Consider the following 72,089-nt stretch of genomic DNA (forward strand, 5'->3'; position numbering starts at 1 on the left):
TGAGCTGTATCATAGGTAATAATTACGTTAAACCAAATTATGTGATGGGCCCTATTCTGAGAACTTAACCAACATGATCTCACCTACGCATGACGCAGGCCCATAAAACAGGTCCCATGAATAAGAACAATTTAAAAATGGACAAACTAAACCGGGACTACAGAAAGTTAAGATCCTATAGTTTGTAAGGAAAACCCATGTGTTTTCCCACGCTGATTACCAAGCTATTCTTCTAAGAGCTATATTCTACTTGTCTTATCCTAAAATCTCCTCGTATCATCTTGCTGTACAATTAAAACTATTGGTGTCAACTCAAGTTAGTTGGAAAAAACATCACTAAAAAATCATTGACAATAAATCTTTACAATAATACAGATAACTTTTATTTTATGTAGTTTTTTTTTTTTTTTTAAAGCAGGGCATAGAGAGAGGGTAGTGTTTAAAACTAACCCATTTATTTGACTGATTTTATTTCTTTTTCTTTTTTTTTTTTTTGCTTTTTGCTCATCTGTTTTACAGAGATAGACCATATTTGCAATTCTTTGACCACTTTTCTCCCTGTCACTTGTTTAAATGTTAAGCTCTCAGACCTCTGAAAGAGGAAAGAAGCTGTTGAAAGAATCAGAATGGGATCTGTTGCAATTTTACTATTCTTTCTGTTTTTGTCTTTTTGGAATTTCAGCATCCCTTCCTTCCTCTCTTGGTTGCTTTGAAAGATTATTTTTTCAGCCAGTTATATCACTACAGTGTATAATATAAAAAAAAACGTTAGAAGCATTTTCATGGCAACAGAATCTTTTTTGTTCCTTTTTGACATTAGCAGCTGGAACTGTTACCAAGAAGCATTGAGAGAAAAGGGAAAGATGACAGCAGTGATAAGTACCTACGAAGGGAATGGGGGAGACACAGCCAATTTCTTTCATGTTTGTTGACTCAAGCCTCTCAGGCTTACATGGCTAGAAGGTAACATGGTCCCAGGGATGGCGTAGAGATGGGGAAAAGGAGGCAAGAGATTTCCTCCCCATCATGACAATGTGTAAATGATATCCACGAAGATTCTTATCTAGCCTCCTGAAACCCTGTTCTCATATTCCCAGGCGGAGAAGTGTTTTTTATATGAATTGTCTACCATGTGTTCAGGATAGAGTTGCCAGACATATCAAATAAAAATATAGGACACCCTGTTAAATTTGAATTTCAGATAACAGATTTTTTTTTTAGTATAAATATTCCCCATGCAATATTCCATGTCCCACGCAATACTTTTACTGAAAATGTGCTATTTACATGAAATTCAAATTGAACTGAATGTCCTGTATTTTATCTATCAACCTTAGTCCAGGAGTTCTTTCAGTTTATTTCTGTAGAGTTACCATCCGTTTCTGTGAGGATACACGGTATGGAAGGAGAGGGGAAATAGAGAAGGGATTTGAAATCTGTTTAAATTTTTATATGTCAATGTTGGGGCCTGAATGAAGTAGTGAGAGATGGCATTTTCTATTGTTCCCTCTGAAGGCTAGTCTTGAGATGGAGAAGGTTTTTGACTGATAAAATAAAGCAAATCCCTAGTTCTATTAGATATACAAAATTCGGCACATCTGGAGAATAGGCTCTACTGAGACTGCATTTTACAAGGAGTGGTGTCCTCAGATTAGCTACCAGGCAAGTGACTTCTAGGTTTTAATTATGGCCCATCCAATAACACACAATTCAACATAGAACAACACCAAACTAGGAAACAGCGAAATAGATGTCCAAACTGTGTATTTTGTCACATTTGGAAATATCAAGTTATTTCAAATTTTTCAAAATAATGAATTGCGGTCTCTCTGCTTTGCTAGTGTCCTAATCATATACTTTGCAATCATACAATTAACCACTGGTGGTATTTACACTATGAAATAACTGATAAACTACTTACTAAGTAGTTCACACATATCAATCAAAACCACTGAGAGCAAATTATAAATCATGCTTATTCATAATTAAATGAGTGTTCAGAATTAACTAGCTTTGGTAACTTTGACTGTGTCTATTTACCTGGACTGAAACGACATTTCCCAGCGTTTCTTTTCCGGTAGGCATTGGGTACAAGACATTTTATGCAAGATCTAGAAGACAGATCTGAAGCTCTGAAGATTGATGCACGTCACCAGACACTGTAGAATTTGTTTACCTTGTTGCTGACCTACTAGGCGCACTTTGGTAGACTGGGACAACACAGGCACCCTTGTTTCTTTAGCTCCCATCACACCTCTTGCAGTTTCTTTAAGCAATATGCCATCACATTTCTTCTTCAAGCAATTTGCCATCAAAAGGTGTTTCCTTCTCCTGCAGCCACCATGGCCTCACAGTTTTAGGTGGTGACAGACAGACACAGAGTCTACTTTGTTCTTGTGGGGTCCACTAGTCACCCCTTCAGACCCTCCTGGGTTGCGATTTGTCCCTGCAGGTGCCAGCCTTTCCACTTTATTTCGCAACTGCTGGTGTGGCTGTTGGGAAATTAGCATAGATAGCTCTACCTGCCCCCCATGGCTGGTCTTCTGACTCCTATGTACTGTATCAGTATTCTCCAACACTCGTCCTGTGCTTCTCTGGTAGAACTCTGAGCGATACACATTCTTATCTGATTATTGGGGGAAATTCAGACAAGATTTGCTGTGACAGTTTTCATCCTAAACCATCTTCTCCATACCCCTTCCTGGTTCTGCATTTTTTCTTCTCTAGATTCCTAAACTCCCTGATGATACATGTTCCACGTTACAGAAGGACAATCAGTAACAAACTGTTTTTTTCATTTTGTCAGAACTGGATAAAAAGAAAAAGAGCATTCTACTCTAATTTCACTGTTTGTAGTTGGCTTGTCAAAGGGTTCATTAAAACTCTGCTGTTAGTTTCTGCCTCTGAATGTCTTCTGAGGTCTTCAATTAATCTTTCTTGAAGTTTTGTAAAAAAAAATAAATAAATAAATAAAAAATGAAAGTGTGATTTGAGAATAATATCAGCCCCAGGGAGAATGAACTCCATATTTTTTACTCATCAACCAGTATATCTTCACCTACAAATAATAGGGGGGGGGGCAATCCAGGCAATTCCCCCCACCCAGAAAGATGCCAAAAAGAGTTTTTCTTCTCTCACACCCCTTTTCCCCCTTATCCATTTTGGCTATAGAAATAAAGAGAATGACTATCCTTCACCTTATAACAGATGCTGCCTGGTCAGAGCATTATTTGTGACCTTGGCTTGCCCTTGGCTAACAGGTAGCAATGACAGAGCAGAGCCCTACAAGCTGCTGAGTTCTTTACTGACTTGACTTTCATGTGTCTAAATCTGATTTTGTTTCCTCTCACAGCAGGAGACTCCTCTTCCTCTAAAACTCCCCTTCAGCTAATAATAACAGATTCTTCATTACTGTTTGACTACATCTTGTCTTTGTACATAGGGAAGTGTAAGATATTTGAACTGTTCACTTTTTTCAGAAAATTTCCCCCACATCCATTCTTTATGTACTTCCACCCCAGCCAAGCTCTTTGGTGGCCATCGTTCTTGGAAAAAAGTATGTCATAGGTAATTGGAAACCATAAAAAGGGAATTCTTTTATTAGCTTTGAGTCTGAAAAGATGAGACAAGAAACTAGATGTGGCAGTGGATATAGGCAAGGAAAGATGAAACAAGGAATCAGAGGTTCCAATCCCCCCACGACACCTTAGAAATGCATGAATCTCTTGAATTGCAACTTATGAAATACAACTTAAAGGAGGGGGGAGAGGGGAAAAATAGCTACATGGGAGTATTTCTAGCCTGGTGGCTGGAAGCCCCATCCACATTAGAGTAGCCATTCTGCCAACTGGAAGCTGTCATCAGGGGATTGATTACTGGCAGGGGAAAGTAGAAAGAGTGGGAAACATACAAAGGGATAGTACATGGAGCTAAAAATGAACTCTAACCATTATGAAAATTTACCTGTCATCTGTCAAGCTTGAAAAGTGTAAAATCCTGTACCTGTAAAAAGTTAGAAAGTAAAAAGAATAAGGGAGGAATATAATTGCTACCATTTGATGAGTGTCTGTTGTGTGCCAGATGGGGGTTGGATTCTTTACACGAATGGCCGTTAGTGCCTACACAACACCATGCCTATGTGTTCCTATTTTGTAAGAGAGGGGACTGAGTTGCCTAACGTCACATAAGTAACAACCGGCAGACTTGAGATTCCACTAAGGTTGGTATGAGTTCAAAACACATTCTATGTCTAGTGTTACTGCTTGCAAACCCATTCTCCTGATGGGAACATTTCATTGCATCAATAAGACCTTTGATTATGATTCTTGAGTTTGTTCAATGAACATTGATTGAGCACCATCTTCACATAAGATGGGCCATGATCCATGCTTATAAAATAGTAAGACAGATGTAGTAATCCTAAAATTATTCACAATTTTCAGAAAGTCATGATGCTTCTTACTAAAAATATAACCTAGAAATTCTATTATAGCTACGCTTTATGGGTTGTAGAATCCTATTCTCAAAAAGAAATTAAATTGTTTACAGAAAAATACATAGTAAAAAGCATACTGTATATAATAATATCCTGTATGACGTTTTGAAACACCTGTAAAAATCACAGGAGGAATGAGAGATTTAGGCACAAGACTAACCAAAATACTGTACTCAGGCTCAGATATTTTAATAGCTCGTAGATGAAGGGAAATAACCAAACTATCACACTACATATTTTGTGAAATCCCCTCACCATAACCTGATTTTCTTTAGAAAAATTAGGAAATAAATTTCTAGTGGGTAACCTGGGTCCAATTTGCTTTAAAATATAGATGTGGGCTCATATTAACAGTGAATTTTTCTACTGTTTTTTTTTTCCCTAATAACAAGTCTAGACTCTGCAGGTCAGCTTGTCCACTTATCTTTTTTGATATTTTTATGCAGTTATATTTCTGAAGCACTAAAATAACATATTTAACCCAATCCTTCTCAGAATTAATTATTTCTATCCCATTTTCTTAGTCAAAAGTAGATAATTTAATTTTTGGCTGGAATTTTTTTTTTAAATGTTTACAATTTATATTTCTCTGCTTATTGGTGAAAGTAAATATTTACTAGAAGTACTTGTAATAGAGTTTTCGCAATTTGTATTTAAACCTAATATTTAAATTAGTTCAATCCATTTAAAGTAGCTAAGGATTAAAAATGTCTTAAAAATGAAGGAAATATAGAAATATTAGAGAAGAATTAAAAAGAGAAATAACCTCATGAGGGGATAATCTAAGGATGGAATTGTTCAACCTGTGTTTTCATTCATTATTAACTAATCTTCTTTTGGATTTTTTTTAATGAGCACACTGAAAGTATTAAGAGAGCACAATGCTGGAAATATGCTAGAATTCCTCTGCAATTAGCAGACTTCTTTGTCATGTTTTCAGAGCTGAAATAATCCCTTATGGAACCGTTTAAGCCAATATCAGGATGTCAGCAAAAGTGAAAGGTTTTTCCAATAATCAGAATCTATATAAATGTTAAACAGGGGTATTGGGTTTACTAAGACTATGCCAGGGCTGCTTCCTGAGAGTCTTCAGCCTCGAGGAAAACTATAAATTATAAATGTTATTCCATTACCTTTTTGATTTTAGCCCAAACTACCAGTTGTAGTCAGAGGAGACAGACTGCCTGCCAGGCAGACACCAGACCCAGCTAGAGAGAGAGGCAGGGCGATGCTGGCCTAAGATTTCTTGTCTGGGAGTTGGAAATTACTTCACAGTTGTGCTGGGCCACTTTTGATACAACACTTGATCTGTTTTTATCTTGGCTTTTTCGTAGTTAAAATTATGAGAATACTGACCTTATCATACACAGCAGTTGGGAGGAATTGCTAATGAATTCACAGTCAAGTTCTCTAAAAACACTGCGTGCTTACATCATCCGCAGAGATGATTTACTCTCTTTGTACAATAACATCTTTACTCACAACGTTTCGAAGCCGTAATATAACCGTTAGTGTCCCCACAACTTCATGGCCTTGAACCACGACTAGGGCTTCACAGCTGTTCAGGAATTCTTTTATTTCCCTACTTGAAATATCAAATTCTCTCAAAAATATTGATGTCCCTCTTCTACTGGTGCTCTGTTTCCTTAGCCTGCCATTTCTGTAATCCAATGGTCTCCATTCTTCCACTAGACACAATTCTCTTCAGTTTCCTCATGTATAAGAGTAAGAGCTGCCACAGCTCACAGGAAAATTCCCAACTAATTTCGTATAGATTCACCTTGGTCAAGGGCAAAATTGTTTCAGAGTTGTGCATTCCCACATCAAATGACCCCTTTCAGTCAGGGGATTGCAAGAGTCCAGGAATGTTGTGTGGAAAGTGGTCCATGGGTGGCAGTCTAGAATGTTCCACGTTTGGGTCCACTTCAGAGGCACGGAGTTCCTCACATTCCTTTCCCTGCACTTTGAGAACAACAAATATTTTCCTTCAATCTCATTTCAATAGCACTGAGTCTCAATATAACATCCTCTCAAGTCCAGGATACCTTTCCTTTCCTCCAGCCTCAACTTTATCTAATATTCGTGAGCAAAAGAAATCTACACACAAAAAGCAGAAACAAAAAATGAAACAAATAAAAACTAGCACTGTAAGCATGCGTCCAGAGCTTGCTGGCTAATGGCTTTTTGATAGTTTATATCTGCCTCAGGCTGGAGGAGGGGAAAGTAGCCAATAAAAGACCCGTAAGAGAAGAGGAGCGAACAACAGAGTAGTGACCTATGTGATAATTCTGCCACATGCCAAACATAAAATATCAGAGTCTCTCAAAAATAGGTTGTAGTACATCTGTTTGCTGGTGCTCTAAACACAGCCTTTCTATCCCTACACGACCTCTTCAGAAATCCACCCCATTAATCACACGTCCTCTTCTGAACATGTAATGTTTTTTAATCATTACTGGCTCTTTGGCATCCAAAGTACCCAAGATTTACGTTTTTATACCAGAAAACAACAATAACCCAGCAACAACCCTCGCTCATATGTTTAGCTATTATATGTCTTCTCAATTTAAATACCCAAATGTTTTGGCAGAGTTTTCCACACTAACTGTTGTTTTCACTTCTTAGAAAAAAACCCTGAAGTGTGGCATATGCCCTCCTTATTTCGCTGCACATGCTCCAATCAAGATAATCAATCTCATTTAGTTGCTACGTCGAATCATACCTTGAAGATCTGCTTGTCTTTCTTTTTTCTTTTTTTCATTCGGCGACCTTATTAAAACTTTTCCTTTTTTGCCTCTCACAAGATCACGTTCCCCTTGTTCCTCCAACATATCTAATTACCCTGGGTTTCCTCTTGCCCATTCCTTAAGAATTTCTTAAAGAATTCCTTAAGAATTCTTTGGAGTTTCATCCTGACCCTGTTTTTCAATCTACTTCTCTCCCGCTGGTGCTTGTCTTAGTTCATTCCAGCTGCTGTAACAAAAATGTCATAAGCTGCATGGCTTATGAACAGCAAACCTTTATTCCTCACAGGTCTGGAGGCTGGAAGCCCAAGAGCATGGTGCCAGCATAGCCGGTGTCTGGCGAGAACCTGCTTTCTAGATGGCCAGCTTTTCCCTGTGTCCTCTGATGGCGGAAGTGGCAGGGGATTTCTGGGGTCTCTTGTAACAGGGCATCCTAACCCTATTCATGAAAGCTCCACCCTCGGGACTTCATCACCTCCCCCAAACCCCACCTTCTCAGGTCATCACCTTGGGGATGTGAATTTTGCAGGGAACAGCAACATTCAGTCTGTAGCAGTACCTCTTGCAATCCCAGGATTTCAGATTTCATAAAATCATATTTATAGCTAAATATTAACCTTTGTCGTTGAGCAACAGATCCACATATTTACTTGCCTGTGGAGATTTCTTTGTGGAAGGCCTAGAGTTCATTGGGACATAGCTTACGTTAAGCACAGGAGGCCTTATATATTAACTTTTGCTATTTTCCACAAATTCTCACTCTAGTTTCCAAACTCTCTAAAGTCCTAGCTAAAAGAAAACTCACTGTTGTCTTTAGTAAGAGACGAGACACTCACAGGAATCATAGTGGCAGCCATCTTGAACACATCAAATTAAGTCTATGCTTGCACTGGACAATCAAACTTGTATTGAGGTATCACATTTGAAGTACAGGTGTGGATGGCACCGAATAAATAGAACCTTGGAAACTTTTTCATGGAATACTTTCCAAAAAAGGGACAAAATGTGACCTGACCTGATTATACCCTGAATTCCGATATGGACATCCGAAGTGGAACAGAAGAGCATGTTCAACTGGAAAGAACCCTGCCTTGTTGTCTACCAGATATACTGAAACTACTATTTATAATTTCTTGGTTCCAGTGAATCTGCTTTTATTTAGCAAAAAAAAATAAATAAATAAATTACTGAGTTGATTGTTTTCCATGCTGTCCAGGAAAGGACCGTCCAGTAAAAAAATTGACACAGGAGTCAAGAGTACAATTCCTCAGTGGCGGTAGGTGAGGGGAGCAGTGTTATGTTTCCCTGGTGATTTCTGTGCCTAAACCAGCCTCCTGGCTTCCATGGCAGATTCACTGAGAATACAAATCTAAAAGAATGACTCTCAATAAAAAAAAAAAAAAATGTACTTTAAAAAATGACCCTTTAGTTTTTCTGATAATGCTTGTCCTTCAATATTTTCTTGGCAAGCATTTAATTCAACATATGTTTATAGTGCTATGCCTGGGACCCATGTTTTCTCCTGAAATCTTGCCAACATCATGCAGCTGGATAGCAGGGACCCATACATGTCACTTTGCGTAGACCAGTGGTCTCTGTCGTAGCTGCATAGTGCTCCTTTTTCTGTGTTTTTACAGTGTGTAATGACTTCAGTAGTAGACTGAAGTTCCTTTGTGGAACTTAAGAGAGTTTCAAGAGGTTTGTGGGCATGAATGGTTTTAAAGAAATTGATCTCCTGACCCCAAAACTCTTTATATGTTCGTTCCTAACTTCATGTAAATTTTCCTTTGTCACCTTCCATGTCGTAAGTTCTCTTTCCCTACTTTATAGGAAAAACACACAGATAATTTACTCATCCAGAATCTTGTTATGGTACTTTTCTCAGTGAAGTACAAGGCTTTAGGACACCGACAATGGAAGAATGATTTCATCGGCGGTCTCAGTGGCTCATCTTGTCATAAGCATATTGCTATTACACATGAAGCCTGACTTTAGAAATGAGTTGCTTCGGCAATTGCTTGGATACTGGCAATCACATGCACTTGTAGAGTGTGTGGGCAGGGAGAGTGACAGTCATTTTCTTTTAAGGATCACACATCTTTCATCCACTGACTTTCAAAAAGGCAGAGATCTTAAGGGAGAGTTTGATGAGGCAAATCCAAAGGAGTGTTTGCTTTGAAAAATTAAATTTAAAAAAGTGACCTTTTCTCCCATCCATCATATGTATGCAACTTATTTTGGATATATTCATGCCCCTAAGATGCGCATTAGTTGGAAAGGAAAGTCCCATTAAATAGATCAAGTACATGCCTTTGACATTGATGTATTTCACAATAATTGGACTGCTTCCAGGGACACCCAGAATTTTCAAGTTACACTGTAGAAATCCACAGATAAAAATGCTTTGTGGTTTTTTTTTTTTCAACTAACTCAGTCTGCATTTTACAATTGATCAGTATACTTACTTATGTGATGCCAACTTCGGTAAAGTCAGAAACTAGGTTTTCAAGAAATCCCTTCCCGGTATGTTTCAAGATAAGAGTGGCCAAAAGAGGGACGTGCGCATGATTTTGAAGCTGAAGCAAAGCAAACACTATTGCTCTTGGAAGCTTGTCAGTCAGATAAGGTGACAGAAAGACGCCTGGAACCCCAACTTGTCCTTGCTGCCCTCTGCTTTGCATGCCCACTGCTGGCTCTGCCACCAGGTGACTGATCCACCCCGAGTTGCTTGGAGCTGGCAGCCCACAGGCAGCTACTGCACCAGGCAATGGCTGCCTGCCATGGCAGCTTCCATGCACCTCTCAATGGCCTGTCACTTCACGTCTCACTTGGGTGGTCAGACGTCTCTGATTCTTGCATTTTCCATCAAGGCTGGACTTTTCCCCCCATCTCAGTGCTTCAGCAGGACTGGTTAGTGACAGTTCCTATGATTTTGATCCTCTAACTCTCTGCTTCCAGACCTCCATTTTCCAAACTCTTTCCACATTCATGGAAAGTTTCATTTCTATAGCAATTTCTTCATTTGGATATTACTTCTAGAGCCTGTGTTTTCCTTACTGAGCCCTCACTGACTGACAGAGTTAGCTAAAAGCCTGTTTTATCAACTATATCATGAAATCTTATTCCAGTATTAGTCAACCATTATTTTAGACTATTGTCTTAAATGTTATCAAACATAAATTTATATATTAGATGTTGAATGGATTGCTTTTAAGAGTATACACATGTCTGTTTTATTAAGTTCATAAGGAAAATTTGCTCATAATGCACAATAGCATTATTTAAATTAATTATGAATTTTATATGATTCTTATTTAATTTGTAAAAAGAATCATATACAGAATTTAACATATTCACTCACATTAACACCAAAAGAATATTATTCCTTTTGTCAAAGCTCCTTACTTTATAAATAATCTGATTTTAGCAACATATTACATTGCTTTATTACACATAAGCAATAAGAAATAGCATGCAGGATAAATATTGTTATGGGTTGTTATAAAATACAAATAAATTAAGAATAGTATATATTGTTTTAATCTTTACTTGGTTGATTTTTGTAACAGATCCTTAGCAAGGCATTTCATAATTTATTTCTCACTGACTTTTATAATATTTCTAAAATCATGTCACATATATTTAAATGAAAACTGGGCCTAGGCTTTTTGTGACAGAAATCTGATTTGATTAATTCATTTAACAAGAGGACTGCTTTTGCTAATTAAGCTAGATGTCAAACATAAATAGGTAAGTTGAAAGAGCTGAATATGCAGCTCCAAAGTTATTGACAGAATTATGTTTAAAGCACATGATAAGATTAAAGCAATTTCTCAACAATTATTGTGTTGGTAAAGATGTATTACAGTGTATCAAAATTTTATTTCACTCATATTTTTTGGAATGAATTGGGATATGCAAAATGTTCCTGTGTGCAATTTTATTAATTGATTAATAGAATCGATACTATTATATTTCATTCTAGCATTCAGTAAAATTTGTTTATATAAAATGAATTGGACAAATTTAAAGTTCATCACATGAAAATGATTTTAAATGAAATTTTAACTCATTTAAAAAAAATCGATAAAATGTTTAACATCTTATAAATTGCATAATTATGACACATCAATCCAAAACATATTTCACATAATAGCCTTATAATTACAGAAACAATTTAAAAATAATTTTCAATTGATTTGATATTTTATTTCAGAGAAAGTAGGATAGATGATTAGTAGAAGTCTTTGAAGCATAAAAACTGTAAAACTGAAAATGCATGACCAAAGTAAAATTTAAAGGTAACTTTAAAGAGAATAAGAGATTAGTGTGTAACTTCCCATTAGAAGAGCGTGTCTATACGTATTTTAAATAGATGAGGGTAGTAATTCACTGTGGATTTAGATTCCATTAGCTACTAATATGATGTAACCATTTTACTTCAAAATATCATTACGAATATATACACTGGAACACTTTGGCTTTGTGTATTTTTCAATTGATTAAAAGTTTTCGATGTCTGTCTGAAAATGTATGAGATATGCATAGATTTTCAAAATTATTTTACGATGTCCCTTGAGTGTAAAGGTTTGAAAACAACTGATCTATCCTTTATTTGCTTTTTTTCTGACATATCTCTCATTACCCCTCCTTACGTCCTCATACTGAACTTCTCGTATTTCAGAATTGCTGGGTATTTCTTTGCCTACAATGTCCTAAGCTTCCCAACTTCTCCCCTCCTCAATGCAAAGATGTTCCTTACCTGTCACATGCAGTTTTCCATTTTCATATCAGAGTGGAACACATCCGGGGAACTGTCCATGGTAGGTGAGGGGTGTCTCCTAATGGCTCCCAACACCCTTAGGCTTGCTTAGTGACAATTATGCTTGCCTACCTCGTCTGTTTGACACTTTCAGTAGGTCGTCCATCAGTTAAGCTCCCGACACATTTTCCAGAAACAAATAGAAGGTACTCAATAAAAGCTACTTGAGAAAACAACTGATTAACAATAAATGAATCAGTGAAGGAATGAATGAATGAGTTCTACAGAAATACTTAATGGAGAAATAATAGACTAGGAATTAAAAACCATAGAATGTAGCCCTATCTTTTAACTAGATCAGTTAGCGCATGTATTTAAATTATGTCTAAAATACTACTTGCATTCAAGTCTAGAAAAATATCTTATTCTTAGAAATGTTACCATCTACGTGATTTTCATTTTCTCTTCTTTTTTTGTGTGAAGTGATTAAGACGAACGAATGTGTAAATAAAGAAAGGCTGTTGTTGGTTATAGGTAAGGTAATTTTTCAATGACCTGCTACGCATAGTGGACATGCAGCTATATATAATGCTAGGCTTTATGAAATATATGGCTCAATTTTATAACCTCCAGTAATGTTTTAGTTCACAAAGTGTAAGAATTGGCTTCTTGTGGCATCAGTATCATATATGTAACTGTATTTATGATTTGCAGTAATAAAGACTAATGGTATTTAATAGCCCACTCTCATTGGTCCTGCTGTGATAAGATTGTAGAACTAAAAAACAGTATCAACTGATATTTTATAACTAACAAAATAGAAAAATCAGAAAATGATAGAAATGAGCTACGTAAGGCATTTATGTAGAGATTTTGAATTCAATCAAAATCAATACTTAGCCAATGATACTTGAAAAACTAGCAGGGCAAATTTATAGATTCACAATAAAATATTTATGAGTATTATGAAATAATCAAAATCTTTTCTATAAGTAGCAATAGCAATTCCATCCTAGCAAAATTCTTTCTTAGGACTCCTTGGTCATGAAATTATAAATACTTAGGACTCAGTGCTCATAGATTACAAATTTGTGACGTTAGGTAAAGAGATTTATAGTCATATTGGTATCACTAGTTCTCTACCACTGCTTAAGATTGAATCTACAGGATTATGTTTGCTATGTATATGTTAGGTCTGAAAGAGATATGCCCTCCCCTAGTCCCTTAGTGTTGAAAGGTATATACTTCCAAAAGGGCCTGGCCCTTCACAGAGATTCCACCTGCCCCCCCCCTTCTTCCCCTCCCACAAGTGGACATAGCACGTTTCTTCCAAATTGGGTGATTTCCAGGTCCTTGTGAGTTACGGGCTTGTGCCAGTCAATATGAAGTACCTTCATTTGCTTTGCAACACCTACCTTAAGGAAAAATCCCTCCAACAGGGAATTTTTGAGGAAAGGAGTGTATAAATTGACAGCCTGATTCTGCAATGCATATGGAAATGCAAAAAATCAGAATAGCTAAAACATTTCTTAAAAGAACAAATATGGAAAATGTTACCACCTGCTTTCAACTCATTATAAAAATACGCTAATCAAGATAGTGTGCTATGGGTGTGAAGACAGACATACGTGTCCATGGGTAGGGGTAGACAAGCCAGGAGCAGACCCACACCAATGGCATAGTTGTCTGCTAAAATGGAAGATGACGTGAGGCAAGGACCTTATTTTCCCTCCTCATTCTCATATCCCTATTGCTTAAAACAATGCACAAATGGAAATTCCATAAATATTGGTTGACTAAAGGGAATGACTATTAGGGATACCGCTGAGTCTAGCACCATTCAGAAACGACGGGTATGGATAACTGACTAAAAGGTATAGTCATTATATCAACATAATTTCTACAAACAAACACAAGGTCATTTAACACAGTAGGTAAGTTAATTCTCGAAACATGTCCATGGCCACGCAGGTGGGAAGAGAATACAGTTTCTATATTCTTTTGTGCATTAGAATTTAAAGCTGACAGAATTCTTTAGATGATGAGATGAGATGCACTTAGAAAATTGATCGTCGTTAGACCAATTACAAAAGGGTTTGAGTGAGGCACATGTGTAGTTGATGAGATAAACTAAAAAGCTGGGTACGAAAGGTTAAACTGTTCAGGCAGAAATAGTCCCAGAGATGCAGGTGCCAGGAGGACTTTGAACAGGATTCCACAGCGATATGAGAAATTCAAAAAGATGACGATAAAAGCACTTCCCTAAAGGAAGTAGAATAATTAAATGTGTAAAATGAAGAGAAGCAAGTCCGGAGAAATGTTCTGAATTTTGTGTTTAATTTTGTTGTTGCTGACATGGGAGTAAGAATGCTTTCATATACTCACATATGCGTTTTATAATGACTGAAGTGACATATACAAATGCACACCTACACACATTATTTAGTTTACTCGTTTGTCATTTGCTAAAAGATGTTTGTGTCTATATTGATAAATGAAACGACCTTTAATTTTGATTCTGATTGTGTCTTTTACTAGATTTGGTCTTGAGTAAAATATAGAACGAGTTAGGTGATATTCCATTTTTCCCCTATTGATTGGAAGAGTGTATATAATAGTGGAACAATCTGTCTTGTGAAAGTTTTATAGACATAATCTGAAAGTCATCTGTGCATGAGGTTTTCTTTGTGGGGACACTTTTCACCAGGGCTGTATGTGCGTAGAATCCTCAAAATAGCTTTTATGGCTGTGTGTATGTTGTTATGACCTGTCTTTCAATAGTTATATGTACTTCTTTCTTTTCTCTTGTAAATGGCAACAGAGAAGAGATACAACTCAGTAAATGACAATGAAATTCAGGTAGCATCAAAGATGCTTACCTCAAAAGGGAGGCTGATGGGGTCAGGCTGGGGGAAGTGCTGAATTATTACTTCCCCTGGGACCAGGCCCCTCTTCTAATTTAAATATAAATTTTCACAAACTTGCCAGGTGTTATTAGTATGTGTTTCCTGGCAATGCTAGCACACTTCTGTCATTTACACATTGGAAAACTTGGCATCAGTCTGGTGTGGTCACACCATGTAAGCTTTTAATGTTACTAATGTGTTTCTTATGTTTGTAGTTATTTCCAGTCTGACCCAAGGATTATTTAGAAGTGTGTGGTTTATTTTCCAAACTTTTAGTGACTTCTAGTTATCTTTCTGTTACTGACTTCTGCTATAGTTCCACTTACGCCTTAGGATACAGTCTTTAAGATTTCGATTATTTGATAATATGAGTCTTGCATTGTCATATGTATTGCTTTGTAACAAATTGCTCCAAAACTTAGTAGCTAAAATAATAGGTACTCTCTCACAGTTTCTGTGGGTCAGGCATCTGGGCATGGTTTACCTGGATTCTCTGGCTTTGGGTGTCTTCTGTGGTTGCACTAATTTTAAATTCCAACCGTGAGTTCTTCTGCAAATATTCTAAAATTTCTGAATCTGAATTTCATCACCTTTAACTTGATCAATCAAATATTATCAACAACATACATGTTATTAATACGATTGGATACTTGCTACATGATTGTTACTGTGCCAACTTTGGGGCAATGCAGTAACATAAAATACCACTGTTAGCCCTCACTGAGCACAAAGTACAACATGGCTAATAACATCAGCTTACTGTGAAATGGAAATCAATAACATACAAGACATCAATAAATGTTAGATTCGTCTTCTGATTTACTTGTAGATGTGTCTATAATGCTGAGGGGCTTTTAAAGTGCCCTTCGTTCAGAAAACCTGAATGGTGTCATTGTACCATTAACTTAGTTTTCTGTCTTCTGAATTTGTGGTCTCTCTGCCATCTGTGGCTATCCATAAAACTTGATTATAGTTCTATGGAGAAACATTTACTCCCTACATAGACAGTCTGTTCATTGATATTTCACCACTGTTTTTCATATTAAATGTCAGTAATGGTTAAGATGCATACATGTGTTATAGGAAAACAAGCTGGAGAACTGTGTCCATAATTTATTAAATATATGAACTTGAAAAATTTGTTTAGTCTTACAAACAACTATTTATTCAGTGGTAAAACAGTAATGGCGATGATGATGATGGTGGTGAAAACTAACCATACTTGCTTTAGAACAGGGGTGTCCAAACTTTTTTCAATGTTTTTTACCAAGGGCCATATGCGGTAAAATACACAGACAGCCGGGCCACTCACTCGAGGTGAAGTACGTATTGCCTCACCTGGTTTATTTAAGTAAACTAAATATATTTTTGGAATTTGCAGCAGGCCAATTAACAATGGATTGCAGGCCGCAGTTGGCCCATGGGCCGCAGTTTGGACACCCCTGATCTATAGCATCGTTTTAGGCACATGTATGTAAACAGAAATACCATTACTTAGATGTATGTCACTTAGCATTTTGTTCAGTTCTTCTATTATAAGAGATTTATGAAATTGTGAAGCATCTCTCTATATAAATACAGCCAACCTCATGCCATCAAAAGTCTGCACCCAACATTTGACTCTTCAGTCTGCCTTTTACATCCGCAGATTCCATCAACTACAGGTGGAAAACAGTATTTTCCATCTGCGCTGGGAATCTGCAGTTGCAAATATGAAAATTTTGTTTCCAATCTGATGTTCGTTGAATCTGCAGATGCTGAACCCACAGATGGGAAGCGCCCTACTCTGCACAAGTGGCCCTTTCCAAACAGGAACTATATATTAACTGTATTCAATGCTTAACATACACTGCTCAATTGATATACCTCATGTTATAGCTAGAAAGAAAAAAATATATATATCAGCCCCAAATAATTTAAATACCAGAACTGTAGCTCTCAGTGGCAGGAATGAAATTCTGATCTACATGTACTTTGATCCAAAACTCAGAGTCTTTGGAAATGCTGACATTTAAAAGTTTAGAACCTCAGAATACTAACAGTTTTGAAAGAGAAAAAAAAGTGTGCTGAGCGAATAAAGTAGAGATTTTTATTTCTCTTTCTCCGTTTTCCTCCCTCATTGTTACAGTGCTTAGAAAGCATATCCCTTCACAGTGTTCCAGTCACACAAAACTGTGCTCCAAGGACTCAGCTCTGTTAAGAATATTTATGCAAAAGCCAGGGAAAAGGAAGTTCCTGCAGTCAGTCCAGACCTGGTAAACTGAAAGATTTGGAAGAGAACAATAGCTGGAAATGATATATACACTGCACAAAATGGCTTTTATCTGTATCTGTATCTCTTTTTTTTTTTTGCATCAAAGTTCCAAGACTCAGTGTGTAAAGCATGCTTAGTTGCAGACTGGCTGTGCACAGTTCATGCTGGGACCCATGGGAAGTCACTCCTGTCTCGTATCTCCAACTCATGCTTTCTAACTTTGGCCAGTTGTTTCTAAGACAGCTTCACCAATTACGCCAAAGTTCTTTTGCATGGTGACTTTGTCCCTCCTTCTGACAATGGCTGACATCTAGTCCTCTCCTGTTCAACCTGGACTGACCTTGTGACTGAGTTTGATTAGTGCAGTGAAGCAGCAGTGACAGTCTGCTGATTTGGGGGCTCAGTCTTAAGAGATTTTGTAGCTTCCAATTCGAGTCCACCATGTAGGGAAGCTGACTCAGTCTGCTGGAGGAGGAGAGGTCACATGGCACCTGACAGCCAATCCCAACTGCCACACATGCATTGAGGTCTTGGGAAGTTCTAGCCCAGAAGACCCATTAGCTGAATGCAGCTCATAAGTGAGCCCAGATGAAACAGACGGACAAAAATCCTAGCCAAATACAATGGATTAGTGGGAGAAGATTATAAGAAATATTGTCTTAATGATGATTTTTAAAACATTACCTTCTTTTCTCTGCTTGCTTTCCCATTCTGCCTTCAGACAACCAAGCCCTTTCTCTTTCTTTTCGCTATCGTTAGAGCAAGAAAAACTATTTTATATTTCAGTACAAAGATATTTGCTAGCCTTGTGGTAAAAAGTAGATTAAAAGGGATGGTAAATGGAGTGTAGGGGTGGGTGTAACTTCTCTGAGCCCGACAACCAGGATATAGAATAGGACTTTTCTTGTTTGTGCATTGACTTCTCAACTTACTTTCCCCTTAGTTTTAACTTAAAACTCTTTGATCCTAGAAATCCAAGACCTGATAACAAAATTGTCTGCCATTTCCCTCTGTCTGATTTCTCTTTTCTTTTCTCTATTTCCTCTTTAGAAATACGGAAGTCATCTTTTGCTGGAGACCTACCGTGCCATGCCTAACAGTGTAAGTCCTTAAGTCCCCACATGAACCAATACTTAGCGGGCACCAGGAGTCAGGCCCACTTAAGGGTGAAAAGGGGGAGGAGGAAGGACCAGAATGGCATTTGTGAAGTTATCACATACATTGCTAAAATCATAGTTATGAAAATTCCACAATTGAAAACACTGAGGCTAATAAGAAACTTTCTTAAATATTACCAGCTAGTAATTCTTAAGTTTGAGAATCTGTACATGTGTTTTATTCTACAGCATGGTTGGAACTTTGATCAGTACAGCCGTTAACTCAGCCTGAGTCCAAATTGGCAAAGGAATTCCAGCCATTGGACCATTGTATGAGGTCTTCCAGCCTATATTCCATGAGTCTTTATGTTAGAGTGTGTAACTGGAGTGGATGCCTTTGCATGTCCCTGATTTTCTCTTCTAAATGAAAACACTCATTTCCACAGCTACCAAGAGCACTGGCTATAGATGGCTTATAGTCTTAGATGGCTTATATCGCTGTGTGGCATTGCTTTTGGCCACAAGAAATGGTCTCACCCAAGATCCCACTGCTTTCCCAAGGGCAGCCTGTCAGTAACGAGTGGCTAGTGCTGAAGGACAAAGCCCCGGCACCCTTTCTTCCGTCCAGTACGTTTCTCAAGGGTCAACCTGACCTTAGAATTTCAGCCATAATGGATTTCAACTTTTCCATCTGCCCAAACGGATCGGTGCCTTTCCTCCATTTTGGAATTTTTTTTTAGCCACTGCTTCTTTGAATGTCATTTCCTCCTAGTCTGTCAATTTCCCTCCCCCCACTTTGGAAATACATGATATGAGATGGTCCTCTGGCTTTGGAAATCCATGGTACTCTGGCTTTGGAAATCTGGTACCCCCCACTTTGGAAATCCACGATATTAGATGGTACTTTCAAGTATATGACATTAAAAAATCAACAACATATATTGTCTTATATTTCTTCGTGATGCCCTGTGCATATATTTTTTTAAATCTTTTTCCAGTTAAATAGTTTCTCCTAGCCTGTGTCTAATGTATTTGTCTCATTCATTGATATTTTAATTAAAATAATTATGTTTGCATTTCTAATTTTTTTATTTTTTCAAAATGTGTGGTCAAATCTGTTCCCCCATTCCTATAATAACATCCTTTATTTTATTTTTTTAAATTTTGTTTTCTTTTTTAAAAATTTCTCATGAACAGTTGATAATATTATTTTATATTAGTTTCAGGTTTACAGTGATTAGACGTTTATATAATTTATAAAGTGATTCCCCCTTACTGGTCTAGTACCCACCTGGCACTATACATAGTTTTTACAATATTATTGCCTACATTCTCTGTGCTGTACTTTACATTCCCATGACTATTTCGTACCTACCAATTTATACTTCTTAATCCTTTAACCTTTTTTCACCCTACCCCTCTTAACTCCCAACCCCCCTCCCATCTGGGAACCATCAGCTTTTTCCCTGCATCTATGAGTCTGTTTCTGTTTTGTTTGTTCATCTGTTCTGTTCTTTAGATTCTACATAGAAGTGAGATCATATGGCATTTGTCTTTTTCTGTCTGGCTTATTTCACTTAGAATATACTCTCTAGGTCCATCCAGGTTTTCACAAATGGCAAGATTTCATTCTTTTTTTTTTTTTTTTATGGCCAAGCAATAGTCCATTGTGTATGTGTACCACATGTTCTTTATTCAAACTTCTATTGATGGGCACTTGGCTTGCTTCCATATCTTGGCCATTGTAAATAGCATTGCAGTGAACATAGCTGTACATATATCTTTTTTAATTAGTGTTTTGGATTTCTTTGGACAAATACCCAGAAGTGGTATTTCTGGGTCATATAATAATTCTATTTTTAATTTTTTGAGGAACCTCCATGCCGTTTTCCATAGTGGCTGCACCAATTTGCAATCCCACCAACAGTGCACAAGATCCCCTTTTCTAACAGGATAATTTTGTTAAAAACTAAAATATTAAGTTACCCTCCCAAAGAGTCTCCTATTTACAGAATTTCTTACTGCATGCTCAAATTGCAATAATAAAAATAAAATACACTTTAATGGATAAGATAAAAATGATAAAATAACAGTAAATGCCTATTCAAGTAGATTTTATATCTTTTTCTAACCTCTAAATTTTACTTTTTGAAGTATTAATTTTGTTGATGTAATTACATCTGGAAGAACGATTTGTGTAAGTCTATAAAATATGACAAAATTAATATTCTATCAAAATAAATCCCTGTCCCTGGCTCCCGAGTAGAACACAAAAAGAATGTTAGTCTCGAGGCTAACACTCTCATTTATGATTGATGCTCTTTTTAAGAAAAATAAAATAACATTAATCTTGCTAGGCTTGTATACTTTCCTGTTCCTTTAAGATTAATTCATACACAACGCATGCCATTTTGAAAGAGTGATTCTTTGTAAAGGTAATTAATAGAGGAAATTGTTAACTAAGAACTATATTTTAATTGCTTTTGTGTTGCTGCTTGTGTTTTAGTCTGGAGATGAAAAACGCCAATGTTAGATAATGAACGTGTGCTACTTCTGTCTGATTCTCAGGTGAGTTCAGCTCAAGAGACTGATCTTAATAACTTTCTCTGAAGATTAATTGTTTCAGGCTAGATGGATGAGTGTTTTCAAAAGCTCTTTCTCATTTCCCCCTTGCCATTTATGATTGCTCTAAGTTCACGTTAAGTTTTGTTACGTGCTCAAAGATGCCATTTATTCATCAAAGCCTCAACGAGAGCAGGGCTGGGATCAGTTTACTTGCTTAAAACTCACGTGGTTATTTATTTTTCCTATGTGAGTGAGTTCTACACTTGCATTTAAACGAGTATCCAGCATCTCGGCCGTCTTGGCAAGTGTTTGATTGCTGACACCTACACTACAAGCCACAATTATGTCATTCTTATTTTTGAAGTCAGTGATCTGTTTGAATGTCATTGATGTGGACACCGGAAGCCTCGTGCTGCCTTCAACTAGAAAACATTGCATTTTTAAAATTGTTTCTCAAGCCAGCATTCACGCTGATTTTGCTGAATGAAAAGTATTATTTATTAGTGTTTCCTTTAATAGTAAATAATTACTATGGTTATAGGTTACAGTGCTTTGTAAACATGATCAGATCCTGTGTTTGATACACAAATTGTATTATTCTTTAAGCAGAGCTGTATGAGAAACTGGCACCTTTACTGGCACGTGACCACATCTTAATTCAGTGTCATGAAAAAACTTGGTTTCTAACCATTTGTGGTTCTAAAGTCTTTTATTTATATAATGATCAATAAATGAATATCAACAGGGTTGGATTGGTGCGAAAGAGAATTATATCAATAATTATGTTTTTAAATTTAGTATACAACTTAATTTATATGTACATGTACATACGAGTATATATCGATAAGCAATCAAAATGGCTATAATGATTCCATTGTTATTAAAACTTTATCCATGCATTTGAATTTGTAAGTAGATTCTGAAAATAATTACTATTTAACGTGATGTCTAATAGAAAATAGTCGAATGGAAGGCAGCCTGGTAATTAAATAGATTATTTTAAATTGGTAACACTAAGCCTTTCTTCTGGAAGTCATAAAGTTTTTCAAAGTCTTAATTTAAGTGAAGCTATACAGTAACCAAAGTGAACTTACATTGATATGATAATAGTTAAGATTACACGACACCAAAGCATTTCTGAAACGACAACATCATTCTATGGAAGGTTCAAGGGTGTCTGATAAGTGCCATCCCCCAAAGTATTTGTTTTGAATCCATACAGGAAGGTAGAAAACCGGTTTTACTATCAACATTGTTCATAATTGACTCTCCAGAATATTAGTACAGTCATCAATTGATTCATAATTTACTAAAAAACACATCCTTAGTGGCAACCATGGTCCAGACAACGAACTACATATCCTACAACCATATCCTGCTTTAATAAAGAGTCTATATATTAATTACTTCATATAGTCCATAAAAAATGACTGAGCACTTACGATGTTAAAGTGAAACATGAAACACACCGATTCATGTCACATGCACGTCTTCGGGATGTTGGGGGGAGTCCCTGGAGAAAACCCACAAAGACATGGGGAGAACATACACACTCCACACAGACACATCCCGGCCTGGGATCTATTTTTTTTCCTCATAAATATTATAATGAAACAACATTGAATGAAATGACGTTACTCAAGGACGTTACCTTTGGCTCTAATTTGAATTACTTCCAATTTATAAAGAAAGGTAAAAAGAAAAAAAATCCCCTTTAAAAATATGTTAAATTTTAAAATGCCTATCTCTCTCTCTCTCTCTCTCTCTCTCTCTCTCTCTCTCTCTCTCTGTCTCTCTCTCTCTCTCTCTCTCTACATATACGTATATGTCTTAAAACATTCACAAGTATCAAGGATAAGAAGGGGAAATCCCTAGTTTCCTAGTCCCTATTCCAAAAGGCAACCAAGTTAATTTTACCCCTTCAGAGATATAAGCGTATTCAGGGAAGCTCACTAGTTGACAATGTATTAATGACAAGCAGGCATAGGTTTCAGGAGTGTAGAAAGTGTGGGGTCTGGAATAGTGTCACGTAGTCCATTTATTTGATATACGCATAAAGGATATTTAAAGTTTATTTTCTGCCGACATGAAAATAGAAATAGAAAAGGTTCTGTTCATGTCGGTAGGCATATTCACCAATATTTATGCATCATCCAACTTTCAGACAAATTACTTCTCTCACACAAAGATGTTTTAGAAGAAAACCAGGAAGCAAAGAAAAAAATTGGCAATTTTACTAGTGACAATTGCTATAAACCTATCACACACACAAACTTATTTGTGTTTGTGGGAACATAAATAAGAATTTGATGGGCAAACACAAACACATATTTACATATACACAAGCTGAGTTTTATGATTGAAGGATTATTTTTGGATGACAAAGAGCATCCACCATTATGTTTTGTGGGGTTGTCACTGGTGTTTAGAGGTCACCCAGGGAAGGCTGGGATGGTGGGACATGTGAATGTGAAGCAGCAGACATGCAAATAGTGCCTGCAGGAAAAGTCAGAGGTTGAAATTAAGGAGTTTTGGATCATGTATTTATTTTCCCTCAAAGCCTATGTGCTTAGTGACATGTAAAACCTTTAAAAAAGGTATTTTGTTTAGTTTAGGAAAAATGATCAACTTACTATGGAGTGTGGTATACTATTCCTAGTCATTATTATTTTTATTTCATCATTACATCTTGAAGTTGTTTTATCACACAAACATCTGTCAAGGTAGAATCAAAGGTGTATATGACGCTGATGAAATTATTCTAAAAGTGAAATTATTCTAAAAGTGAAATGTATAAATTGAGTATCTCTCTGGATTATTTTATTTCCCCTTTTTTAAAAAAATACTACTAATAATGAGGGTGATTAAAGACAAGGTCAGAAAATATTCATGTAAAAATATTCTTTATAAATGACATAAGCAATTACAAAAACTCTATACTTCATATAAATATTAATGATTCTTGTTTGCGAGGTGCTCACTGACTGCATAAGATCAGGATTTTCCAAGTTTTTTGGCATTTCACCATCATCCACAGCAATATATACCCACCAATCCTCTAAAGATACTAAAAATCATGTAATTAGTTTTAGATATGTACAAATACATTATTTTGAATGAAAATATTTTTATTTTAGGCTACTGTTAAATCTCATATAGTTCATTCAATTGTATGAATAAATTATTAACATATAAATTAAACAGAAAGCATATTAATCATTCAAAATGATATTTTCCCTTTAATAATCATATGTAGTTAAGTATTTACATAGTAAAATATAAATTTTTACTTGATATCATGCTTGGCTTTGGGGCCAAAGCTATATTGAATGGTACAATGAAATTTTACTGTTTTATGGAATCAAGCAAAGACTGATTTTATTCTGTAATATTTGTGATTACATTTTTATTTAAAAAATCAAATCATTTATGTTAATATTTTGTGTTCTGAGAGGATGAGCAATTACAGTTTGTTGTGGTTTTTCAAAGACCAAATTACTTTTTATCATCACTATATTCTTTTAAACATTTGCTTATTTAATAGTAGAAAACAGTAAAGTTTTTTAAAATCAGATTTCAAGAGATGAAAGTATCTCAAGGTTATGTGGAGGAGAAATTGCAGAATTATTATCATTTATTTTCTTTAATGTATTATATTTCAATAATATCTTATGTTTTCAATCTTTTATCAATCATCAACTATGATAGTGAACAAGTTTTTAGAATAAATAAAAAAATTAAAGATTGTTTTCAAAACCTTGAAATTTATCTTACAATCCAACAACTAAACTAATCATAAGCATGCATCTTAATACATTTTTAAAAATCAAGCAAACCCTCGTAAGCAACATCTGGAGCAAGAAACAGAATTATTAGGTAGACACAAACCCTTCTCAACTTTCCTTTCATATGTAGTTTTTCTAATGTCAAACCAGCTTTGCTCTCCTTGCAGAAACGCGACTGCGTAATGGTGTATTTTTTTTCTAAGCTGCTGGATTCAGTGTCCCTGACTGCTGCTTAAAATCATTGCATCTTGTGTCCACGAGTAAGAGTGGCTTTGATAGTTCCTTTTCTCAGTTGTTTCTTTGTTCAACCTCAGGGCTAAGATTTTCTGGTTTCATCTACAGAGTTAGGGAACAGATGCCCTCCTATTCTCTGAAAATGTTTGTATAAGATTTGAGTTATATTTCTTCAAATAATATTCAGACTTGCTAGTGAAACATCTGGGCTAGGTATTTTCATAGGTTTCCCCATTGCATTTTGGATAATTTAAAACATGCAAAATCAGTGTATATACAAACATAATATTCTACCTAACTTCAGGTGGCAACAGTTGATAGTCAGTAGTTCAGAAGCATTAGCATGAATCAGATCACCTGCAGGGCTTGTTAAATCACAGACTAATGGGCTTCAGGTATAGACTCTTTGATTTCACATATATTGGGTTTGAGCGTTTGCATTTGGAACTAGACCCTCAGTGCTGTTGGTGTGAGAGCCACGCTGTGAGAGCCACGGAAAAAGAAAGGTTAGTCTAAAGAACTAAACGTTACCCAGCTTCAACTACTATCGAGTCTTGCTTTATAGTTATCCGTAATCCCTCCTCCTCGTCAAATTAATTTGAAATGAATGTTGGAATTGATTTTATTTGTACATATATCAATATTAATCTCTAAACTGGCTTTATTCATTGTTTGATGCTGGTATATAGAAATACAGTTGATTTTTGCGTGTTGGTCTTGCATTGTGTGACTTTGCTGGGCTCACTTATTATTTCTAGGAGGTTTTAGTTTATTGTTTTGTCAATTACTCAGGATAGATAATCACGGATACTTGCAAACAGAGAGTTTACTTTCTTCCTTTGCTGTCTGTGTGTCTTTTATGTCTTTTTATTGCCTGTTATAATGTCTGGAGCTTTTAGTACGATGGTGAATAAGAATGGTGGGAGTACATTTGACTTGTTTATAATTTCAGAGGGCAAGTTTTCTGTCTTTCACCATTGGGGATGATGTTAGCTTTAGGTATTTTTTGCTTGTTTTCTTTGTGGATGTTCTTTATTGAGTGAAGGTAGTTCCTCTCTATTCCTGACATTGTGAGTTTTTATCTTGAGTGAATGTTGGATTTTCTCAAACGTTTTTCTTCTTCTGCATGTTGGAATTGTGGATAACTTTGATTTTCAAATGTTCAATTCAACCTTGCATAATGTGTTGTTGTTTGGGGTCCTGTCTCCGGTTCTGGTGTTATGATACTACTGGCCTCCTAAAATGAGTTGAGATCAACTCTGACAAGGAACCTTCAGATTTATCCGTGACGTGGTACTCATGAGCTGAATGCAATGTAAACAATGTCATCGGGCCCAACCTTTCCCTGGGTGTTGGGATTCATATGAGCTTCAGTATTTGGCAAAGTGACTATTCGGCAGACTGCTTCTGTTCAAATGAGCCTGGGGTGGGAATGGGTGAGAGGTTTTATACCTATATGCGAGTTGATACTGAAAGGAAGGAGCAGTGAAGATGGAGACAAGGAAGGAACCAGGGACGGAAGACTGATAGTTGGGAGTGGGAAGTGGGAGTGGGAAGTGGGAAGGAACTGAATCCCCACAGCGGGAGATGCTTGCGGTCTTTATTTGGTTGTGGAGTTGGCTCACTGGCTCAGGAAAGTTCATAGTGAACATTTCAGGAAGTTTGTAACATACACAAACATAATGGTAGCTTAAAATTGGCCAGGCAGAATATTTCTGCTGTGGAAATTGGTAAAGCAGCACATCAGGGTGTGTGCTCCCTTCACTGTCAGTGCTAACTTAAATTGTCCCCAACACACCACTGATTAGAAGACTCAGCCCATGGAAACACCAAATGAAACATTTAACATGAATTAAGTAGTAGTTACTCCTTACTTTACAATGGCAGTTGTCTCTATTTTATTACAATTTCACCTTTTAAAGCAACAGACTGATTTGTATGTATGTAACATGGAGTACCAACGTAAGTACTGGGAAGGCTATGGAGACTGATGTTAATATTACACAAATTGATACATGTGGTTTGGAATTACCTTTTTTTATGAAAGCATCGTGAGGAAACAGGGCTGTGTGTGTGTGTGTGTGTGTGTGCAGATGAAAGCAAAGAGGATGTTCTCTGAAAAACTGTGTTAGATGATGCAAAAATTGGCTCTGTCATGGTTGATGCCAGTATTGCAAGTCAAAGGCCTAAATCATATTGTTTACTACAGAGTCAGAAAGGAAAACCAGTGGTGTATTTCTAAATAAAAATGTTTTGCGTGATGTGTTATTTAAGATAGTTATATAATTATATTAATAAATTCATACCAGTAGATATTTTATTTCATCTATGTAGTAAATGTTCATATATTCAAATTGACTGGAAGCCTTTTTTTTTAAATTAGATTTGGAAAATATTTTGCATTATTTGGAATATAGTCCATGTTATTTTCTAGTTTCCTTTGTAATTAGGAAAGCATGCTGCATTTTGCAAACAGGATCAAGAGTAAATTGTATTTTTCACAACTGATAATTTTTTGGAAAATGGAAATGTAGATCTTTGCCAGTTAAAGCATGAGGTTAGATTCTCAAACTTCCTGTAAATATTAATGTGATGATACATTGATAGTAAACGTAAATGTCATTGAAAAATTATTCATTTTGTTTGTAAGACTTTGGAACTGTGGTTATTTCATAGACTCTATGGGAAGAGTAAAATGTGAAAGATAAAGAGCTACTGGTCTGTTTGACATTTTTCTGTTTGTACCTTCTAATCCCAGAAGAACAGACATATATAAGTGTATTATTTCTGCAAAGCATGTCTATATGTGTGTGTGTGTGTGTGTGTGTATAATCTTGTAGAAATTGTCTGTATGTAGCATTCACTGGATATTGGCTTAACAAGAAACATATTTCCTGCAAATTGTTTCAATCACAAGGCATTTAAAATAAAACTCCATTTTAGGTTAGCTTGATTCAATCTAAACTGATAATATCTAATCCACGGGGCAATGTAATGAGCTCATCTGGACAGTGGTTATAGGTTTTCTAAATGAATGCCGTCAATTTCTTTCCATCAGTGCAGTGACCTGAGCTGAGTTTGACATCATTCTGTATGTTTTTTTCTAAATATTATAAACTGCCATTTAAAACAGACTGAGGTATAATCAATCAGATCTAAAAAGCTGTTTCTTCAGCCTCCAGCTTTCTTATCCTCCAGACAATGTGCAAATGTTGGGCTGGCAAAAGGTGGGCATTTTATCACTAACAGTACTTTTTAGTATTTCAACCACTCACAGGTGATTTAAAAATGACGCTGCAGCTGGGATGTCTTTTTTTTTCTTCAGCTAACTTTAAAAACAATATGCTACCACAGGAGCAAATTTAGTAATGGAAAGCAGAAGAAGAATAGTTTGTTAATGAATTTTCTGATATAGTTAGCAGTTTGTATGGATCAACACACTTCCTCATCCATCGATAATGGATTTTGCTTGTTCAGGATCCCCAAGATGGCTCAGAGGCTACGATAGCCAAAATTTTTTTTCTGTAACTATTAATTAACTGAACTGATCAAAATCTGCAAAACTTATGCTGTCTCTCCTAAACCCTATAAATGCATTTTAAATATCTTATTTTCTTTATACAAATTCTAAATATCTTATTTTCTTTCTAACTCTACCTTGATCAAACTCATTCTTTAGTGGCAACGGCATTTCCAAAGACCAATCCATCCTCAAACCAGGTGAGGAAAAGTGGAGCTAAGAAGACTCTCTCCCTAACCAAATTATTTAAGAACCCATAATGTTTAAGATGCCAAAACCTACAGGCTAAACCAGTGCTCCACGTATCAGTTCCACAAACCAATCAAAAATCTACATAAATGGTGATCAAGCACCCACAAAAAAGCCCCGCAACGACCCCCAGGAACTCCATACCTGGTGCAAATCTCTCAGTTGTGTAAGCTCTTTAATTCACTTTCCAGTTGTCATCTGTAACATCTTGCTGGCTTAAGGTGTTTGTTCCTAGAGAAGGAAAATTGTAGCTTTCCTTTCAGGTCCCAAAGTGAAATAGGGTTTTTATATATATATATATATATTTTTTTTTTTTTTTGGCTTGTTTTAATGTTATTTTCTACTTGACTCATTGTTCCAACTGAAGGTTTGAATTTTGGTGGCATCTTAACCCTCCTATCCTTTCTTTCATCTTGATGGCTATAACAGCAAGAGGAAACTAATACAGTGTCACACACACAAATATTTATACACACATAGTTTGAGGGAAAACAACACTGTTTATGTATAACCTAAGAAATAGTGCATCACCAATATTCTTTTTGAAATTCTCACGAATGCTTCTCCATCTAGAAATTAATACTTCCCTGAATTTTATTTTTTCTTATAATTTTAGCACCTATATTTATATACTATGTTATTTAATTTTACCTATTTTGACATTCAGATAAATGGAAACACACTATATTATTCTAAATTACCCCTTTACTCCAAATATTTTGTGCAGGGGACTTATTCTAGTGAATGTGCAGAAGTGTGCTATTAATATTTCATTTCCATTGTTGTATGGTATTTCATCTAGTCTGATGTATCACAATTTTATTTTATCATTTTAGTGTGATGGTTTGTAGGGTTGTTTCATGTTTGCAGGCTTTTTGTTGTTAGGGGTTTCTCTAGAATATATCTGAAATGGAATTGTTGTGCCATAGGGTATATTATACTGTTTACTAAAATAGCTATTTAAATTTGGACACCACCGATGGTGTCTAGGGGTCCTGTTAGCCTTTTAAGTTATGCCATATGGGGTCTGTAAAATACTATTTTATTGTGGCTATAATTTGCATCTGACTAATTAATAATACATGTTTAAGACCCTTTCACACACTTACTAGCTAGTTAGCTTACTCCACTGATCATGCCCAGTTTTACTTTCTTTTTCCTGTGGGTTTGATTGTTTTTTAAAATAGTTTGCTTAATAAGCCAAGTAAGCTCTATGACTGTATATGGGTGTATATATTTACATATCTACATATATTTTCAGTTGTGGCTGTTTTGTGTGTTATTTTTTTCACTTAAAAGTATCAATTGTTGAATACAATTTATTATTTTTAAATGTAATCAGTGTTTTAAATCTTCATGTTTATTCCCGGAATATATTTTTATATTTGATATAATGAATGGATCCAGTTTAGATTTTTTTTTTTACTTGTGGAAAACCATGTAAATCATGAAAGCTAATTGTTTGAGCATCATTTACTGAGTAGTCAGTTTTTACCCAGTTATCTGCAAAGAAACTCACGATTTCAAATATGTTCTAAACATTATCTTGGCTCTCCATTCTGCTCCATTGCTCTCCCTGTTTATTCTTGCCCCAACTTCTTCACTGTTTAAATAGTAGACCTTTATAACAGCCTTGATATCTGCGTGGGTAAATGCCCCACTTGTTACTCACAATTGTCTTGGCTCTTATTTACAGCCAGTCTACTTACAAGTAACAGTAAATTAGATTGTGAATGTACACATGCCCACATTCACATATTGATATATTGATTATACGGAATATTGTAGGGAGATGGAAATTGTCACTGAGTTCTACCCATGAGCCTGTGTATCTTTTGATTTTTATTTACTAATAATTATATACCCACAGGAATTTGCAAAAATAATACATAAATTTCTATGCACTTTTCACCCTGATGGTGACATCTTATATAATGGGAGTATAATATCAAACTTTTCAGCCAGTGTTTCTTTAAAGATATATATATATTTAACTTTTGTATTCTTTTCCTCTTTCTGAGACTCTAATAACACATACAGTGGTTAGATTTTTTTCTTATTGTCTCACAGATCACTGAATTAATTTTTTAAAATCAGTTTTCTCTTATGTTCAGACTGAATAGTTTCTATCAATGTGTTGTTAAGTTCACTAATTTTTTCCTCTGTCATCTCTAACTACTTTTAAGCCTATGTATGAGTTTTTCTTTTTTTAATTCAGTTGTTTTTTATTTTTTAATTCTAAAATTCCTCTTTGATTATTTTTCATATCGTCTCTCTGCTTGAAAATTCTTATCCGATAATTCCGTCGCAGTTATCTCAGTATTGGTATCTTTGATTGCGTTTTCTCATTTATTTTGTTGTGCAGATTCTTAGTACGATGAGTTATTTTTATTGCATTTTAGACATTTGGGGTATTAAGTTGTGACAACCCGAATACTATTAATTCTTTTTTAGCTGACAGTCGCTATGTTTAGATGTAGTATATTGGAGAGGAAGAATTTTTCCTCTACCCTTGTAGGTTCTTCTGGATGGTCAAAGATGAAATTGAAATGAGACAGATAAACAGGAGAAAATAACCACATTTAATTAATTATGTACATAACATAGCTTCCATAAAAACAGGGGCCTAAGGGCAGGGTGGGCAGCTGAGGTTTACATGCCATCTTGAGCTAAGGAGAAAGGGGTAGTGATTTGGGACTTCAAAGGGGTGAAGGCAATTCACATGAAGATGGAAAAGCAAATATTTGCCGAACAGACCTTTGCTGGACCAGTAGAGACAATGGGACCAGAGTGGACTCTGATCTCCAGGCTGTGCCTGAGTTTCCACTACCACAGCTAGTTTGTATTAGTCTGTAAATATCTATGGTGATAGTTCTCTTCCGGGAACAGGTCCTCTCTCTGAATTCTTTTAGGTAGTAAGGCAGAAGGTCAAAGGTTCTTCCTGAGTTTTTTTTGTGTCTTATGAAATAATCCTCATGCCGGAGAGATCCATTTTGGCGTGACACGTTTTGCTTCCTTACAAGCACAGAGACCTGGCTATTCTGCCAGATTCAGACTGGCGGTTGCTGGTCAGCTCAGTGCTGGGCCCCACTCACTCCACCCAGCAGAAATGAAGTGCTGCCTGGTTTTATAGCATTATCCCTGAGGAGGAGTGGTCATTTGGCTCCCCAAATATTTTACCAAGTGCCCTAAATGACTAGTTATTCATCTCAGTGAAAGCTCCCAGACCTCAGTTAGGCTTTACTTCATCACTGACTTCTATCAATAAACGTAGTTACAATAATATATCTCTGGGAAATTAATTACCTTCAAACCTACGAAAATGGAGTAGCTTGTCAATTTGATGGCCATGTAAGAGCTTTACTTAGTTCCTTTTCTGCCTTAGCTCATTCTTTTCTGGAACACAATATTCTCACCTATAATATGGACAGTTTATAATCTTATAATCTCTTGTACTACAAAGGCAGAAACTAGTTAAGTTAAAAATGTATAGAAACACATACATACTCCTAAATTCATTTAATTATTTTATGTAGTATATTAAGGTGATAAAAATGGTTGAGTACCTACTATGTTTTAGTCATTTGATATTTGTTATATCTAACCCTGAACAACAAAAACAAAGTAAACAAGGAAGACATGTCTTACCTCTTTTCACTGTGAAAAAACTGATGCTCAGAAAATTGAATTTGTTGGAAGCCATACAATTAACAGTTGATGGGCTCTAAGTATGTATGTCTTCAACACAATGCAGTAATCTTTCTGAAGTAGTTTCCTAAGTTTTAAGGATGAGTTGCCTTAAAGTGTTGCCGATTTTTAAGGAAGTGAATAACCATGCACAAAAACGTTTTGTAATCGAATATACTTAAATTTTCAAAAGAAAAAGCCTTGGATTAAGTGTTGCTAATAATCGTGGAACTTTTAATTTATGTTTAAATATAAAACTTAGCAAAATATAATTTTTGTGTGGAAAATATAGATACCCAGGAAAATAAATTCATGTTTTAGTTTGTCTTCACACACACCTCATAAGACATCATATCCACCTGCCATTGAGCATTATATGTATTCAGCATTTAAAAAAAGAAAGGTAAAAATAATTAGTGTTCTGGAGGTAGCATTATTATATTCTATTAAATTATTCTATTGCATTGTAAACAGACTCTTAGATTGTAATTGCTTAATCATCAATGCAGCAGATACTTGAAGAGCTGGTTTGCCAAATTTACTTTGTAATTTTGATTAACTTTTATTTGCCTTTCTCATTAAATTTGCTCTTGTTATTAAAGATGGTTTAGCACTGGTAGAGAACCAGCTTTGTTGGCAAGATACAATAATATTTTCATTGGAAGTGATCAGGTTCACCATGACAGAGAAAATGATTGATTGCTTTAAACACTATGCATAGACTAAAAATATTGAGGGTATTTTAAAAAGTGACATTCATGGCATAAAACATGAATAGGAGCTATAACTACTTGCCCCCTGTGTCAGTTTTATTGCATGGGTTTTGCAAGATTATATGCCATGAAATTTAAGGAGTTCAGTCGGACATTTGGTACCAAGTGGATTATATAAATACAGATACTTGTTCATCATCAAAGGTAAATTAACAACAGGACTCTCAGTTATAAAAAACTTTAAGATTTTTCTGACTGATAATTGAAAACATAAATTTATCATTTTCCATTTCCTTTTCTTTAACCAAGTGTTATTTTTCAAACCTTTCTCCACTTGTCTCTTCTTTTCTTTTTGTTTAATTTAAAATATTCAGTACTTCTCAGGATTAAGCTCATTTTTACTTACAATATTTTCTACCTACTTAACAGACTGATAACCACTGTTGTAGGGTTTAGGTCTTTTAATGTTTGTTTACCAGCTCAATTACTATAAAAATGACCTGGATCCAGAGTTATTTGAATTTTTCTGTATGTGTTGCTGATGACATTTAATTGAGTACTTTTTCTAAAGTCATATTTACTTTTTTTTCAGCCCAGTTTTCGTGTGTGTCCTAAGACTAAAACCTAAATTCCCAAATTATGTTCTCTTCAGGTAGATTATTTGTTATATAAACATGGCTTTCATTTAATTCTATCAATGAACCTATAAGTCCTTTGTTACACTAAATATCTATGGTGGAAAGATTAAAGTAATGTTTGATGGAACGTACTTTGCTTAAAATTACAGTCATTTTCTCGTTATTCCCAATTAAATGACCCAATATATAATATCACTTATTCCCCGTGACTGAGGTGGTGATTGGAGACCATCGTTCAGTGAACTCTAAATTTCATCTGTTTTGTAGACATAATCACATCCCAAATATTGTAGTATTCTAGGCTAGGTCTTTAGAGATACCTGTTTCTAGATGCCATTGTATAATACTGCCCAACTACCCCCCACCCCCACCATAAAGTGATATTGTGCTGTTTCTTTTCCTGTCCACTTCTAGCCATTTGTACCACAGGAAAGATACATTAAATTTTCTGTAAGCCGAGGGTACTGCAGTCACTAGAGGGCAATAGAGGGCAGTACTATCCAAGAATGCCCTGGCTTTGTGTAGGATTACTACTGTTTTCTACAAACTCATTTCACAGTGAGTCTTTAATTATTCTTCCAGGATGTGCACGCTAGCTTGCTTGTACCAATGCTGGTGGGTATGGTTTTCCAGTAGGAACATAATCCAGTTCTTCCATTAGTTTTGTCATCTCTAGAGGCCCGGTCCAGTTGCCGCTTGTCTCCTGGAAGACAGCTCCCTCTAGTGTCCCTTTTTTTGGGTTAATAAGTGTTTTGCATCATGATGACAAGAAGGCTCTAGGAATATTTTGTCCGATATCCCCAGAAAAACACCTATTATACCTGCGACACGTTTGCCAAAGTGGAGCCGGTGCTTGTCATGCCGCCATATATATTGCTGCCATTGCGCACTGATGACGTATGGGCAATGCTGGAAAACAGTCTGGACCCTGAAGTATTAGCAGTTTCAAAAGACTGCCAATTAGTCTGTTAAACCTCCAAATATAGTTCTGTCTGGGAATACCATAATGCTTCCTGTTAACCTAAACATGAAAAACGCCAAAATGAGAGGCAACAGCATTTGTTTGGGAGCAAAAAGAATTGCAATTTGGGAAGCACAGATTCAGGAAGACACCCATATAGTGTCTTGATTAGAGGATGAAGGAAAGGGCGTTTTTATAAGAAAAGGAAGGGAGACGATTCTATGAATAGAAGAATAAATTGATGTTGGAGCTAACAAGCTGAGTTACTCTTTATCTATACCTGGCTGGATACTAATTCTATTTTCAGGAAGAGAGTCCACCATCATCAGCCTTTACGTTCAGGATGTCTGCTTTCCTGTTAGCTTCGCAAACAGTTGTTTGTAAGACACTGTTGGTTTGGCCCAGTCCAAAAGTTACTTTGCCCACTTCAAACATTCCAGAAAAGTTCAAAGACCAAGAAGACATGCCAACAGTTCTTCTGGAATGATTGCTCAGTCTCCATTTTAAAATGTCTCCACTTGTGTTAACTTTTTACATTCCCACTCTGTGTACCTTTGGAGGGGACCAATATGGATCACTGCAGAAATCAAACAGCAGTGAACCGGAATGACTATTTTTGCTCAGCTGGGAGAAAATCATAATGCTTAGGACATACAGTGGTCCATATAGACAGGACACAATCATTGTCCCTGTAGGGAGTAATATAGCCTGCTTATGTACACTGCAGGCTCCTTGTGGACTCTTCCCTTTAGTGTACTCTTAAATATACTATTTAGCATTTATGAGTAAACTTTGCTGTACTGTCCTCTCCCAAATTAGATGGGGCAATTGATAATGTAGGCATCAGAATGATACAATGATGCCCCATGTTGCTGGGGACAGTTTGAACCCAAATCCAATAACATGGTACCAATTTGTTTTTTCAGTTGGGTTATGATAGGTATAAGACAATTTCCCACTTCAGATATGTGCTGCAGATATCAGTGGTGATATTAAAATGTGATATTTGAGTAATGAAATGTGACAACATATGGTAGATCTGCATAACTAAAACTGAGGAAACCAGTGTTCTCCCAATGGCCAATGTGTGTGACATTATCAAATCACTCAGGATTAAAGATTCATTAAAAGTACAAGCTAGGCAAATGGGTATTAAAGAGAATGAGAAGTGCATTGAAGTTTCAGAATCTGCATTTCAACGAGTTTTTAAGAAGCTACAACTTGTTGGTTGTGCTGACAGTCAAAGAACACAGTTATTTAAAGCGACTATTAAAATACTCTTTTCCAGTAACCCATCTGGGTGAGACAGAATTTTACTCTTATATGTCAACTGAAATAATATACCACACTAGGCTGAATGCAAAACCAGATACAAGAGTTAACTTCCCAGCTAGTCAGTCCGAAAATTGAAGATATTTGCAAATATGCAGTCATGCTACCTTTCTCAACCATTTTATTGATCTTGAAAACAGCCGTTTTTCATTAATTGGTGTTTGTTTTTTTCTATAGCTAGTCTTTTTCTGTATTTTACCTTCACCACACAAATTCCAAGCATGACTTTGTTGTTGTTTTACAAAATATCATTAAGAACTTCAAGGCTTTCTTGCTAGTTCAGGAATATCAACTCTCTGTTTCATTTTACTGTTGAAAGAACACTTAACGTAAAGTTTCCCCTCCTAAAAAAGATTTTAGTGTATAGATGTGATTAGGACAGTGATGTCCCTGAATCCTCTCAGGTGCAGTGACGGACAGCAGATCTTTAGCGTCGATTCATTCTGCTTATCCAAAACTTTATGGTTGTTGAGTAGTAACTCTCCACTTTTCCTCCCCACTCAATGCTGGCAACCCCCGTTCTTCTCTTTGATTCCATGAATTTGATTCTTTAAGGTACCTCATATGAATGGAATCATGCAGTATTTGTTTTTCTATAATTGGCTTATTTCACTCAGCCTAATATCCTCAAGTTCATGCGTGTTGTCACATGTTGCAGGATTTTCTTTTTAAGGCTGAATGGTATTCCATTGCATATGCAATTATATACTACCTTTCCTGTATCCATTCATCTGTTGTTGGTCGTCTGGGTTGTTTCCACATCTTAGCTGTTGTGGATAGTGCTGCAGGGAACAGAGGAGGCTGATATCTTTGAGATACTGATTTCATTGCCTTTGGATGTATGCCCCTGAGCGGGATTTCTGGATTATAGGGTAGTTTTTCTTTGACTATTTTGAGTAGCCTCTGTACTGTTCTCCATAGTGGCTGCACCGGTTTATAGTCCCACCAACAGTGCCCAAGGGTTCCCTTTGACATTGTCACTAACACTCGCTCTCTTTTTTGTGCCTCTTCAATTTTTCCACAGCTACCATCTTCTCCTCTTTTAAGATCTGTCTTTCACCAATACTACTAACAATAGACAGGGAGGGGACTTTGATCACCTCCTGATACACGTAGCCAATCCTCTCAGATCCTCCATCTCCTTCCTCCAGCTTCCGTTTATAGACTCACCTGCCATAATTAGCCTCAAAGTGTTGCCACTTCATGACAAGTACAAGTGGCCATCCTGGCCTCAACTCCTCAATGTATTTTTTCATCTCCTTTAACTTGCTAAAAAGTGTCTGAGTGATTAATATTTGTACACAGGGAAGATGAGACTTATTGCTGCACCAATCTGTGTTAACACAAAAAGCCTGGATCTTCATGTCAGGCTCACATAAAGCAAAGAGGACCTTTCCAATTGCTCAAGCTAAGAACTTGAATGCCATTCTTGAGTTTGCTCCTTTTCTCCAATCCTGAGAGCTCTATGTTCAAAACATACCTGAACAGATCTCCTATCTCTTACCATGTCTACTAAAAATAGTCTGAACAGATCTCCTATCTCTTACCATGTCTACTATGAACATGCCAATCGAAGCCACCGTCATTTTGATTGCAATAACATCCTAATGTACCGCTCTGCTATTCCTTGCCACTTCTCTATTTTGAACACAATAGCCCAGGGTGTAAATTATAAGTTAGTTCATGTTAATTTGCTGCTCAAACTTTCCGACTCCATCAGTCAAAGCCTAAGTCCTTACTATGACCTTTCTTGCCCTCCATGGTGTGACCTCCCTCCGTTATTTTGTTCCTTCTTTCGCCCCATCTCTTCTGGCAGCTTGCTTCCACTCTGCTCCAGGCTTGCTGACCTCCTTGGAATGATAAAGAAACCCCCTCGAAAATGCATATACGCACGCTGAGCTCAGAGCCTTTGTTCATCCTTCTTCTGGAAAGGTCTTCCTTCTGATGTACATATGGCTCTTCTCTTCTCCACCTGCATGTTCCTGTTTATTTCTCTCCCTGTTAGAACATCTTATCTGAAAGAATGACCACCTCCTCACCTCCACTCCTGCTGCTTTATTGTTCTCTTTAGCACTCTCTGCCATCTGGCCCTTTTATAGCTCTTGATTCATTTGTTTATTGCCTATTTTGCCTCCCCCAAATACAGAATCTCTGAGGCCAAAGATTTTGTTTTGCATCTAATACTCCATTGCAGATACGAGGCACTGCAATAAATTTTAAGAGATCAAATATTTGTTGAAAAAAATGAATGAATCCTTGGATCATGGGTGAACAAATGAATAAATAATGTTTTTAGAAGTCGATTCAGATAGTAATATTCTCAAACATTTTCCCACATAATTAGCTGAAAGACATATACTGTAAGCTTGATTATCTTGCTTGAGTGTGTTTTCTCAAACACAAACAGACAATGAATCATTTCAAACTTCTCTTTATATAACATTAATGCTATGCTACTATTTTTTTAAAAAGTTGCTTGGGCCTGTAAATATCTATATCTATATATGTATATGTATATGTATATGTATATGTATATGTATATCTATATATCTGTATATCTATATCTATACACATGTATACATGTGCATTATAGATGTGTGTGTATATATATATGTATATATGTATATATATATACACACACACATACATAGAAACTTTTAATGAGATAGCATAGGTTCTACTCTATTTTTCAAGTTAAGCCTTTCTTTAAAAATCCCTTGTACTTTTTTTCCTGAAATACCATAAAAAAATATAATGCATAAATGTAAAAATAATGATAGGACATGATGATGAATCTAATTCTAATTTTAATCTCATTTAATGATGAATCTTAAAAAAATGATAGGACAAACCATTAAAAAAAGACCAACAAATGTGCCAATATTAAAATTGAAACCTCCCGTATGTCAAACGTCAGTTCATAAGCTGAAAAATGCAAGCCATGCCCTGAGACAAGATATATTTAAACTTTATATAACGCTGCAACAGTGTTTATAATAGTGGGAAAAATCAAAGCAACCATTTTCCTCAGTAGGGGAATATCCGGATAAACTGGGCTTACATAACACTACTGTTAAAAATGACATTTAGCAAGATGTAAAAAAGTGTATAAATCTCAAAATAACATTAGTTAAAAAAAAACAACAAGTTATAGAAGTGTGCATGTATGATACACCACTTGTGTAGTTTAAAATACAGAACAACAACATATATTATATAAGCTTGTGTGGGAAGGATACATAATAGAGTAGTTATCTCCAGAGGGAAAAGTAAGGAATACAAAATAGAGCTTTAAAAGTATGCTTGGTTTCATTTTTAAAGAAACCCAACCAGCAGAAATTTTAACAAATTCATCTTTCTTGATGAGTCTATGGGTGTGTCTTTCTCTGCCTCTCTCCACCAACTTTGAAATAATCTCAAACTCAGAGGAAAGTACAGTTCAAATAACTTTTCTAAACCAGCATTTGAAAACAATGCTGTACCTTGTGTCAATACTTCAGTATTTCATCCCAACACATTCTTCAATGTAACCATCAGAATAAGAAAATTAGCACCGATACATCAATACTATTTAATACTTAGACTCCACTCAAGTGTTAACAATTCCTGGTATTTGTTTCCATTCAAAGGAATCCAGTCCAGAATCTACATTGCATTTAATTATTGTCTTTTAGTTTTCTTCAAGTTAGATCATTGCTTCAGCTTTTCTTTCATGACCTTGACATTTTCAGTGATGACAGGACAGATATTTTGCAGTCTTTCGGGGAAATATAATTAAAATCAAAATCATCTCCCAACTCAGAGAACTTCTACAAAACTAGAAGAGGGGGGGAAAAATGAGCTGATTAATGAATAAGCATTAAACCAGAATGTGACGTGTGTCACAGGCACTGTGCTACAAGATCGCAACAAAACAAGAAATCTGACCCTTTGGCGTAGTCAAGTAGCTAAAATGTATTGCATACATGTTCTCAAGCTAAACAGTTAATGGCACCATTTGATGCATAGTTTTATTTCATGCTATTGCGTCAGCTCTGACTCCAGTGACCCTATGAATGAGTGATGTCTGCAGTGTTCTCTCCTCAGCCCTGCTCAGCTCCTGTAGACTCAGCCTGTGGCCTCTCTTATGGAGTCAGTCCATCTCAGGTGACCATCTGTGTCTGCTAATAGATTTTTGTCCCAAGCAAAATAAACGTGTCTTTTTTAAGACACATGGTGGTTTTGCAACTTGAAGCACAGCTGACCCGGAGGTGGGGCTGCTACGACCCTCCCACAGACAATGAGGATGGGGTCTGTGTTCCTTGAGATTTACATTTCAAAGTGATACTCCCTGGGTCCTTGAGAAAGGTATCTTTGCTTTGTAAAACTGACAAGGAGCTTATTTAGCTTTTGGAAAGATTTACATTTCAAAGAGAGAAAGAACTTAGAATTACAAGTTTTCTCAAGTAAATGCTCTAAGAATAGGGAGGTGGGGGAATCTCTTAGCTGATGTTTGTAAGACAGAATATTTTTCCTTTTAGAATTGTACTTACTATCTTCCCTTTGTTACTTTAAAACAGTAACACTACAAGTTTCCACTTAACTTCCTTGCTCTTTTCCCGTTCTTCTGGGCAAGTTGCAGTCCTCTAAATATCTAGCAAGTCCATAGTAAGACAGAAAGCACAGCAATTGTCAGAATTATGACTAAATAGCAAATTGACTTTAAAACAAAGTAAGTACATTGTTTGCCTTTGAGTAACCTTTGAGGCTATTATAGCAATGGTGAAAGGTTAAATCTGATTTCTGATTAGCGATGGCACAAAAATTTTGCTTGATGATCTATTAATTTTCCAAATGGGTGTGATGTCTTTATTGCTTATATTTTTGGGTGATTGACTAAGCATTGTAATTTCCTTATAAAGTTTTATCCATGCCATGCCAAGCTTAACTCTAGAGTCTGATCATCTAAGTTTTTAATTAAGAGCTTTCCTTGCAAGGCGTAATACATTTCTCCTGAATTTTAGTGAAATAAGTGTACCTCCACACTGATATGTCAACATAAGCTCATTAGGAATTGTTTGATTGTCTCAAATGTAGGGGGTGCCAAAAAATATATATATACATTTTAAGAAAGGAAAAATCTATTAAAACTGTTATATTCAGTACACACCGATAACAAAAGATGAATACAAGTCATGTGTCTACATGTTTTTTGGCAGCCTCTGTGTTTTTCTGAGATGCGACCAGGCTTTGGTAAGGTTGCTCTGGTTCCGTTTTTTCCTTTCTTCTTAGAGCAGGACTGTGACTCCTGAGATCCAATTCCTATCACTAGGACCTGGGCTTTCTGGGTTCCCAACTGAACTGTGACGTCCACACTAGTGTCTTCCCTCTGGCTGGGCTTGAACTTCCTTTTGGGGGGTTTCTACTCTGTGGCTTCCTCCTCTTGTAACCTGCCATAAAAATCCATTTGTTCATTCATTCATTCATTCATTCATTCATTCATTCATTCATTCATTCGTCTTTGTGCCTTCAGCCATGACAGACTGATGCTCTCTGGTGTTTTCTAAATCCGTGGGAAACACATTGAAAAATTCCTTCAGGAATCAATCCTGAGTAAAATGGGGCTTACCTTTTGTGCTTTCCTACTCTCAAGAATCACAGCCCTGTGTTGGTCTCTTTCCAGGGCTGGGAGCAGCTGTTTATATATCTTGTCCCACTTTTCGAGTTGTTATTTGTGCAGAAGTAGGTCCTATACTGACTGTATATATCATAGCTAGAACTGGAAAAAATAAGAATTTCTGTTACTGTAACAAACTTTTATGAGTTTTTCATCATATTCAAGACTTGGCTCTATGTCAACAGGCTTTTATTGTTGTTTGTTTGTTTTTTTGTTTGTTTGTTTTTAATTTCTACCCCGTCTCACCTTATCCAATTTCTTACCAAGTACTGTCCAAGCTTCTGTTCCCTCTGTGATTTGTTGCCTAACTTACTTATCTGTGTCTCTGTGTAAATAGCACTTTGTTAGGAAAACTTCCCTGGTACGGTCTCACACCATTTGCAGAGAAATAGGGTCTGATTTCGTCAAAAGATGAGCTATGTTTTCCCTCGTATGAATTAATCCACAACAAAATGAAACTATGCCAGGCATAGTATTAGTCTTTGGTGGCAGTGTTGTTTAATACAGGTACCTAGGAGCGTTTTTATTGTGCACAGCAAGTTTCCTATTTTCGGAGGCTACTATTTCGATTCAGTTAATGAACACTATGTAGCAATTACCATGTGCTGGACACTATTTTTATTATTTAAAAATATTAGCTCAGAACAACCCTATGAGGTGGATACCATTGGATATACCTGTGGGTAACTGTGTGCCCATTTTACAGATGAGGAATCTGGGGTGAGGCACGAAGAGGTCAATTATCTCCCCCCGACTAGTAAGCAGAATCAAGATCTGAGCATGTGGTCTCTGGCTCCAGAGTCTGGCATCTACCACTGTAATTGGCAGCTTGTTATGATCTGGAAACCAAAGTTTCTCTTGTTTTATATACGTGGGATCTAGCATTATAAGTAAATTACAAATAATTGGACTCCTTTTACAAGTAATATTTTAATAAATTTGGGATCTTAAGTATCAGGAAAGACAAATAACCTTGTGAATAAAACAAACCTTACAATATATCTTATGGGTCTTAAAACTACTCCTGTGAAATGCTGCTATTGAAACTACAGAAAGTTTATATTTAAAACGTGAAAGTGAAAGATTGCTCCTGTGTGTATTTAGTAGTGGACATTTAAAAATTCAATTTAACCAGAAAATATTTATGGCATAATAAGACAGCTTTAAATTCCAAAGGACTTGCCTATGAAAAAAAAAATTAAAATAATAAAACTATGTCTGAAAAAAGGAGTAAAAGCCAGTCTCCATGTAAAAGCATTCTGATATGGTAATTATGATGACGTCTGTACAGAATGCTAATATATCCTCACAAAACAGGATTTCCAAGCTGAGTAACAGGTACAACCGTGATTGAATTTAAGCATAAGAGTCACAATGTAATCTAATTTTCCTCTATAAATGCAACGCAAAATACAGGATGGATGTAACATAAATTAATTTAAATAACAGCACTTTATGAGGTACAATGCCAGGTAGTCTATGTACTTTCTGAAAAGCGAAGTATTTATCACTTAAAATTGTCAGTTAGTATACATTTCCAGACCAAACTAATAGTCAATAGAGCACATCTTGCATTAATGGAGAAGCTGTATTACTGACCTGCAAAAAAATTATTTGTATAACAATGTTTATTTATGTTTGTCTTTTTTAAAAACATATTTGAATGTGTTTTGTCAATGGTTTTGGCAAGGAGAGGTCTCCCAAATTATCCGTTCCTGATTCTTTTGGAGCTTGTATATATATATAGATAGATAGATAGACAGACAGACAGACAGACAGACAGACAGACACACGCACACACACACACACACACAGAGGGTGCCCCCCCAAAAAAAAAGTAGATAAATTTTCAGAAAGGACAAAAATTGTATTAAAATAGTAATACCCAATATATATTGATAACAAAAGATGAATACAAGTCATGTATATATATATTTTGGTACCCTCGGTATATAAGTAAAGCTTAAGGTCAATGTATTCTCTTGTCCCTTTTAGTGAGTGCTTTCCCAAGTAATTCAGGCATCAGTATCTTTGGGAGACTAGTTAGAAAGTTAGGTAAATGAAATCATGCATGTTTGAAAAGTAATTATGGCTTAATGCCTATTTCTTTTAAAGAGTATTAGGGGTTTTATATGGAAATTGAATAGTTCCATGTAAAACAATAAGTAAGGGGCAATCAAACTTGAATGGGCACAAACATCTGGGAAATGTTTGTAACGTGGAGTCCAGAAGATGGTCAGATAATGTCACTCAGACATGGCCCAGTGACTATACTGTAGAAAAACAGTAGTAGAAATGTGGCATTTCTGGCACTAGGGGGAGGGGTGCAGATATTTTTAGGAGATTTTGCTCAAGCCTCTCTGTTAACAAGCTGCTATATGAGAATCCCGTTTAATATTACTCTTCCTATCATATTGTTTATATAATTGTGGGAGAGTAGCAACTTGTGGTTGGTTACGTTTCTGTAGATTATAGTAATACATTTTAATTGCTGCACAAAATAGGTGGCTGCATGAGATCATTATGTTGCACTTGTGTACTGTAAATGACAAGAATTTATCTCTTATCTCACTAAAACTCAAATTCTATATATTATTTGTACATTGCAACCATTGCAGTATGTTTTCTTATGACAGTTTCCCATAACATTCCGGCATAAAAGCACATGTTGTAAAACACACAAATAGATTTTACACTATCTCGTAACAGAAGATTTGTCCACAGTAGTTCATTTTTCTTCCGTGACAATTTCACTGCGTAAGCTGAGGTGCACCTTCTCTAGGTGCTGTCATGATGGGATCACCGCCCTTTTTCCATATCCTGATCTTCTGCATGTTGTCCAATCACTTACAAGGTGAATTTTGTATGCCCCTACTTTGCACATAAATGAAAATGCAAAGTTCAGAGCTCTGCTTGGAGGTGAGTACAAAATAATGGACTTCACCTGCTGTACATTTCAAACGGAGCAGAGCTCTGTCTTGACATGCTGTGAAACCTTAATTCTCATGTTTTACTTCAAGCAATAGACTTTTTGTGGTTTTAAAGACATACCAAATGTTTTACATAAGTCTTTATAACATCTGTACTACATATACACAATATAATTTTTTTTAAATGAAGCATATAGCCTTAGCCTACTTTTAAAAAGCACCCATCTATTTCCTGTTTGAGAATTTACGAGCAGTTCTCTTGAATAATAAATGTCCCAGAGGGTAAGCTATGGCTCTGCCTCATTGGCTGCCTTGCTTCTTAAATGTTCTTCCTGAGTAACATTCGTGAGATGATGCTTGAAGAGTATTCCTGAAGTAACATTGGTGTGCAATAATTCCTTACGTATCTATAACAATTACAATTTCCCAAAGACTGGCATCCTTCAGATGCTCCAGTTGAGGTCAAAGTCTCTCCTATTTCTCTGGAATCCACCGTATAGTTTAAGTGAAATGCATACTTTTCTAAAAAGTTGAATGGAATGTATGAAATAAGCTGATTAGATCTCACAAAAGTGATCAGAACTCTTGTCAGAAAGACTGATACCGTGTATGTCAATGGCTTTTGATGTTGTCATAGCCTTCCATGAAAAAAGTATTGACTGTGAGTTAGGCTTTTTCTTATTTTAATAATTTGAACTTAAGCAGGTTGTTAGCATAGTGGATTTGGGGTAAGGGGGAAGTGAAGCATACTTTTCAGCAGCTTGCATGAGGTCTTCTTCTTTGATTTAAATCTGCAATCCAATAGTCATATTCTTGGGACATAGTTTAAATGGAATCTACCAATAGGTTTAAGCTTCTGAATTAGTCTGAACTAAAGAAGAATGTTTTGTGATGCTCATCAATTTTAAATCCTTTTAAATATTTTACTACTTAGAAAATAGTGTGAAATATATTCAAATATACCAATAAAAAGCAATGCCCCCCAGTCATTGCAGTATTCATATTTTATATTTCAGATAAAATAATAAAATGCATGGGAGTCGAAAGTGGCTGTGATACTTGAAACTCCCTCTCAGGCCTCTAATTCTACATGATTTCCCATATCCTTCTTTAAAACCTGGAGTACAAGGAGCATGTTTTCCTCGACGGAGGAGGGAATTCTTTGGCAAAGAGAATATGACTTAAATAATTACCATTAAATATGAAAGTAATTCTGTCTCAGTAATATGTCACATGGCCTTTTCAAATGTAATATAGAATCCATAAAAGCAAAATGTTTGCATTTGATGTTTCATGAAGTAAACTTTCATGCAGATGAAATAGCATATAAAATAAAACTTCAAATGCTATTTCCAATATAAGTGATGCTATGTAGTAAATCCACGGAATGAATAAAATAGCCTTATGCACAGAGCAGATACAATATCTGCCCAGGAAGGAAGTAGGAGGTACTTATAGAAAGGCTAAACACACACACACAAGTGAGTCTTCTCTCTCTCTCTATTCATCCTGCCAGGTCGACCTGAAATATCATGTAAAGTTTCTTGTCAAATTATTCATGAAATATGGATATTTCTGCATTTTGGATAGAAATTCAATCTTAGATGATATTAACAAAATAGCTAATTTTATTAAAGAGAGGCTAAGATGTGGAGAAATAAAGTGTAATGCCTGTTTAATATTTCATGATTATATAACAGCTTGTCTGAAAAATATGTTTCGAAAGGCTTCTTTTAGGTACCTAGATTTTAATTTGAGAAGTAATTAAAAAAGAAAAGAATTCAGATAGTCATCTTGGACCATATTACTAATTTAACTACCTGTTGGCCCAAATTCACAGTGAAGTCAAAGAAATAAAAATGAGAAACTTGCTTCCTTGAGGTTAAAGTTTGCAACATGAAAGGAAATGGCAAATTGCAAAATATATCTAAGAACTATTACTAGAACTTCAAATCCATTTAATACAGTATGTAGAAACTGGACAACTTAGCAAGAAACATGTAGAAATGAGTGATTCTCAAATGAACTGAATTTCCAAGACAAATTAATTATCTTACTAAAAACAAACATTGAAGAAGTTCAAAGCATTGTGATAAACATATTTCTAAAGTGTTTATAAATACATTCTACTAAATTGGAAGAAAACAGGCAGCCCCCCTGGAGACGGATTAAAGACTCACACATATATTGCACTCAGTGTGTGTTAGTCACTGTTGTAAGTGTGTTACACGTAAAAATTGAAACTGAAAACTGAGGACCACAATTATTGCAATTTCTATTATATACATAATATAGCCAAGGCAAGGACAGACTATGTCCCTTGCCCCAGGTCTGACAGCTGCGAAATGGCTGAGCGTGACATAAACCCATGGTGTCTGGCTCAGTTGTCCATGTTTCTATGATTAGGACACATTGCTTCTAATGAGAGAGAAATTGAACAATGTCATCAGTGTGAGCAAAACCTGTGATTGTGAACTGGAGGATAGTACACCAAGGTACATAGTCTAGTTCTATGTGGCAAGTAGCTCACAGACTCGGCTTCAGATTGCTGCCCACTGTTTCCCTTGAAGTAGGTCAAAAGAGAGTTGAATTTCTAGCTTAAGACAGAGTTACATCTGTGGGTGTTGCATAACTTTTATTTTTAATTATAATTTTGATTCAGTCTGCTTCAGACACAAGTCAAGCAGAGCCAGAGTTGTGGGAAGAAGAGGAGACAGAAGAAGGAAAATTCCATTCTAAAGGCACATGACATGCTACATTGTTGTTTTGAAGACCCTGGCTTTTAGTATTGTTGATGTTAAAATTTGAGTAGGATTGTGGAGCTTCCGCTAAAAAATTGTCTAGGAATCTGGTCTTCTTTATCAGTGAAGAGTACAGCAGTAACTAGAAATGGAAGGTGGGGTGGGAGGGAGTTGGAAAATAGAACTGGTGGCCACCATGATGTGACTTCATTCAGTAGACATTTGCAGAGGATCCCTCCCTGCCAGGTTCCTTACTTCCTGGCACTCCTAGTGTTGTGGTGAAGTTGCAAGTTGCATCATTGAAAACTTGAATTTAAAAATAGAAAAGGCCTGTGGATGGTACATATTGAATGTTTCTCTTAGAGCATAAAATAGGCTGATGAGACCTTGTTAATAAAACCAGAGGAGGTATCCCTCAAGTGACCGTTGAACAGCATCTGCAGAATTAGGCATTGAGCAAGAAAAGAGTGCACGTCATCTGCTCATGGCTAAGAAATTGAAGCCACGTGCACAGATGGAATTACTAGGAAGTGATCATGAAGGCAGGGAGAAGCTATGATTTCTGCCTTGAGGAACGCTAATACTTGATATCTGGTTAAGATAAACCAGTAACCTGAAGTTACAATCAAAGGCGTAGGGTGAAAGCTATTTCATGGAAGCTAAGAAGAGCGTTTCAAACAGGAGGTAATAACCAAACGTGATAGCATCCATATAATGGTATATAATCATGATAGTTAAGCAAGGTGAGGACTGCAGCATGACTGTTGAATGTAATAATAAGGAAAACTGATAAGCATTGCAATAATTATTTGGGATGGTTGATGGTGAATTTTGTCTAAGTTGACAATGCCGAAGGGTGGGAGGTGAAAACATGGAGATTTCTTTTATGAGTTTCCTTATGGTAAAGAGCAAGAGATAGGGCAGTATCTAAAAAGTGATATACGGTTGAGAGGGTTTTCTTGAGAATGAGAGGAAAACTATATCATGTCAAAAATCCAATGGATCTCATTTTGACATTCTAGCAGATCAGATCAACTACAAAACATCTACACTTAGAAAATAAAAAAACACCTAACTACATATTTTCTATACAAAATGGAATGACTATATAAACATATATATTTCCATGTATTTTAAATGTATGGGAATATATATTTATGTATTTTAACATATTTCAAACATATAAATGCACTGTTGTCTTGTAAGGAAATAAGGAAATGCCGCTCAGAGGAAAGAGCAAGGTTTCCCAGACCCTTGCTTGTGTTTTCCCAGATTCTTATTGGGTTAAGGCAGTCCAATGAAATACAGTGGGAGATCTGAAACCCTATCAGTGGCAGTGAAAATTGCTACAATTATTTTGCAAAAAGATGTCTTCTTTAGTAAAGCTGATGATGCGTAGACCTTGTGATCTGTTTTTCCACTCCCATATGCTAGAATATGCTAGAAGATGTGGATAAGAATGTTCCTGGTAGCCTCACTTGCAATAGCAAACAAAACAAACAACACACTCCTGCAATCGACTTGTGTAGATAAATTATTGTTTATACATACACATTTTTATATAATAGTACGTATGCAATGCAATATTAATGTTATACAGCAATGAAGATGGATGAACTATAGCTACTTCAGTTAATAATGTCGAATCTAATAAACAACGTTAAGCAAAAAGAAGCAAATTACAGAGGAATATAGTACAGTTTGATAAGTGATAAAAAAAACTTGTAAAACTAAACAACCTATGTTTTGTAACATATTTATATAGTAGATAAAGAAACACAGATGCACATACATATTTAAACCTATAAATAAATGGAAATAATTTAGAAATAGGGTAGTTGTTGCCTTAGTTGAGGTTAGATATTAATTTGATCAAAAAAGAGGACCTCAGGGCTTCAAAAATGATAATGTTCTATTTCTTACAGTATATTTTCATATATTCTTTTCTGGGAAAATTGAAACTTCCCTTTATAAGAGTGTTTAAATTGTGCCTATTGGTTAAATACCATAAAGACAGTATTGGAGGAATTCCTACACTGAAAAAAATATGTTTTTTTATTAACTTGAATGTGAATTTGATTTCCATGGTGTGAGCTACCTATAGGAATGATTGTCTTTGAGTTTTCCATACATTGCAACTTCAGTGAATTGAGATTTTATTTTGGGGGAAGCCATTCAAATGACTTTACCTTCTCGCTTTGTATATTTCACCAGTCAAAATGGTAAGACATATATTTTGACCAGAGATTATACACCAACATACCACTCACACATATTCCTGACATAGACATATCCACCCAGCTACCAGAAGATGTTAGACTTACGTGTTTTGCTTTGAATAAACCATCTTCCTTTTCTTATCTGGTATTGGAAACACTGCAGTGTCTTGAGACTCTAAGGTCCCCGTATGCCTTCCTTTGGATAAAAGCCGAGCTTATGCTTTTACTTATAAGCAGAGAGCAGTAAATTGTAAAACAAAATACTTTTAAAAGAAACGATGTCATCGTCAACCTGCTGAATAAGGAAGCGATTCATACTATCCCGGACAACAAAGGCCTTTAGAAACAATGAATAATGAGCCTAATTGCCACTAAAGTCATTAGAAAACACATTACAATGCTTACTCAGCCTTACTTAACAACAAAATATAATAACAGAATATACTTATGTATAATGAGGATTCCAGTTTATATCCCGTATGATTCTCCATCCCCAATGCTTTATGCCTTCTATGTGCTTTCCAGGCAAGCCTGATGGTTGCTATTTTTAAATTCTTCACCACCAGTTTTTCACCACCATTGTACATTTGTAAAGGAGAAACATGGAGAGAACACTTAGGCAAATGCCTCCTTCAAGCAGTGGCAGAGAAAAACCTGCAAATATTTTCCTGCACTGGTGAGCAGGCTGGAATGATAGAAATGGAATTACTATTATTATATTATTGCCAACATTCATTGGATATTTTCCTTATGATTGAAATTACACTCATGATTTACATGGTCTAACTGAATCCCTTTTCAATAATAATAATAATAATAAATTATCATTGCCCTATTTTATAACTGAGGAAACGGAGGCTGAGAAGGTTTCACTACCTTGGAAAGTCTACATAGTTACCATGTTGCAAGGCTAAACCATGAACCCAGTTCTCTAACTTCAGCACCCACACTTACTCACTATGTTGCCCTTCTTACCATTCAGCTCTTTCTCCCCATGTCACTTTGTGTGACCACTCATTCTGAGTGTAGCTGCTCTGAGTCACTCTCAGCACATCACGTTGTATAGTCATAACCTTGGTAACCATTCTCTGTAATCACCTTGCTCCCCTGTTTCATTCTTTGTCATCCATCTCCACTTCTCTGTGGCAGGTAACGCCTTTATCACGTTCAGCACTGTCGCCGCATTGCCAGATAACGGTTTTAGTACGGAGTGTGTGCTCTGTAAGTACTTATTGAACAAAAACACCAGTTGGTGCCTGTTAACCACAAATAACACTTATTAGCTTCAGCTTAAGATCCCATATACCCAGCCACATATGTATATATGCATATATGTATATGTATATTATAATTTCAGATATCTTCAGTGTAACCTGTGTGTAGGTGAACTCATTTCTAGCATTCCAGTAAATAAAACGATTGTTTTTATTTTTTTATTTTTCAAGTTTTAATTTTGTCTTTCTTCTTTTTTTCTATCTCAGAATATCTTTGAAGTAATCATTTATATAGATTTAGCCTTTAAATATCTCATGGCTCCTTTCACATCTGTCCATTAATTGCAATACCTGTAGCCAAGGCTGCCATTGTCTTTTGCTTAAATTTAGTCACCTGCTAGTTAGGTCCTTCTTTAGCTTTCCTGCAATATGTTCTCCACAGGGCACATTAAAAAGTGTTTATTTAGCCCAATAAGCATGAGATTCTTGAGTTTACAACAGCTTGTTGGGTCTGCATTGCTCATGGAATGAAATCATAATCATTGTAACATGGCTCATGCAAATTTCAAAGTCTAAATGCTAATTCTTCATCCTTTCTAGCCATCTTTTGGAATTACTCATCTTACATAAACCACATAGAGTAATGACTGAGAGCACAGATTATGATTCAGTTTTTCTAGGTTCTGAATGAAGACTCATCCACTTAGCTGGAGGATGTTGACAAATAGAACCTGGTTTGTGATTCTATGAACTACCATGTTCTCTTACATCCATGGAGTTTTGCAGTTTCAACCTTGTGGCCTTAGAGTTCCTATCCCAGGTGAGCCTTTGCTCACCTCTGGGTAGAATATTAGATGTTACTTCCCAGGGGTCTCTTATAACACCTCTATAAACTATTCTATCTTTAAGTACCTGTCACAGTGTGGTATCATTGCTTATTTATTGTTTTTATGCCTCCCAAAATACAAGCTTCTTGAACTGGAGTCTCTGCATTGTTCATGAGTATAAACAGTTCTAACACACTTTCGTATACCAAGAATGTACTCAGTCAAATGTCTGGTAAACCCAACTCAAAGAGTGACCGTAAAAGTCTAGTTGCTGGGAGAGAAAATTTCACAGAGAAGCAGGATCTTTGATATTGTGCCTCATTCTCACTGAATATTACAAGGACTACCTAGGTGTGACAGTGGGACATCTCACATGATGTCAGTCCTTCTTCTCCAGCCTTCACTGCAGGACTCAATTCCAATAGAAACAACAGTGGGAACAAGTTCTCCTCAGGCAAATAAAAACATTGGCAATGAGTGATTTGGATTTTTCCCTAAATGTGTGTGCCACTCTGACCCTGACTTTGGTGCAGGAACTAGGAAGTTCAAATGGTTGCAATATTGTCTTAAGTGCAAGTATTGTTTGCAAACAAAGTTCTTTCTGAACCTTGATACGAGCAAAGGAAACTGTGCTGAGGTACGATGGATCTGTGTCTGCGATCTGTGACCAACTTATTTTTGCTCGTTTTTGGAAAAAAGTAAATTGAGAAATTAATTCAGTCTTACTCTGTAATTCTCTCTCTCTCTCTCTCTCTCTCTCTCTCTCTCTCTCTCTCTCACGAGAGAGAGAGAGAGAGAGAGAGAGAGAGAGAGAGAGAGAACCATCTCTTTCCACAATTTGTAGTGTATCAGAAATGATGCAAGAAATTAACTATCACTGTGTGTCATGTAACTTGTCAACCAGACGCTGTGCTATGCCATGTGAAATGATTTTTCAACCAGGATGACAGTCCTTGGCTAAAAATGGTCAGTTTTGTTGAATTAGTTTTTGTTGATCAATGACTATCTCACTGTTTTCAAAGTCAAAACATTTATTGTTCGCTTAGTAAGTACTAGGCTTATATTGTACACATTAATTCATGATTGAACTTAGACTTCATAAAACCCCATTAATACAGATGTTATTACATCCATGTTATTGACTAATAGACTGATATGCCTCCTCCTTCTCTCTCCCTCTTTTTTTAAAGCAAAATACCAAATATTGACAACCAGCTAAGCTCTCCATTCTATAATGAATATTAATTTTGATACATTTTGCTTCTAATTTTTACTGTTTTCCATCAATTCAAACATCACACGACCCACCAAAAATTCATTGACTAAAGTTAAACACAGCCCTATGTACATGATTAATGTGGAAAAAATCTGATGTATTCCAGGGTGTCATAGAGTGTAGCCTGGATGGGAAGATGGATGTTAGATAAATGAGGAAACCTGAGAACGCCTAATGACAAATGGATATAACATGTAAGGAAAATGAAGCTAGTTACCAGAGATAATAGAGGTGGGGTGGGGTTAATATTGATTAAGGCCAGGAAAAGCTCTTCTAAGCTGCATCTAAGGTGAAGACCCCTGCTTGAATCCTCACCTTTATCTCATACCCCTTAGATTTTAATGTCACAGAGTATTTTCATTTTTTTAAGCACGCTCTAATTATTAAAGATTAAGATGGATGTTCTTGTATTCCAGGTTTGTACCCAAGGTTTCTTCATTTTATAGTTTGTGTATTCAACTACCTTCGATGGTTTTGTCTTTCACAGGTAAAATGCAACATTCCTTGTGGTATTTTCAAATTATTCTCTTTAGACAAACCATAGGTGTAATGAACTGCGATTAGAGAAATCTAAGGCAAACCTGGGGACAAAAAATAATAAAAGGAGGACTCATGCTACTTTTTCTCATTTTATTTCTTCTTTTTTTTTTTGTAATAATGAGTTCTTATTTCAATTGTAAATAAGTAACACCAACAATGTTGACAGTATTACAGTTAAAGGCAGCAAACAAATATAAACTATGACTTTGTGAGATACCTTCCTCATTCAGTGCCTTTGTTAATTAAATACTTTACTTTCCAAAGTGTTTTGAATATTGTGCAAATCTAGTCTAGCTGTTAGCAATAGAATAATTTAAATATAAAATGCCACTTGAACCCACAAACCATTTTCATTAATGACTTCTAAATAACAGTTAGATTAACAGGCCAACACTTAATTACTGTCCCCTTTTTTTAATCAGGCAAGCAATTTAAATACAAACTGACAGGGCATTTCTTTAGGAAGCTACTTACTTTAAACCATCACTGACAGTTCAAAGATTTTCTTTTAAGCCTATGAAATGTACATTCGAGATGAAAAGCAAACAATACATTTGAAAATTAATTGGGGAAAAAAAGAAGCCTGGTTTCCATTACTTTCTATTTTCAAATTTTAGAAGTTCCATTGTTGATAGTAGAAATCTGAGGAAAGCAGATGTCTTGAGTTAATGAGAAATGACATGAGTTATGGTAGAATGATCTGCTTAAGGAATACCAACATCCCGATAGGTCTCAAAATGTGAGTTACTTTAGTAACTGACCCCAACTTGAGATGTCACCATCACCCTTTTCTTCTAGGAAAGTTGGAGTGCTGAGAGGTTGATGTGTGAACTTGCTCTCCAGGAAGGATTCACAATATATAAACCCACAGAGATTGTTGTCAACACTTGGAATGCCAGTATTAGATTCTAATATTAGGAGGCTGTCATTTGAACGTGATAGTAATGTCTTTTGACCAATTTTTTTTAACCCCTCTATTAGTAAGCCTCATGGGATGTACAATTATAATTGAAAAAAGATACACCATTTATATAATTTGAATTATTATCAGCATCAAGCTAAGTATCTGCCTGCACTCATTGTATTGAAAGGGGTAGTAGGACTTAACTGATTATATAGAACAAATATTTAAAGCTTGCACAAATACAGAAGTTTTTGTAGACCAGTGATTATGTCCACATTTTGAGTATTTAATATATTCTAGCCATGGTGTTAAGAGGTTTCCAGATGTTATTTTCTAAAACAGCATTGCCAGGTGAAGTCAATGTACAGAAAATGAGCTAACTAAACAAATCTAGTCGACCTTGGCCATATTTAGGGTTGTCTATTATCTCTTGAACATTCTTCCATGTTTTGAATAAATCATCCCTATATGAGATGTGTCCCCCAAAATAGAAGTCAGAATTCATTAGCCCAGCCTCTGGCTGGTCGGGTGGACTCTGTCTTACTTCCCTAAGCAGATAGACCATCAGGGATTTCCTTTAGGTAGGGCTACGTGGGGGAAATGGTGAGCGTGAAGTCTATTTGGGGAGCATGCACATTGGAGGCTTTTAGAGAGCAGAGGTGGTAGTGGAGTGCCTGGAGTCTAGTCCCATGTCTCGTTAATGCCAGAGGAGACTTCTCATAGTGCTAGATCTCAGAGTACAGTTGCATATTGTTTTCAAAGGACATAGCTTCTAGCTAGTTTTTTTCATTTCCCTGCAGATTTTGTGAACTGCCTAATATTCTTTAATAAATTATTTACTTCTTATACTGTTCAGAATGGACTCTGTGTTTGCAACTACGAATCCAGACTGACGTACCAAAGTCGCACAGCTTTTGTAGCTGTTATTCATTTTTTCTCCCCAAGATTTCAAGCGAGGTTTGTCAGACTCTCGAATGTGTGTGTGTTGCCTTAGCAATATAAATAAACCAGTTTACTGTCTTCAACAATCTGATATGTTTAACAAGGCTTCTTTGGGAAATTACTGAGATAACTTAGGACAATCCCTGTGATAGGTGAGCTTATTAGATTCAATGGCTTTTCTTCACAAACTATGTTTATTGCTCTCGGGTTGATCTTCCGTATGCAGTGCTTCTAATATGTTTATATATGTGTATATGTAAATACACACACGCACACACAGAGATTTGGGAAAACTCCCTCTTTTCATATCCTGTATAAATAAATATGGCTCTCGTGTGTAAGGGTATTTCTAGTCATGCAAATTACTTTTAAAGGCTGTAGGGGTTGAAATTCCATTTAGATATGATGAAGTGACAGTTCTGTAAGGATTTCACTTGTTAGCAACCTTAAATTAACAAGAACTCCTTCAAAATTTCCACAAGAACTTTCATCTATTATTTTCTCTGAGAACGTTTTTTTTTTTTCATTCTAGAATGGCTGCATTTATAATTTTTTAAAAAACTCCAGTAATCACAGAATAAATATCGGACAGTATTGCTATAGAAAAGTTTTCGTTATTTTAAGTTCTGTGTCTTCTTTGGGCTTCTGGACCCTCTGCCTTCCTGGATTGTCTCCCATCTCCTGATTTCGATGTATTGAGGAGTCTCAGGATCAGTCCTCATACTTCCGTTCTCCAGTGAAAGCCATTCTTTAGGGAACACCATCAAGTTCCAAAGCTTTGACAAAGCAGAAGACATTTAAATCTTTCTATCTAGTCCTGAATGCTCCCCCAAACTCCAGACTCATGTAAACAACTATCTACTGAAACTCTCCTCCCCTTAGTAGGCACCCCGAAATGTGCACTGCTCCACCCCCTTCCTCACTCTTAAAAGTCTTGGAACGGGCACATCTGTTTTGTCACAACAAAGATGCTGTAGAAAATTTAAAAGAGCCAATAAATGCACAAACATTACAAAATCCAAGAAAACCATAATACCTTTTAGTAATTAACTGACACCCTTTTGTATTACTTTTTTTCCTATATTTTTTCTTGTATACGGTTGAATACCTCCCATCTAGCAAAGATTTTCTAAAAAGAGAATGAAAGGCTAATTTAGTCTTAACTCTAGCATACTTGATCAAACTTTGTTTTTCTTTTTGGTGTATTAGAAAAGTTTCTTTCATTTTTAAAACAGGTATTGTAAATGTCACGTTATTTTCAAACTTTTGGGGACTTCTGTAATGTTCTTCTCATATAAGCTATAAAATCCCAGGGCATTTAATTTTTTGTGTAGAGTAATTGTAAAAACTTTGAACTGATAACAGTAATTAATAAGTTTGTCATAGATGTGGACTCACATAGTGCTGAATTATCAGCTTTATGTTATCTTTGTTAATATCAGTATTTCATGTTAAATCAGCAGGAAATTAAATTTTTTCCACATTCTATTCAAACTATTCTCTCGTCTTCATGAATTGGATTATCAAACAATTTATGATGCTATTCATTACTTCTTTTCAAACTGTATCTCTTTCAATGAATTACTACTTTGGTGGGAAATGATTTTGTTCCTATTAAATTTGGCTTCTTAATATCAAAATAACTTCAATTGATTACATTATTCATTCCTATCACTTCCCTTTCAGAGACTGTAAATTTTATCTTAACTTTTCTTTCAGTTATTTTATAATGAATTTTGTAAATGCAGAAGAGAATACTATATCTACATCAAATCAAGAGTCTGTAATTTCTCATTTGTTTTGACAAAATGTTTCAAAACAGCATTAATTTACATTTAGAGCATGCTCAACTTTAAAATTCTTTTTTTACAGTTTATTTGTGTTTGAGGATGTAAAATACCTTGTTGCAAAGCTTGATTGTCATGATTGTCCTAAGTTTGGAATGTGGCTATAGGGAGATTGAATAGGTGTTTAGTGGTATATAAGGTGTGTTAAAAAAAAATATGGTGAAGTTTAAATTAAAAAAAAAATATTACAGTGAAAGACACATTGCCATTAATCCCCTTCAAAATACTTCCCCTCACTTTGAACACACTTATTCCATCGTTCTTACCATTTTCTAAAGCAGTTCTGGAAGTTCTCTTTCATGAGTGTCTTTAGTTGCGCTGTCATGGCTGCCTCAATGTCCTGAATTGATTCAAAACATTTATCTTTCATGGTCATTTTGACTTTGGGGAAGAGCCAGAAGTCACATGGTGCCAGATTCGGTGAATCAGGTGGATGAGGACACACTGTAATGTTTTTATTTGACAGAAATTGCTGTACCAGAAGTGATGTGTGACACAGAGCATTGTCATGATGGAGGATGAAATAGAGGGCAGCAGCCCTAACCAATTGTGGTTAAAGTATCTCACTTGTAATCTTCTGGGCATCTTGCCAGGGCCCTAACTGCTGCCTTAGGAAGGGGTTGTCCAAGTGAGGAGCTCTGACAGTTACACTGCATGAGCTGTGAGGTGAATCTGACGTTAGAGTCCCAAATGAAACTGGAGCAGAGTGAAGACATGGAGATGGCTTTGGAGAGAAAGCCAGAAGAGGTGGGACCTTGTAGAACCTGCTAAGGATGTCGCCTCTGGGTTAAAGTGTAGGTGGCATTGTTAAGTCAAGAGACTTACTTCCCATTTTATACTATCTTATGCCTTTTCCGTACAACCTGGGAAAAACAGATGCAGACGAGCACAATCGTGTCCATGTGGAAGGCCAGGCGCTGGTCCTGTGGTGATGACACGGCCTTCTCTGTAGAGTCCCCTGCAAGGGCAGTGACTTCACCTTCTGCATCATTCACTAGTCCACAGAGCCCTGGGCTCACAGTGGAGCTGGAGTCTGTCTTGTCTTTCGTGGCCATGTTCAGACATGGCAACTCTTTCTCCCTGAAAACGTACAGCATAGAAGTTCATGCCACGACGTTAACACCATTCACCCTTCTCTGTGGACACCTGTGTAACTCCTGTTGTGTCCTGATTTTAAACCCGGTTCGCCATTATTTTCTCTGACAGTAAATCTCTTTCTGAATCATTTCGGTATTCAGGATAATACTTGTAATTTCCTGTTCATATTAAGAGTAGCATGATGAGAGTATTTTACTGAAAGTACAGGGAATAAGGGGTGAGTCATTTGGAGGGGATTTTACAACAACAAGAAGCTGAGTAAATTTGGTCTGCTTATTACTGTTACCCCTCGGTGCGTTCTAAACAGCAGCATTTCTCTACACTGTCCGTGATACTGTTAGTATTCCCTCAGGAAACCTTGTAAGGGGCTACATGTCAGTCAGTTGTAGTTACTATTAGTTTTAAAATATCCACATTTAGCTTCAAATGAGCATTTTGATTAATTTTCTTTAATAAGCATTTTAATCCATGTGGGAGTTAATTAGGATTACTACCCATTCTATGGAGTCGACTTGGCTGCTTGTATTCATTTTAAGAGAGTTCAGCGTGGTTTGGAACTGCCGAGATTAGATTGTCCATACTGTGCTTCGTGCTACATATACCAGTGGTACAATGGCCAGTGCTTGTACTGGAACATTGAATGAAAGCAAAATGTATGTGACTGAGTTTTCTGTGTGTGTGTGTTTTCCTTTTCATTATTTCTTTATGGACATTACTTAAAGTAATTTTATTACTTAGAGAAAGGATGTTCGAAATCTCCTGACTGGGAGTGAAGTATACTGGATGCGTCCCCACTTAACCATCTGCTCCGCTTTCTGCCCTCAAAATATTTATTCCTCCATTCTAACTCAGCAGTCTGTGCACGGCATAACCTAGACATTTTTATTTCCAATAACCAGTGTCCTTCATCATGGCACATGCACACATTGCATCCGAACAGCACCTCGTATCTTTCAGGACCATCCCTGCTAGTCTAATGACTCCATGATTTTCTAATCTCCACAGTCCATTAAACATACCACTTTTACAGGGCTCTTTCCCCCTCTTTTAAAATGTTCTTCTTTATTTTAGTTCAATTCAAAGGTCTATCATAGTATCACTTCCTTTTATATACACTGAACTCTTGGTCTTTCTCGTTCTTCCCATTAAAATTCAATGCTGATTAAATTCAACTCTCCACCTACTCTCTGCATCACCTTGGGCACTTCAACTTGCTGGAGAAATACATTAGGATACCCACAATTGTCACTTTAACTAATGACCCCTTTACTATCCACCTCTGCGTGCTTCACCTACCCGCTCTGCTAGGTGGCGCCTACTCTTCTCTCTTCCTACTAAGCTTCAGAATCCACTCCCCAATCCTCTGAGCACTGTCCTTCTCAATTCACTGAGATAATTGTTGCAGTGACATTCCATAAATGACCATCTTGACCTCTCTCTGTCTCCCTGCATCTGGCGTCCTACACCTTGGTCCCCTGCTGTCCTTAGATGAGCCATGGAAATTCCTAACAAGGTAACTTCTTTGACTTGTGCACTAGACCTGTACCCTCCCGCTTACCTCAGAAATTGATCCAACAATCCTCTCATCTCTGTCCCCTATCATAAATTGTCCCGAGTCATGCACGTTGCTGTCACACTTGATGACATACTTTTCTAGCTTCTCTATGGGAAACAACAATTCTCCTTGAACTTTGCTTCCTTCCAACTACATCTCATTATTCTGCCCATTTAAAAGGTTACAGATGGGTGTTGTGTTCCTGTGTACGAATTGTATGCCCATTCTCTTTTATGGGAAATGTAAGGGTTCCTCCCTGCAAAAGTTGGTTGTGTTAAGCCTTTTAAACTTTTTGTTTATTTTTTAATTTATCTTAAGAACTGACAGTAGAACCTAACATATCTGTGAGATGCAGTTCTCCTGGATTTTACCTAAATCCTTATCATGACCCTTCTGATTGTTGTTATAGGCCACATTTTTTTGGAAAACAAAACAGACCCAAAGTTGTATCACTAGATTAAGATAACAGAGATTAAGAAAAAGAAGCTAGAATTAAAAACAAGGTAAAACTTCGAAGTTGATCTTTTCATTGCTTCAAAACCAGTTTTGAAGCAATGATGAAAATCTTCAGTAACTATAAACTTCTCAGTAGGTAAAATTTAGTCTAAAATCTGTTAAAGCATTTTCAGTGAAATGACGTCCATCATAATTAACAAATACATATTTTTAAAATTATTGTGAATCAGGTGCTGGTTTGTTTCTCGGTCTGTATACCCAGCACAGAAGGGTCTGATGAAAGATTTGGCTGGATGAATGAAAGGGATTTGCAATGCAGAAATATTTAAGATGTTGGCCTTATTCTCAAGACACATAAAAGCTTATTGATAAAAATAAACGAAAAAGCAATTATTTGTTTCAGTTTACACAACAAGTTTGCTTATCCTTTGACTTCTGGCCTGGTCTTAATTTGTATGCCATATTGTCATGATCACAAAAACGACTGCAACTAATGTGCTTTATTTAGCTTATTCTTTCGTAGGGCTTATGGCTGATTAATTTGTGGCTTATTCCGCACATTAAAATACATTCTACCCTGAAATTGCTACTGATTATTTAATCCTGGTAAAGTAGATATCTTTACATTTTCGATTATCTTTACACGAGCAATGCAGGTTATTTTAACTTCCTAGATGTGCTTATAAAAATGTTTACCATGTTACCATTCATATCAATTTGTGACAAACTGAATCAAGGGTTAGTTCTGAGTTACATTCTTTTCCTCCTTTTCAGATGAAATTAAGTACGTGAAACTACTTTTCTCTGCTCACGTTTTGCGTTGATTATGAATCTCAGAAATTCGCTTTTTCTCTTTACCTACCCATTTCCATTTCTCCTTGTGAAAGTCTGGCATCAAGAACACTTTATTACAGATGTACGACACGGCGGTGCGCACCAACTGTTCTTGAACTTTCTAGTTTTACTTTCAGAGAGAGTAATATTATAACAAGCAATTTAAAGAGCCATGAAAAAGTAAGGAAAACAAGTTTATGTCAAAGGAATAAATGGTAGCAATTGAAAATGAGCCACCTGTTTCTCATTAAGCAAACGAGTGATGTGGCACTGAATTCGGTGGCTGAAAAATATATTTTGCATCCCAGGGTCTCTTTTAATACTGGAGTTTTAGACTGTTGAAAATGATGGCAAGGGAACAATGTACCATAACAGTCTCTTACAGGGTTTCAGCCTAGAGCAGAGAGATACTCGGAAACAGAAGAAATTTATCAGGTGATTACAGACAATGCTTCTTCTGTTTGAGTTATCAGAGAAAGAAATCAGTAGCAGCTTCAGCAGCATTTACATCTCTGCTATAGCCTTGGATATCGAACATTAGTATGCATCAGAATCACAAGAAAACCTTGCTGACACAAAGATTGTTGCCCCATTCTCAGATTTGTGATTCAATGGATTTGGGGGAGAGCCCCATAATTTGCTTGTTTAGCATGTCCGCAGGGGCTGGTGATGCTGGTGGTCCAGGAAACCACTGTTTTAGAGAATCACTAGGGAATAGAGAACACAGAAGGGCAGCTTCAAAGTTTTTTAAAAAAACTGTCATGAAAACTAAATAAGTGTATGCACCCTTCATCATTTCATGTAATTAGAAAACTTGATTAGCTATATTATCACTCCCATCTAGAAAGTCATTGTTTTACAGCTTTTAATTGTATTAAAATTCATTTTTAGAAAGGTTTTTATATTATTTTGTGCCATTTATATGCTGTATTCCAGGGTATGTTATGTTTATATTATATAAAAATCATTTTAGAAATAATTCCTTTTTACTAACAAAGCATTTTGGAGATAATGTGTAGCTTTGATTTGTCCTAAACATGATCATTGGTACCAGTACAGCTACTCCTTGATTTATGATGGGGTTACATCTAGATAAAGCCACTGGAAATGGAAAATTTTGAAAGGTGAAAATACGTTTACTACACCTAACGTACTGTACACCGAAGCTGAGCCTATTTCACCTTACATGTGCTCAGAACACATAAAATGGCCTAAAATTGGGCAGAATCATCTCACACAAAGCTTACTTTATAATAAAGTGTTGAATATCTCATGTCAGTTATTGTGCATATCAATTTCACACTATTAAAGTTGAAAAATAGTGACATAAAACCATTATGAGCAGGGCACTGTAGAATTTCTTTTCATTCAGCTCTTTCTGTATGTGCTTAATTTACAGATTTGTAACCATTTTCCTTCCCTGAGTTCTTTTTCTAATCCATTGTCTTCGACACGTTTCCTTTTATGTGTGTTTCATGATCCCACTATATTTTTTTGTGGACATAGCAATTAGGATTAAACTAAGTATTTCGATCTGAGTGAACATTTCCTTTCTTTGCTCATTAATAAAATTATTATTAGAACCACTCTCCATAAATCAACCGTGGTTTCTTCTTGGTTGTCCTGCTAGAGTATCACAATAAGCCTAAATTCATAGATCAGTTTAGCTGGATATGCACGTCTGTGTTTAGGTATTTGTGCTTTTGATAGGATCTGGCATGTATGTTATTTATGATCAACCAATATCTTTTGAATGATCCTGTAGCATTTTGATAAATTCTCAAGTTACGTGTCTTGCCTTCCAAAAATGGAATTGAATTAAAATCACACTAAGTCCCACTAACCAAAAATAAAATTCATTCTAATTTCTTGGAACCCCTGCAGCCATATGCGAGGACAGGGGTTGCCCGCCTGTGACCTGTGGTCTGCTTTTACGTGGCCAGTGTGTGTTTGCCAGCCTTGCCACACCACATCAGAAATGGAGTCGCTTAACACAACGGACATCCATTCTCATGTGGAGGCTGGAAGCCTAAGATCAGGTGTTTGCAGGGTGAAGTTTCTCTAAAACCTGGAGGTCAACCCTCCCTTGCCGCTTCCCAGCTTCTGGTGGTTGGTCAGTAGCCATTGGCTGCTCTCGGCTTGCAGTGGCGTAACCCCAATATCAGTCTCAGTCTTTGCTTGGCCTTCTTGGAAGGACAAGTCATTTTGGATCAGGGCCAACTGATCCAATCCAGTGTGACCTCCTTTAAACTTAACTAATCACCTCTACAATGACCCTGTTTCCAAATAAGGCCACAGTCGGAGGTACTCAAAGTTGGAACTTGAACATAACCTATTTGGTGTGAAAGGGGGAAGGGGAGACACAATTGAAGCCATCACAGCCAACAAAGTAAGAGTGGTTTTTACATTAAGTATTGTACAATATTATTATTTTCTCTATATCATACCAAATACATTTTGCACTGAATTCCATGTGCGTATGTAATGCACAGTCTATGCGTATCTCAAGAATTAATCCTCAGTAGCCTGTATTCTTGTTTCACGCTCGGTCATTGTGGCTACTGGTGCTCCAACCAAACAAATCTAAGTCACCTGTGATCGTGCCCTCTATCCAGTGTGCTTTTGTTCCCATTGTTCAGTCTACCTGGAATGTCATCTCATCACACCTTTTCAGAATTATACTCATTGTTCATACCCAGTTTATTCACTGTGCTTCTTCCACTGACTTATTCTAATTGCCTTTAGCATGAAATGATCATCCCCGAAAAGTTATACATTGTTTGCATTGCTAATTTATATACTTAATGTCTTGCACTGCTATTACTGGAATAGACGTTATTATACATGCACTTTTGCATTCTAAAAGTGCCTGGAACAATACATTTTGTATAACAACTTTTCAGTAAATATGGTATTGATGTATCATTTAATGATGGAGGCAAAATACTGCATTGATATATCAAGATAATTGTTTCATTTCACTATATCACTTGGCACATATGCATACGGGATAGTAAATACAAAACTAGTAATTAGAGCAAAGAGTCAGAAATTAGAATACATTGTGTTTTTATAGACCAACACCAAAGTCTTTTACAAAAAGTGGTGATAACATTTATTTAACCTTATTGCATCTTTGTCATGCACATATTTATGTTTGTAGGATTATAATTTGCTAATGCATGACTTTCTTTGTGATGCTGAAATTGCTTTACTTAAGGAGCTAAATGCACAATGCTTTTTGAAAAACCATTTTACTTGAGAAATAAAGAATTCAATGTAAATACAAAACTATAGTAGTAAAAGGGATAGGTACTTCTAAAATTAGATTCAAATTCTCACGTGGCAAAATCACAGATTCAAATAATGATTAATTCCATACCTGAAAAGATCTTTTATAATCTCCTTTTGAAAGTATAATCCATTAGTATTAATTGTTGAGTCTTTATTTATTGCACTCAGGACACTGCAGCTCTGAAGAGAAGTTAAGATAAAATTTATAGCACTGTTGTTGAAACTTAATTTAATTTCCTTGAACATTGTATTCTTTTCCTCACTATCTGTACGTGCAACTTTACCCAATCTTAACTATTTCCTATTAATTTGAAAGTAGCTGAAACTAACCCCATAGCATGCTAGCAAACAGAGCTATTTACATTTCACATTCAGAGAAATCAGTTTTCATGATGTTTCTATACCATGACGGAAAGATTAGTTCAAAAATGAAAAATTCAGACAATCAGCCAGCTGTTTCCTATACAAAATGCTAAACATCTGGCTCTCCTGACTTTTTTTTTCTTACTGACTTGATTGAAACAGCAGAGTTGATTGTGTTGTGCAAATATAGCATGGGAGCAGGAAAATTAAGGAGTACAAAATCTAGACTTTATTGTAGACTTTTCTGAAATCCCAAATTCAGAGACTTTGAGGCTACAGTGTCAGCTCGTTGAACAGACTGCCTTCCATTGTTTTCACAGTTGACTCAGTAAGATGTTTATAAAAGAACTCTGGAAACCGCAAGATAATTTTAATTACCACAGTTATTAGCATTTCTGTTCCCCAGGATCTTCAAAACATGCTTTTCCCAAGTCCAGACAAAGGAACCGAAAACTGTTGTGAGCTCCATTACAATCCCAGTTCCGTATATAAACCAGTGCTATGCCTCAAGTGTAGGCTATTTATAGCTAAATATGTGCACATTTAGAGTGGATGGTGTAAGACCCCATGTCATTCTGCCATATGAATGTGAAATGTAATCGGAGGCCATCAAGTCAGCTAAATTGTGGTTGTTCACATTTGTGATAATATGCTGTTATCACCACCTGCTATGCTTTGCTTACACAGCTTACCGGACCACTTGAGAGGTTGGAAACCATTATAACGATAATTGGTATATTCATAACAAAAGTCAACAGGCTGTCAGCTATCAACAGAAAGGCTGTAGTGGGATGACAGAGTGAAAAAACAAAAACAAAAGAAAAACAGCAGCTAGAGAGGAGAATAGGAAAATGACAGAGGGAAATGAGAAGTTAGAGGAGAACAGCCTCGTACCAAAATTCAGACCATGCTTCAGTGGAAATGGCAGAAATATGTCTTATGTAAAAACCAGAGTCCATTCAAACATTTGTCTACATGGTGAAGATTCTAAACAACGACGTTTTGTTTCACAAGTCGTGTGTGTGTGCAATATTTCTATACTGAAGTTGCACTGAAGGAGAAAAGTAAGATTAAAGTCATAAAGCACTTAAAGACATGACCTTCAGAAGGTACTATTTGTAATTACCAAAATATATAGAAATCCTTTCCTAAGAGGGATGGAGAATTCAGGATGGAAAATTAAAAAACAACAACAACAAAACAACCGAATTACAAATAAGAAAAGACAGGGAGGGCGGGAGGAAGAGGGGAGAGAGAGAGAGAGAGAGAGAGAGAGAGAGAGAGAGAGAGAGAGAGAGAGAGAGAGAGAGAGAGAGAGAGAGAGAGAGAGAGAGAAGAGAGGGGGAGAGAGAGAGACAAAGAAAAGAAAGAGGAAGGAAGAAGAAACTTAATTACAGCTGCCTTTCCAGTGCTTCTCATACTTGAGAATACATTTCTTCTAGCTTTCTGGCTGGGAAAGCAGCCATTGTTCTCAGGGGAGCTAATTATACTGAGAAGTTCACCTTCCTGGTGGGCTGTAATAAGCACAGTTCATCGCGCAGTTTCCCAGTGTGTGTCCCAACTCCACACCCGCGTGGGGCTGAGGCTCGGGGCATTCAGCGCCGAGCTCTGGACATACTGCAGTGAACACACACACCACTGCTGGAGAGCTGTGGCAGTAGTTCAGAGGCCTCAGAGATGCCAAGTTATGGTTTCATTAGTGCGGAACTGTGGGGGTCAAGAGCCAATGATGGGGCTAAAGGGCTAATGATGCCTCCTATGATAAACATATTTACCAGGTAGTCTCCAGCAGACTCCGTGTTCGCAGGAGTCGCGTGGAGGGGATAGGTTAGCCATCTGCCCCCTGTGCTAGTTGCCATTTGTTCTACTTGCTTAGTTACTATAAACCGTCACAGAAAGGCAATGAAAAGGCAAATAGTGAGGGGCTGGGAGGGATTTACGAAAAGGGGGGCAATAGATGCAACATATAAACAACTTAGCCTGTAGCTTTTGCAGTTGGAGCTTCATGAAAGAGTGCTTGTTTAATTATCGCCTTTAATTTGTTAAATGTTCACCTGTTGAGTTTATTTCTCAACAATGCGACCCTTGGATCATGCATTAGGTTTTCATAGTCTCTAACTGTGAACATAGCTGAAACAATAAATGAAGGCACTTAAATGAATATTGTGGTTAGAGACTTAGAGTCTCTGTACTGAACACAGTGGATACAAGTTGACACACCCAAATGAGCAGCCTGTAATTTTACTCTAATTTCTAAACTCTTTTGGTTATATTGTGAACCTATATTTTGATTATTTTGGTCTTTGGGACTAAATACATATCAGTGCGTATGAAGAAAATGTTTGTTTTTCGGATGCTACAATAACAAAAGCTTTCCAAGAAGAATTTCTGAACACCTAATTCTTTTTTTTTTTTTGTACTGACTCAGTTCCTTCTTTCTTTGCTTACTCCCTCCCAATGGCTGCCCCAAACTAAACCTGTTTGCAGACAAATTTGGCTCTCTATCGTGTATTGTTTTAAAACAAAGTTCTCTCTATAGTACTCTGACAATAAGCAATAGAAGTAAAACTATCCCAAATTTGTAACCAACGTAAGTTATGGCCGAGTACTGAAAACCCCTTTCAGATAACAAGATTTTCTGTATGTACCTGTGGATGTGTAGAAGACTGCTCCCTTTGCTGTGCAGAATCATCCATATTCCACAGGAGAATTCTTTGAAATTTTCACTGGCAATTCCACGTGAGCTTCGTAATGACCTTGTGGGAACAGACTGCTTTCCAACACATCCCCGTGGCTTCAGCTGAAAAAAGTTGGCCAGCTGGAACAAATGGCACAGCACTTTTCTTTTCCAGTGCTCAATTCAAATCCATTTTACCTCACTTGGGAGGAAACGATGATTTATTCTTAGGATTTCTAGCATGAAAGCAGATGTACTACTCCAAGTCCGTGGAACAGATGACAACTAAAACAATCCCACTGTGTTTATAGACTAAAACTAGCGCTTTCTAAAAGGAAGTCACTTTTTTTTTCCTGGTAAAAAGAAACATCCTAGTATAAAAGCAACAACAAAAAGAACAAGAACAAATAGATAAAAGTTACACTGTTAAGGAAATGAAAACAAATCCTTAATGGAATACAGAAAAATAAGAAACACGCTTTGTAAAACCAACCATCCGATAGACAAAGTTTGGTCCCCGGAAACTGAAATTCTATCAAAATCATGACTCTGTAGGCTGACGTGTAATGTAGAGAGCTAAATATAATATTCAATATCATGAAGAACTTATAAGACTTCATAAGTATTTTCAGAAATGTCAGACTAAATATGTAGCTTTGAAGTTAATTGACATTTATTGGAATAGAAATTACACTTATAGTTTTGTCGTGATCATCTTTTAGAAGTTTTGCAAAACATAGATGCATGCATCTAACTTTATCTTTAGACAATAATCAGCTATTTAGGTTGTTTTGATTATTAACCAACTGAAAAGATTTGATTGATATACTGGGAAGTGAACGGAACTGGGCATCAGACACACTAAGTTCTAAACAGTGACCTACATTTTCCATCACTAACGTTGATAGTATCCTTATTTACATAGATGAATTAACAGAGTTTGGTAATGTACACAGAATGTATAAAAACCCTAAGAAGACCAATTAATTTTATTGGGACTGTATATACATGTATGTTTCTCTGTGTGTGTGTGTGTGTGTGTGTTTAGAATTGTGAAAAAAACACTAAGAAAATATTTGAAGCCCGGAGAGTCTGGTGTGAGAGACGACAGGACAGAGGCCTGTGTGTAGTGTAATGCTTTCACAGATGTCATTTCTCTTTACAGGAAAATCCACCTTGACCCCAAATTTAAAATTAACTTCTAGAGAAATAACTATTCCGATCCTTTCCTAGGAGACTGCTAAGAGCCTTTCTGTTATGGCTGAGGAATGTTGTGTTTTGATAAAAGCTGCGTTCCTGGAATCTTTGCTCCCTGTCCTTAGGTAGCTCTGTGCCAAAAACACCATTTCCTTTTTAAATGATCTCTTAGGCTTTCTTCTTTGCTGCATGTAAGCTGAGAATGAGAAGTTTCTCCTATTTTTCATATTTTGTTCAACAGACGTGATGAGGAGGGAAAAGAGGCAGGGGCAGTGGGATAGGAGAGAATGAAGTGGTATATAACTGCGTTTTTAAAAAACTGTGAAACATCTCGTGGACGCCCTTAAATATTGTGTTTATTTATTGAACCCTAGTTCATTGGTGGATCTAAATACAAATGTGTATAAATGTATCATTTTTGCGAGCAGATTTGGAATAGCACCAGTCTTTAGTTAGCTCCTTGGTACCATTTTGCCACCTAAGGTTCAGTTTAAATATACTGCGTCAGGTTATACATGCTGTGTATAATATTTGCCTTCAGTTTTCTCCTCTCTAACATGGAGATAACTATTGGCTGCTCCACAGTGTGAGTGTTTAAGATGAAGACGTGAAGCCCTTGGCACTGAGGCTGCTTCGTGACACGACGTGTTCCTGGCCCCCATTTTGGTCTTCTTTTCATAAATACGTGACTTTTCTAATTTTCATGGTCAGAACTAGGAGCGATTGTATTGTTTGTAGTGGTTGATTTTTGTGCACGGGCTGTGAACACAGCGTGGAGCTTGGGTTGGGCATGTGATCTGAGTACAGCATCGTACATGGTGAGTGTAGGGCACTTAGATTCCAGGGATATTGATCACCGCAGTCTAGCCTCATCCATTCTAACCAGTATTATCTCTGCACTGGGTTATGTTCCCTGGGGGATTAGAATGTTGAAAAAGTAAAATTTCTACTATTATTATGTCACTTAATATGACCTCATGAGGACTGACTATCTATCATGTGCCAGGCACTGTTATAAGATCTTTATATACATTATAAAATTTACATCTGCTGAAAAAGGTCCCACTTTTGCCCAGCATCTAATTGGAAACCATTTAGCTGTGAATGAATGCCATAAGAAGGTAAAGGAACAATTATTCCTTAGGATTTTTAAACATTCAATCCATTGGGGGTTAGTCCAATGGGGAAAGGGTTTGTGTTTAAATTTGGGTCATCCTTTCTGTTTTAGTTGGAACTCATCGTGTACGATTGATGAGTGTTATTTAGATAACCTGGCAGAGAGTAGAAGATAATTTCTTTTTTGGGTCTAGGTTGCAGTATGGCCGCAGAGTTCAATTAATATCCTGTTCTGTTTCAGAGACTTAGGAAAGCTAAAGCAGAAGAGCCCTTCTCATTGCTCCCAGAAGGAAAAAGAAAAAGGAACAATAGTAGTTATTAAAAAGTTCATCTTATTGAATGAGCAGATCATGACGAGGTAGATAGCTTGCCAGCCTCTTCCTCTGGTGGGAATTCGTGTCCTGACTTCACCTTAACTTTGACTATTAAGACCAATGAATCAAAAGAGAATTCAAGTCTAGGAATATTGTATTTGTATGGACATGAACACTTTCTCTCCTCACAATTCTATGTTGACCTATTTTGTGAAAAGATCACAAAGAACGTCTTTCAGCCACGTGTCACTAGAGGGAGGTAGTGCTTCATTGAGAGACAATGTCCATCCCCAGTGTTTGCTCCATTTGGCCTGTAGCTGATAGAAAGAGAGACTGGCCGTTCTCTTGGTTCCATCTCTCATGGCCATTCTTGGGAAAATGGACAGAAATTTAATGAGAAAGATGTAAACATCAAGAAGCTCATCTTACATTTCCTTCCATATGCAAAATTCCATCTCATTGTCTATCAAATATTAATTGCAAAGTTGCATACTTGCCAGTTTCCAATATCATATATTTATATTTTGTTTTCTACTTGACTAGAGATTTTTAAGTGTATATTCATTTCTCCAGCAAGTAATCGTAGATGGGCTGTAGGCTGATCAGAAATCCCTAACATGGGCGTTCTCTAAGCTTTCCATCTGGATGCTTCGGAGAATGTGTATTGGATTGATTCAGCTCCCACACAAGCAGCCTGGGAAAAGAAAGAGAATGCCTAGAATGCCTTCTCATATAGGTAAATGTTATTTTAATAATCTATAATGAGGGATCAACAAACTATGGTTTGTTGGTATAATTTTAGTGTAATCTATTGCCTGAGTTGTTTCATAATTATATACTTAAAAAATAAAGAGAATGCTTTGTGAGACATACAATCATGAAAAATCAAATTTCAGTGTTTATAAGTAAAGTTTTATTGAAATCGGAAGACCAAATTTAAGACACATATTTCTAAAATTACTTATTTTATAATATTGAATGTATGCAGCATTTTTTAAAGGTATTTTTATTTTGACCAAGGCTGGCATAAATTTTTTTTTCTTTAATTACAGATCTTTTAAATTTATGGTCACATTTCAGAAAGTTTGCAAACCTGAATAGAGGAGAGCAAAGGACTTAATTTGTTTTTTGTCTTATGAACCACGCTGTAAGTATTTTATGCTGACAAAGGTGATACTATGATAAGACATCAAAACTTGTTCATCCTAAATTTTGGGAACAATTAAACAGCACTTTTCTCTAATCCCTTTGTATTCTCCCAAACGCCCATAGGGGAAATTCTACTTCTGGTATTAGGGGAATACCCTTGCAATTGCAAGGATGAAAGTAATTACAGAGGTATGCAGTTTTAGTATTGAACATCAGACAATATGCAACATATTTTAAGTATGATACTAGATGATTGTGTCAAAAATGAAATTTTCCTTTATGAATTAAGATTTAAGCCATAACCCCCCCCCCCCCAAAGTTTGGGTGTTGAACTGAAGTTTGACTCAATTATAATTCAGAGTCAAATAAATGTATTTGATTATAAAATTAATTTACTCTTTTTTTTTTGTAGATATAGGAATTCATTTTCCCCTAGTAATATTCTATTTTGGAATTGAATCAGGAAGTAGATTTAATCTAAAATTGCATTATAGGAAGGAAGAAATAAAATTGCTGCCTCACCCATCTCAGTTTTGATCTCTGAAAACTAAACTATAGTATACATTAACAAAATAGTTTAGTTATACATCTTAACAAGTAGTATTGACTTGTTTAGAAATGGCAAGTAAGAAACATAGCATAATATATTCTAACATAATATTTTCTTTTGTAAATGGTAAAGATGAAAATAAATCATATTTTATAAATACAAGGATAAATATATTAGGATCAGTCATAACATATGTTGAAATTTTTTGAATGGCATGTGGCAAATAATTTGTTATATTTTCCTTTTAGATTATTGAAAGAACATTAAAAAAAAACTTTATCCAGGTCTTTCCAACTTTTACTTTCTGATGTGTTTGATTCAGTAAAGGTATTAGACAAACAGTAATCAGTGTGTATTTTTCATTGATTCTTTACCGTAAAAACATAAGAAATTGTGATGATAGTTATTTCTGTTTATGAGGCTTTTGTAAACTTTGATACATATTATA

This window comes from Rhinolophus hipposideros (assembly GCF_964194185.1).
Source record: "Rhinolophus hipposideros genome assembly, chromosome: 26".
In the NCBI taxonomy this organism is placed as follows: Eukaryota; Metazoa; Chordata; class Mammalia; order Chiroptera; family Rhinolophidae; genus Rhinolophus; species Rhinolophus hipposideros.